At 49.2% G+C, this 70489-nt stretch overlaps 1 protein-coding gene and 2 long non-coding RNA genes across 4 annotated transcripts in view; 1 reads left to right on the forward strand and 2 right to left on the reverse strand.

Moving 5' to 3' along the window:
* Window positions 1-1816, reverse strand: part of LOC122482081 — a 4209-nt gene extending 2393 nt beyond the window's left edge. Inside the window, exons 1-2 of one of the 2 annotated variants that reach the window (XR_006296985.1) lie at window positions 634-1816; window positions 108-308 (exon numbers count right to left, since the gene is read on the reverse strand). This is a non-coding gene — a long non-coding RNA (uncharacterized LOC122482081). Of the gene's footprint in view, window positions 1-107 lie in introns of both variants that reach the window. The other variant, XR_006296984.1, reaches the window with a different exon arrangement.
* A 38718-nt stretch (window positions 1817-40534) lies between these two features.
* Window positions 40535-51071, reverse strand: LOC122482083. Its single transcript, XR_006296986.1, has 5 exons — window positions 50880-51071; window positions 48510-48639; window positions 46867-46949; window positions 46575-46631; window positions 40535-40641 (listed from the first exon to the last, which is right to left on the reverse strand). It is a non-coding gene; the product is annotated as an uncharacterized LOC122482083 (long non-coding RNA).
* Window positions 51072-51148: 77 nt separating this feature from the next.
* On the forward strand, window positions 51149-55712 carry RPL11 (ribosomal protein L11). Its single transcript, XM_043578563.1, has 6 exons — window positions 51149-51232; window positions 52005-52155; window positions 53579-53685; window positions 53918-54049; window positions 55093-55203; window positions 55634-55712. Exons 1-6 carry the CDS (start codon window positions 51227-51229, stop codon window positions 55661-55663), a joined length of 537 nt encoding a protein of 178 aa, XP_043434498.1. The 5' UTR covers window positions 51149-51226; the 3' UTR covers window positions 55664-55712.
* The last annotated feature ends 14777 nt before the right edge of the window (window positions 55713-70489 follow it).

Genomic DNA, 70489 nt, shown 5'->3' on the forward strand with positions numbered 1-70489 from the left:
GTTATATTTCCTCCCTTATGCTTGGTGTGCTGTCTCCCAGAAGGCCTCTCTGCCCACCGCCCCCCCCACCCCCCACCCCAGGGGATTGTGTCACCCACGTATTGTACCTGTCTCGTCATATTTCTGTCTTCACCAGGTTGTGCACTTCTCTGGGCAGGGAAGAGGCCATCCTGCACCCCTGCATCTGAGCATGCAGCAGGTGCTCAATAAATGCTTGCTGCGGTAACTACCGAGCAGAGCGAATTGGCCAAGGGGATCTGGGAGGTAGGGCGTGGGGACAGCTTTCATGGGACAGTCGGCCCATCTGTCTGGAAGTGAAAGTTGTATTGTTAGTTCTGAGAGCATGAGAAAGAAAGCGAGAACCAGAGAGAAAAAGGCAGTGGGCAGAGGGCAGAGCCCGCGCCCCGCTCCGGCACCCCGACCTTGCCCACCAACCCCAGCACATCCTGCCCCTCCCCCGTTGTGCCCCTCCAAATGCTCACCCACGCACACCTACCCCATCCCCAGCCAGCGGCTTCCTCTGACACACTTTTTCCATTGCTGGGCGGGGCGGAGCCCTTCCAGGTGAAAACAATCTCCGGGGTTTCCTTTTCAGGGTCCTTCCCCCAACGTTCCCGTCCCTGCCGAACCTACCTGTCAGCAGCCCCTGACTTCAATGGCGCAACATCGGCCTGGGGCCAGAACATTCAAGGCTATGTGAGGTGCCGCCTGGTGTCTCAAATCAGGTTCAGAATGGTGACTCAGGATGCTGGCTCCGCTGCACTCGAGCTGTGTGACTCTAGGCAGGCCCCTTCCCCCCTCTGAGCCCCGTTTTCTGTAAAAAGGGGTGGTGATGCCAGTCCTCCCGAACTGTGGTGGGTTTTCCGTGGGACGATGGGAAGAGCATGAGAAAGCTCTAGCAATCTGATTGTCCGTGGGGACCGCGCAGGCGTGCCGTGGCAACAGGGAAGGTCCCCTTCCCCAGGCCCAGGGCCGTGCCAGGCACTAAGGGGGTGAGAGCGTTTGGCCTCCAGTGTTGCCGAGTATGGATGGGGAAGTGGGGCCTAGAGTCTGGCGGAAAGAACAGGGAAATGGGAGTGAGACCTGAGCTCACCCCCGCCCCCCCACGACTCTCTGACCTGGCACGTCTCATCTCCTCTCTAGACCTCGGTTTCCCAGACTCAGCATCGCGGGACTAGCTCTGATGCCTGTCTAGGTCTTCCAGGTCTGAAACCTCAGACCTCCTAGAACCCTCCACCACCACATTCACCTCCCTCGCGTAGACGAAGCGTCTGCCTGCCTCACTGGGTTTGGAGGAAGATCGCAGTCTTACTTGTTGCACGCTGAGCATCCAGCACCGGACCAGCTGCAGAGTCAGTGGCGAGGGATGGGAGGGGGGGGCGGACAGGACTGGGGGGAAGTGAGTGAATGGGGAGGGGGGGAATGAGGGAATTGGGAGACGGGCACTGGAGGAGTGGACAGTGGACGGATGGATGGTTGGATGATGATTCTACCGGCAGGTGGACAGCTGGTGAAAGTGAATCGGTGGGTGTTGAATACTCAGCTACTGATCATGGTTTTTAGCGTCACACACATCCCCGGAGTCACCAGACACACCCCCCGGGCTTGCCAGGGACCTCCCCTACTTGCAGCCAACGTTCCATGGCTCTGGTTTCCCCTCCAAAGCACGGACGTGGGTCTAAGAATCCTCCCAGGACTCTCTCCACACGAGAGCCTCGATAAGCTGCCCATCACAAGGCCTTACCGGGCTGCCCGGGTGGCTCAGTCGGATAAGCACCCGACTTGGGCTCAGGTCATGATCTCACAGTTCGTGGGTTCGAGTCCCGCGTCGGGCCCTGTGCTGACAGCTCGGAGCCTGGATCCTGCTTCGGATTCTGTGTCTCCCTCTCTCTCTGCCTCTCCCCGACTCACGCTCTGTCTCTGTCTCTCAAAAATAAATAAATATTTAAAAAAAAAGAAGAAGAAGGCCTTACCTTTTCATCCCATCGAAATTTCCCCCGCATCGGTGTGAAAATGACAGTGACTTATTCACTGTGACCCTACATACTCAGGAGTGGGTGTTTCTGGATGATACGGTGTTTTGCCTAGGGAGGAACCGCTGAGGGTGGTGGAGGCGAAGATGCCAAGTTGACCTGCTGGCACCGTCCGGGGCGCCTAGTCTGTTACCTCTGCAGACCTCCCGTCCAACGCAGGCCGTGCCTTCCAGCCATTAACAGCTCCCCCGGCAAGAGACTCTTACAACTCACCAGTGGTCCCCAGTTCTCTCCTGCCAGCCTATCTTCACGCCCTCCCAGGGACCCTAGACCGAACAGGGGTCAGAACCCAGTTTGGTGGGTTACCCTCCCCCACTCTGTCCCATGGACTCAACCGACGTAGAAACGTTACAGGATTTGGGGTCAGAGGTGAAGTTCACCTCAGGTGAAGTTTTAACTTTTTAGCCCTCGGCCAAGTGTTCACTCTGGGGAGCAGGGGTTGGCCCAGAGACAGAACAGGGCAGCGGGAAGAGACAGGCTTTGGAGCTACAGAGACGTGGGTTCACATCATGCCGCCATCGGGGAGTGGGACCTCGGACAAGTGACTTAACCCCTGAGTCTCTGCTTCCTCATCTGTAAAGTGGGGGGAAACAGCCCCCTGTGGCTCCTGAGCCCCTGAAATGGGGAGCGGCCAAGCGGAGACGTGCCGTGCATGTAAAAGACGCACTGGGCTGTTTAAGACTTAGGGGAAAAAATGTTAAAATTCTTAAGGATTTTTGTATCACTTTTAAGTGATATTGTACATTGATAATACCTTGAAATATTGGGTTAGATAAAATATGTTATTAAGAATTTTTTTTTACCTTTGAGGAGGTCCCTCTGCTATGCAGCCTTCCCAGCCTCCCTCAGAGTTTGAGGGTTTCTCTTGCCTCAGGGTTTGTATACGCTTCTATGACGGCTTCTTAGCAAATATTGTGGTTGTCGGTTTAGGCGTCTGTCTCCCCACCTAGTCCATGAACTCCTTGGGGTCAGGAGCTCTAGCTCGGTTATCTCTGCTCCCAGCTGCCTGTACAGGGCCTGGCGCACAGCAGATACTCAGCCAAAGTTACTCAAGTGGATACGTATGTACGTGTGAAAACAGGGTGAAGTTTTGTATTCTACCTGGAGTCCTTGACGAATACAACAGGATACATGTCACACTAAAACCATGAGCAGGGCCTTGGCAGGAAACAGACGGTACACTCAAGTTGAGAAGTTTGAAGAGGGTTTAATCAAGAGACTATTACCAAAGACGCAGGCAGGATTCAGGGAGACCGGGAGGGATGGTGCAGCATCCCAGGGCTGGCCACAGTGGGGGGCCGTTACCACCCACGGCCTGAAGGGTGAAGAGGGAGAAGCGACCCGGACTCAGGGCCAGAGATGGATGCACGGGGTCGCCTACCAGGAGCCAGAGCCTTTGGGTCAGGGACACAGCCAACCCGTGCAACCCTGTAGCAAGGGGCTGGGGGAATCACTATGCCCCATTCTCCACCTGCCCTCTGCCTTCCTGCCCCACCCAACCAGAACCAGAGGGCAAAAGAGGCCATGGATGGCACCCCAGAGTTCACCTGCCAGGGCACAGAACAGGATGGAGAAGGGCAGAGGGGAGTTCTAGAGGGGCAAACAGAGAAACCCAGCACTGTGGGAACATTATACCCCTGGGATCTTTGAAGGCCTCTGGACATCTTTATAGAGGGCCAGACACGGTCACCACCAACCACAATCGTTAGGTAAACAACTACTGTATGCCGGGTGCTGTGCTAACCCATTTCCCAGGCTCAGAGAGTGCAAGGAACTTGCCCGAGGGTACACAGTAGGAAATGGTGTAGCCGGGAATGGAACACGGGTCGGCCCCCAAACTCAGGTTCTCATCACCTCTTCTCAACCACACATCAGGCACTGTGCTGAGTACTCTGTCTGCATTATCTCGAATCCATCAAAATTCTGCAGGGTCATGTCCTTTTCCTGTCTCAGAGAGGTCGAGTGATTTCTCCAGGGCCACACAGCTCGTGGGGGATGGGAGTGAGGCGGAGAGGCAGGGTTGGTGAGTTTGCCATTAATTAGGGCAGGCGAGTGACAGATTGCATGGTGGCAGCCTCAGGGATTATTTTAGCCCCAACCGGTAGAGCCACCTCTCACCAGGTGCCTCCTAGAGTCACTCCCCAGCTGCAACCACAGGATTTAGATTTGCAGAGCTGGGCAGCGCCCTCAGCATCCTCTAGGCTGACTCTCGCCTGTGACTCTAAAACTAATAATAATTATGGCAGCGGCAGCCGTGGCTTCCAGAGCCCCTGATATGTTCATCCATTGTCTTTCTCTACACTGTCACTAAATCTGACCATGACTTTTCCCTGCAGGCTGTATGCTGTCTGGAGGCAGGTACCGTGGGCTGTTCAGCTTGCAGATCAAGAACTGAGGTTGAGAAGGAAAGGGCTTGTCCACGGTGATGCAGCAAAGCAGACCCTATGCAGCCAGACCTGCCCCCGGGGCAGCGTATGCCCCTAAGAAGAGCGCCGGTTTTGGAGCGGGACAGGCTGGGTTCGTCCTGGCTCTGCACCTGCCGGATGCACTGACCTTGGGCAAATCACTCTTGGGTGTCTTCATCTGACAGTATGCACGCACGCGGCGTGGTGAGGATGAAGTGAGTTATTGTACATAAAGCCCTTACAACGGAGGCTAGAACACAACAGGCGTTATCACCCCCTCCTAGTCCACCGAGTTTTCCCACCACGTCTGGGGAGGCTCTTAAAGTCGTGCTCTTGGGTGACCCTGGCTTTGGTAACCGACTGAGCAGCGGCCGTGCCCTGCGTGGTACGCGCTCTTGCTTGCCTCCTCCGGCGCTCACCATGCCCCCATTCCCACTTTGCAGGCAAGGAAACGGAGGCCCAGAGAGAGCTAATGACCTGCGCAGGCCTTCACACCTCAGAAATCGCAGCCAGGATGGCCACACCCAAGTCGAAGCCAATAACCCCCCCTCCGCCAACTGCAGGAAACCCAGATTGTTATGATGATTGGTATTGTTGTCCAAAACAATACTCTAGACGGCGACAATACAACAATCATGGAGGGTGCTTATTTCCATTGGCTCCACAGTCATCCCGCCGCCCCCGTGGAGGGGGCCTGGAGCTTTAAGAAGAGGCTCCTCGAGCAGGATGAACAAACAAGCAGTGAAAAGCTCACAGCTGGGCCCCAGGTGCTGGGAGAGAGAGTGGGGCAGGAAGCGGGCAGGCCATTTCTTTCTTTCCTCTTCTTTCTTATTTGTTTGAGAAGCAACTTTACTTTCTAAATCGGTCATTGTCACCCGTTGGCCCCCGCCCCACCTGGGCCAGGGCCTCTGGTGACAGGGGCTCAAGAGGAAGCTCTAGGGGGCAGGAGGGACGAGGGCACTAGGTGTGGCAGAGCCAGGGGGGCCCAGCTGGACTTGGGGGGGACGGGGAGCTCTTCCCCGGCAGGGGCCTCATGGATTCCCTGCAAGTGGCCTGGCAGGCAGTGCCTGGCTGCGGTGTGACCCGAGTCCTTCAGGGTCAGCTGCCAGGCGCCCCTCACAAACAGGGAGGTATCAGGGCAATAGTTAAGGGGCATGGCCCTGGCATCAGACCCATGGGGCTTCCAAGCTCTGTGACCTCACCTCTCCGAGCCTCTGTTTTCTCACCTGTAAAATGGGAGGGGTTGTTGTGACAATTAAGCATAATTAAATAACATGACCAATGTAAACCACGAAGCACATTTACTAGCACTTAGCATATTCACTAGCTGGAGATTTACTTGAGAAGCCGACAGCTATCGGGGAATTAACAACGGGCCAGGCACTTTTCAAGCGTCCTAAACGGATTCCTTCACTTCATCAGCACCGTAACACTCTTTCCACTTAACAGATGAGAAAACCGAGGCACCGGAGAGGCCGAGCATGTTGCGCACACAGGGGCGGATCCACATTTTGCAGGATGTGAGTAGAGCGTATACCACACTGGGGAACCCCGTTCAGAAAAATAATAGGAAATTATGAATACAAAATGATGCACAAGGCCTCGCAAGGGAGCGACCCAAGGCTTAAACTTCATGAGCCTGACCTTCAGTCTCCCTCTAAGCTCTAGACCACACAGCTAGCAAGTGGCAGAGCCCAGGTGGCCAGGCTCCGGAACACGCAGTGCTATAAAGGCAGTATTAATAGTAGACGAGACAGGAGGCCTCTACCAAATGTCATACAAGGTGCCAGCAAATAAGAGGCAAGACTTTCACTGTGCTTGCCACACGCTTCTAATTTAGTGCCACACGCTTCTAATTTAACCCTCCAACAACACGACGAGGTGGGCAACATTATTACCATCTCCATTTTACAGACGAGGAAACTGAGGCTCAGGGAGGACCAGTGGCTTGCCTGAGGGCACAGAACTAAGAAGGGACAGAACAAGACTCGAACCCAGGCAGCCAGACTGCAAGGGCTCTTTGTTTAGCCACTGTGAGAACTGTTACCTCGCTCATCATTGGGGATCGGCCCCTCCAGCCGTCACCCTTCAGCTCCCTCGGCAAGTCCTGCCATCTTTTACCTGACAGCAGATTGGGGCGGGGACAAGACACCCTGGCTTTGGAGTCAGAAATGCCCGCACACTAGTCCTCACGCTGTTGCCTCCTAGCTGGGAGCCCCTGAGGCAGACTTTTCCCATCTCTGAACCTCAGTTCTCTCTTCTGTGAAATCGGATCGTATGATTTATAGGGCAGGAGAATCTGGATGGACGATTACTTGGTACGTTTTGTAATGTGCTATCAGTAAACCAGGTCTTATCTGTGCGTACTTCTAGGCCTCATGGCTGCCGTGGATAAAACTTCACAGGGTAGTCTGGAAGACCAGAGATAGGCAGATGAAGTGCCTGGTCCGCACTAGGTGTTCAGCACTGGGAGAGATTGCCGCCCTGTAGGCAGAGGAGAGGTCATTTGTGACGAGAGGACTTTGGAATGGAGAAAGAGCACAGGACCAGGTGTCAGGCAACCTGCGTTCTAGATGGCTCTCCGCGACCAGCTCGTTGTGTGGCCTTGGACCAGTCACTTCCCTCTTTCTGGGCTGTTTCCCTATTTGTAAGTTACATGCGTCATCCCCCCAATGCATGAATGAAATAGTCTCTAAGGGCCTTAAGAGATCGGATTTCTGCATAAGAGCACAGGACTGTCTTCTGGGGTCCTCTGAGGGCTCTTCCTGTGGAGGCTCCCCACTTCCCTTGGGGTGCTCTTCATGGCTACCCTTGAGGCAGAGAGGAGGGTTTGCAGTGAACTCTCACAGCTCATCGGCTCCAACAGAACCACGGTGTTGTGGCTTAGCATGTGGGCCCTGCAGCCAGACGGTCTCGATCTAACAATCAGTTTCCTCATCTGTAAAATGGGGGTGAAGATAACAGACTTCCTTATCCCCACTTTACAAATAAGGAGAGGTAGGTTCCAGGAGGCGCCACACTTGCTGGAGGTCACGGCTCCCACCTTACGTTTGTTCTACTGTCCCTGCCCCACACTCTCAGAGGCGTGACGTTCCCTGTGTGGGAATCCTGGCTCCCTCTCTCCCTCCCGGACGGTTGGGTCGCACTGTCTTTTTCTCCTCTGCCTGACCTCCTATCTCTCCTCTCTCCTCCATCCGGTGGGGTCAGGCCCCTGGGCCAGGCCCGGTGCCCCCACTTCCAAGCAAGGGACTCTGAGCAAGCCTGGGCCCCCCCGCCCCCATCCACGTAACAGGGACAACGCTCCCTACCTCATGCGTGGAAATAGATGTTTGGCACACTTAGTGCCCGACCCACTATGAGCACTCGTGAAATGTCAGCTCTTTCCGTCCTTTACCTGCGTCCTTCAGACCCGGGTCAAATTCTGCCTTCTTGGGGCGCTGCCCTCGTGCCTCCACAGGACCAAGTTTCTCTGGGCTCCCACAGTCCAGTCCCTATGGCGCTTATGACCTTACAGCCTAACTATTAGCTGTGTCTGTCCCACGCTACCTCAGACTCTTGCGTTCTAGCCTTCTTGCCATCTGCTGTGTCTCGCATAGGGACCGGTATACAGCAGGTGCTCCATTAAAGACTGACTGACTGAATGAATGAACGGTATCTCAGTGATGCTGAATTTATTAGCTGTACTTTCCGCCCTCCCAGGACAGCAGGAATCTGCGTGCCTTTATTACCACCGTATCTTCCACCAGCACCTTACGTGGCTCCCACGTATTGAGCCCTTACCAGGTGCCAGGCACCGAGGTAAGCATTTCTCAGCGCCAGCTCACTCATGCCCCTCAGCCACGGCTGGGGGGAGTGTTCTGTTGGAATCCTCATTTCCCAAATAGGGAAACAGGCTCTGCTGGGGGCAGGGGGTAGCACTTGTATTGGCTGAATGGCGGGGGGAGGGCCTTTCCGCTTGGGTGGGTGGAGCCCAGAACAGTAGGAGCCTGTCGCCCCTTCCAGAATTTGCCTCTGCCCGTTCCTTCCTTGCAGAACTTCTCTCCTGCCTTGAAGACCCAGAACCCCTCTCATACTCCTCAGTCTCCTTCCCAAGGTCTGTTCAACATCGGTGTTCCCCAGGGTTCTGCCCTCAAGCCTCGGGCTGAACGGAGGCAGGGATGTAGTTCCTCGTGCCAATCTGGCGTATTCCCAGTCCTTCTCATTTCCTGTCCATGGGGGCCGGCGGGATGTCCATCACAGGGCCCTATAAGCTGGGAAGGGCAAGGAGGCCAACCACAGTGCCACATTCTCCTTGGTACAGTGACTGGGCGGGGGCTGGGCGTGTGATGCCGACTGGGTCAATCAGAGCCCTTCCTGGGACTGTCCGTCCACACAGCCAGTAGGGCCACTGGCCTTTCCTTCTGAAGTGTGAGCTGACAGTGTGTGGACATGTGAGCATCCTTCCTGGGACTGGAGAGGGCCCGTCTGCCGTGGGCTAGAAAGAGGCCCATTCTTAAAGACAGGCGGAAACAAACAGAACTGACTGATGGGGTGGAGGGGAGATAACACAAGGAGCCCCCTGAGGGTAGAACCTTCCTCTCCACCCTATTAGGAACCCTGGATCCAGCAACACCTGAAGTTGACATGCCCTTGAAACTCCAAGGTAAAGGAGCCACTAAATTCTCGATCTCTCCTTTTCCTTTTCAATCCCTGCCCCCCCCCCCCCCTTAGCCTGGTTTGAACTGAGTTTCTGTCGCTTACAACCGAAGCTTCCTAATACAATATTCTCTCTTCTCTCTCCCTCTAGCCTCCTGTGGATGAGGTTGGGTCTTATCTACTCCCACATCCGGGGGCCTAGCACAGAGAGCTCTTGAAGAAATGGGTGTCTGACAGGTACCCTGAAGGTGACCTCACCCTGCTCCTTTCCTGGGTCCCCCGTCCCAGTTAATGCTGTCACTGTCTACCTCAGGCTCCAGAGGCAGAAAATTCAGTTGTCCTTACCTTCTCTCCCCCAAACTGTTCCGCTGTAAGTACTGGTGTTCTGTTTCAGAAAGCTCTCTCCCATCTGTCCCCCTCTCCTGCTCCCTTGCCATTGCCTTCATTTAGACCACCTTCAACTCACTGCGACAACTTCAATCGGTCCTCTCTTTTTCCTTCCTTTTATCTGTCCTCCCTACCTACTGCCACAGCGATCTCTCTAGAACCCACACCCGATGACATCGCTCCCCTGCTTCGGACCCTGCAGGGTTCCCCATCCACCTCAGGAGAAGTCACACTCCCTATGGTGGACTGAAAGCCCTGCCCTGTTTCCTCCCTCCCGCACCCCTCTCTTCCCACCCTGCATCTCAGACACCTTTCATGCCCTTTCCCGGAACACACTACATACTTCCTTGTCCCCAGACTCTTCTGCTAGAACTGTCTCTGCCCGGAATGTGCGTCCCCTTCTCCCCACCTGAACTCCAACCATTCCTCAAAGAAGTCCTCCTCCCTGTATCCTCCTATCCTCCCCCTAGGGAGTGCGCTCCCCAACCCCTCAGCGCTCCCACCACACCGTTGCCTCTTGGCTAACCGCACGGTGAACCCCCCCTGAGGGTAGGATCCATCTCTCCACCCTTATGCCAACGAGGCCGGATGTGGTGGGCTTCTCCAGAGAAAGTGAATGCCAAGTGGTCCTTCTCATAGGGCTCGGAAACTCACCGGCTAAAACTAGTTAGGTTCTTGACGAATCTTTGACCCTTGAGGCACCTGGAAAAAAAAAGAATAATTTCGGTTCTCTGCACGTGGACAGCACTGCATAGCTCACAAAGCGTTTCTGGGTTCCTCGTTTGGTCCTTGCATCCATCTCTATGGATTGTCAGGGAAGGTGTTATCAACCCCACATCACAAGTGGAAAACTCGCATCAGGTAGGGATGGAACCAAACCCCGGTCTTGGGAAAGCCCCTGACTCTCTCAGCCCCTCAGACTTTTCTGATCCAAGCCCTCCCCAACCTCCGCATTCCCCAGATGGGGGCTGCCAGGCACAGAAGGCCGGCGTACCTGGATGAGAAGGGAGAACACGGCTTCTGGGCCGGGCTAATAGCAACCATCATGACCGCCGTGACAGCGCCTGCCCTTACTGTGCACGAGCGTTCGGGGCACTTCGCTAGCATTAACGGGCTCACGAGGAAGAGTTAATCGTTCTCATTTTGCAAAGGAGGAAACTGAGGCACGGACCGGTGGAGAGCCTTGCCTCTCTTAGGTCTTCCTGAGCGCCCCCCCCCCCCCCCCCCCCCCCCCCCCGTATTGGCCCAGCGCTTTGGAGTGTATACCGTTCACACCTCTTTCCCGGTCTCACCAGCCCGGCCAAGCCGGGAGAGGGCACCACGCCCGCGGCCCCGCAGCCAAACTCCGCGGGGCGCCGGGGGCGCCGGGCCCGCCGGGCCCGCGAGTGCGCGTGCGCGCCACCTCCGCGCGCGCCGCCCCGCGCGGAGCCCCGCTTCCCGCAGCGCAGCGCGCCAGGTGCGCCCCGGTGGCCGCGGCGCGGCGGCTGTGCCCGCGTGGGCGCGGGCGAGGGGACCCGGGCGGGTGGCGCCCCACGCCCATCCTCCCGCCCGCCCTTTCTCCCGTGGCTGGTGGCAGGTGAGTGGGTGTCGAGGAACCGCCAGGCAGCGGAGAAAACAGGACGCCGCAGAAATCAGATTACTCACCTGCAGCTGCGACTACCCAGCGCTAATAAAAGCTGAGCTTCCTGTTGTTTCTTTATTACCACCCTCTGCCTCCCCCAGCCCCGGCCCAGCTCCCAGCTGCAGCCAGAGCCCTAACTGATGGCCAGAAACCGGCAGCTTCAGGGTCCAGGACCACGCTGCTGCCTGCCATCACACCATGTGTGCAGCGCACGATGAGGTTCATGTTTCTCCATCACCTGCAGGAGAATCACCTGGGGTGCTGGTTAACCAGGCGGGTCCCCAGACGCTGCTTTGCACCTGCTGAATCAGAATCTCTATGGTTAGGACCCAAGAGTCTGTGAATTCATACCAGTCTCCGGTGATTTGTAAGTAGGCTACAGTCGGAGAGCCACAGAGTTCAGATGTTGTAGTTTCACATGATGGGGGTTTGTCTGTCTTGACTGCCACCCACAAGTCAGGGATGGATCCTATCCCCAGTACGTGCCAAGTGAGTCCCTGACCTCGGGGCCTCTGCTCATCTGTTGAGTGGGTACGAAAATAATATGGACGGGGTTGCCTGGGTGGCTCAGTTGGTTAAGCGCTGGGCTCTTGATTTCGGCCCAGATCATGACCTCAAGGTTGGTGAGTCGGGGCCCCACCTCAGGCTCCTCTTAGGCGCTGCAGAGCCTGCCTGGGATTCTCTGTCTCTCCCTCGCTCTGTGCCCCTCCCCAGATCATGTGCATGCACGTTCTCTCTCTCTCAAAATAAGTAAATAAACTTAAAAAAAAAAAAAAACTTTTTAAAAAAGAAAATAATACAGACCTCTCGGACGGAAACAGGCTCAAATGCAATAATATGCTTAGCAGGATTTCTGGTGGTTTTTGCTGAAGTTTACAGTCCCACCAGGAATAAACACTGAACCAACATGATGAGTAGGACCGAGGGGGTGGGTGCAGGGTGAATCGGAGCTAGAGAGGAGACATCGGAAGGCCACAATTCACTCTAGGTACCCTGGGAAAGAAAAGCCCTTCACTGTGGACCTTCTCCAAAGTTGAGTCCTACCAGGCCAGGAAAATGATCCTGCCCGGGGCACTGACGACCCCTCATGGCTAGATGTGGCGGCTTCTTCTGTGCCTCTCTGACTTGTGACTCTGGGGTGTGCCACACCCTTCTTCACGCTCTCACCTCCCTCAACTTCAGGGAGACCCCACATTCCTCTTGTGCTCCCGCCTCGGCATCAGCTCTGGTGCAGCTCCCTCCCCAGCTCCTCCCCCTCCTGCCCCTGGGATCAGGGGCACCTTGCACTGTACTCACATCCTCCCTCCCTTCCCGGACAACTTCACCCCCTCCCGGTTACCATCTCCAAGCTGAGCTCTGCCTGAGCTCCCGAGGTGTGAAGGCAGCACTTCCTGGCGTCTCTTAGTGGCCCCTGTGCACCCCAAACCAACTCAACCAACTCTGAACGCCTCATCTTGCCCCCGCCCCCCCGACCCAGCCTGCTTCTCCTGGGTTCCTGTCTCAGGGCATCACACCTGGATATTGTCCCAGGTGGTTTCTGCTCCTTTGTCCCCACAAGTGGTCTTGTAGTCCAATCAGTTTTATCTTCCCAACTGTCCTGGAGTCTGTCTTGTCCACTCACTCCCCCTGTCCCTGTGCACTCCAGACCTGCTAGTTCAGGACTCCATAATCTCTCACCTGGATTATTTAAATAGCCTCTTAAACAGACTTCCTGGCTCCAGTCTTGCCCCTCACTTCAGCCAGATGGATCTGTCTGAGACACGAATCCTGTCTTCAGATCTTCAAACCTTGCTTCAAACCTTCAGTGACCCCTCAGAGCCCTCGATACACAATCCAAACTTCTCCCATTCAACACTCACCCGGGCAGAGCCACACCCTCCTCTCCACCCCACCTCCTCAGCGCTTTGTACAAACGGTGACATTTACTGAGCTCTTGCTAAATGCTTAGTATGATGGCGACCTAGCTATCTCTGTTATTTTTTAAATTTTTGAATGTTTATTTATTTTTGAGAGCGAGAGCACATGCGTGCACACATGAGTACGGGAGAGGCAGAGAGAGGGCGGGTCAAAGGATCTGAAGTGGGCTCTGTGCTGACAGCAACGAGCCCAATGACGCGGGGCTCGAACTCACCAACCTCGAGATCATGCCCTGAGCTGAAGTCGGACACTTAACCCACTGAGCCACCCAGGCGCCCCGCCCAGCGATCTTTAGAGCTGTGTCCCAGCCTCATAGCATTGCCAAGGGTGTCATTCCTGATTTACAGATGAGAAGATCGAGGGAGAGAGAGGTTGGGTAGCTTGTCCAAGGCCACACAACTAGTAGCTGGGATCCATACCCGGGTCTCTCTGGCTCCAAAGAGCTGGTGCCCTTCGCGGCTCTGTCTTGAGCCACCTCCTCCCAAATGCATCCTGTTCTCTTTTTTTCCATCTTCCCTCGTGTCTAAGAGGGTCCCTGGCATATGGCGGGTGCTTGTTGAATGAATGAACAACTCTATCCACACTCCCAGTTGATCCTTAGAACAAGCCTGGGAACTACAGAAGTTCTCAATTTTGTAAATGATGTAATATTTGATGACTACAAAGAACGTGTGATGAGTGTCTGGCTTATGACTACCAGCATCTGTGGACCCACTGCCCCAACTCAGGAACTAGAACTTCGCCAGCACCACTGAAGCCCCCTGGGGGCCTCCTAATTCTGTTCCCTGCCTCCCTCCAGAGGTGGACACAGTATGGAATTTTGTGGTCACCACTCATTTGCTTTGGGAAAAAAATAGTGTCACCATATGGGGATGGACCCTACACAACATATTTGCTTTGTTTGCTTTGATACCTTTATGTAAATAGTATAATGGATGGGCGTTTCTCTTCGGCTTGATTTTTTTCATGGATCACCATGTTTCTAAATATATGTCTGCATTGTAGCCGGCATGCATTCATTTTTCTCAGCCGTCTAGTGCTCCGTGGTCTGTGTAGACCTCAGGGACTTTATCTGTTCGCTAGTCAAAGGGGATGTAGGCTGTTTCTCGTTTTTGCTGCCATGATTGCTCTTGTGCATGTCTCTTGGTGGAGACACGCACGGGTTTCTGTAAGCGACATATCTGAGATTTAAATCACGGGTCATCGGGGCTCCTGGGTGGCTCAGTCGGTGAGTGTCTGGTTCAGCTCAGGTCATGACCCCAGTGTCGTGGGATCGAGCCCCACGTCAGGCTCCGCGCTGAGCACGGAGCCTGCTGGAGAGTCTCTGTCCCTCTGCCCCTCTCCTTGCCCACGTGCTCGCTCTCTCAAATCAGCAAATAGGTAGGTAGATAAGTAAATCGTGGGTCATCAAGTATGCACATAAGCAGCATTACAACTGCTGGCGAACTGTTCTCCCAAGGCACTGTGAGCACTTGCCCTTCCTCTGCCGCAGTGAGGAAAGTTCCAGTTGGTGCACATCCTCACCAGTACTTAGTATTATCAGACTCCTCTGTCGTTCCTCACGTCAGTCTTCACTTGCACTTGCCTAATCAGATGAAGCATCTTTTTCTTTGTTCATTTTGCATTCTGGTTTCTTTTTCGGGAAATTGCTCGTTCAAGCCTTTCGTCCCTTTTTCTGTCAGGTTGTTAGTTCTTTCTTATTACTTTGAGGCATTCTCAGGGAGGTTTTTTGTTTCTCTTTCTCTCTCTGTTTTTTGTTTTTTCAACGTTTATTTATTTTTGGGACAGAGAGAGACAGAGCATGAACGGGGGAGGGGCAGAGAGAGAGAGGGAGACACAGAATCGGAAACAGGCTCCAGGCTCCGAGCCACCAGCCCAGAGCCCGACGCGGGGCTCGAACTCCCGGACCGCGAGATCGTGACCTGGCTGAAGTCGGACGCTTCACCGACTGCGCCACCCAGGCGCCCCACTCTCTCTCTTTTTTAAGTAATCTCCATGCCTAATGTGGGGCTCAAACTCACGACCCTGAGGTCAAGAGTTGCATGCTCTACCGACTGGGCCAGCCGGGCGCCCGTGCTTTTGTTTCGTAATAGAGTGAGGATCCGTGACCCAAGTTCACAGAGGACAGAGCTGGGTCCCACACCCACATCTCCCTGATTGCAGGGCCCTGTGTACCAATCTCTTTGCCTCTCGTTCATTCGTTCATTCATGAAATGTCTACTGGCGATCTTCTCAATAAATATTGGAGAGGGAGCAGAGAGTTGTATAGTCTCTGCCTGAATTTGAATCTTTTCTCTGCCACTCACTAGCTGTGACCTTGGGTACATTTCTGACCAATCTGCTCCTTAATTTCTTCACCTATAAAATAAGGATAATACTAACTGTACGTCTCCTACAGGGTTGATGTGTGGGGACTGACTGAGTGAACTTAAATAAAAGGTTTAGGACTGTGTCCAGCACAGGTAATCCCAAATAAATAACTAGCACATGCCAAGCACCCTGCCCGAAAGGGACTTGTTCTGGAGACATGGGGATATTGCCCTCATGGAACTCACCGTTCCATTGAAGGAAATGGGCACAAAACAAGGAAATAAAGAAATAATAGAACGTGTCTCATGATGAGGGCAAAGAGGAAAACCACCAGGTAACAAGACAGAGTGAGCAGGCACTGACTCAGTGGGATGGTCATGCAGGGAAAGCCCCCTGGAGGAGGTGACACTTAGAGGCCTGGGGGATGAGAAGGAGCCGCCCAGGCCAAGAGCCTAGAGGAGAGTAGTCCAGGGAGGGAAGGGCATGTGCAAACAAACGCCCTGATGCAGGATGCACTTGGCCTGCCCGAGAGACCACAAGGAGAACAGCTTGAACGGAGCCAAGTAAGCAGGGAGCTGAGGGGCACGAGAGGAAGGTGGGGAAGCCTCCCCGGGGTGGGGGGAAGAGTCTGGATTTTGCTCGAAGTGTAGCGGGAGGTTTTGAACAGCAAAGTGCTGTGATACGATTTATGTTGTTAAAAGGTCACCCCAACTGCTGTGTGAAGATCAACTATCTATGAATTCATCTAAATACTTCTTGTAGCCACTAGTATTTTTAGCCAGCACCCCCTCTGTGCAAAGCAAAACTTCCTTTTACTGGTCTTAAGTTTACTACTCTCAGGTTTCAAGGGGAGCCCCCTTCCGCCTTGTATCGTGGGGTTAGCGGCCCCCGTCAGGTCTCCGGCCAAGATTTTTACAGAGGGGGTGGGAGGACGGTCCCCCGGTTGCAGGCTCACCTGCTCTGTGATGTTTGCCCACCTGTGAGATGAGAGGGGCCACCTCAGAGAGGCTGTGAGGGTGAAGAGAGAGGCAGCTTGGTGGCACAGAGTAGCCAGTGCAGGCCAGCTGCTTTGAAGATGAAGATAGGAGGGAGACGACGGGGGTTCTGCTGCGTGACCTTGGGTGAGTCACTGCACTTCTCTACCCTGAGCTGAAAAATAAAATGAAATATTTAAAAAATCATAATAAATAAAATAAGGGACGCCTGGGAGGCTCAGGGGGTTAAGCAGCCAACTTTGGCTCGGGTCATGATCTCAGGGTTTGTGTGTTCGAGCCCCGCGTCGGGCTCTGTGCTGACAGCTCGGAGCCTGGAGGCCGCTTCGGATTCTGGGTCTCCCTCTCTGTCTGCCCCTCCCCTCCCCCACTCGTGCTCTCTCTCTTTCTCAAAAATAAACATTAAAAGTTTTGTTTTTAGTTTTTTAATTATAAAAAAATAATAAATGAAATAAAATAATAGTGTTGTAAAAATAAACTTGTACAATAAGGGTGTTGTGCCACCTAGAATTCTGTGGTTTAGACTCTCTCTTCCTCCTTTCAGCCTCGGTTACTCTCTTCCCTGCAATTTTGGTGTTCCCTACTGACTCATGATGAGAGAGAGAGTAGCTCGGGAGACAGAAAAGTGGCCTGGAGCCAGGAGGCCTGAGGGTCCAGCTGTGACATTTACAGCGGAGTCCTCATTATGGTGCATTTAACGTTTTTTTTTTTAATTTTTTAAAATGTTTATTTATTTTTCAGAGAGAGAGAGAGACAGAGATAGAGACAGAGTATGAACAGGCGAAGAGCAGAGAGAGAGGGAGACAGAATCCGAAGCAGGCTCCAGGCCCTGAGCTGTCAGCACAGAGCCGGACATGGGGCTCGAACTCACAAACCGTGAGATCATGCCCTGAGCCAAAGTCGGAGACTTAATGGACTGAGCCACCCAGGCGCCCCTGTGGTGCATTTAACTTACATTTAAACACACACACACGCGCGCGCACACACACACACAGAAGGAGAAGAGAGAGCGCCATGTGCACAAATCATTGCTACGGAGTTACGCTCCCATCCCGCCCTGGGAGCACTCACACCTTGATGGGGCCAGGACCTAATGGGGCCTGCTCCCAATCGATCCCAGTTCCCCCACACCCAGCAGCGCGCAGGCTTTCACCATGCCTAGTGTGATCCTGGCGTTCAAGCGTGTTTTATACTGGGTGGCCTTAAATGCAAGCCAACCTCTCCATTGGGTGGTCAGCGGAAGCCACAGCTATCTGTAACAATCCCAGACAAAGAACCCGCGCGACCCACTGTTGCAATGGTCAATGCCTGGTCCTCATCATCAGCGTGTGATCAGGTGACTGAGTCCTCCTACTTGAATGCATCCTCCCTGAATCTTCCTGGACTTTACTCTTTCGGTTCCCCTCACACCTCCAGGGACCTCCCTTTTTTTTTTCAAGTAGGTTCCACGCCCAGCATGGAGCCCAATGCGGGGCTTGAACTCACAACCCTGAGATCAAGACCTGAGGTGAGATCAAGAGTTGGACGCTTAACTGACTGAGCCACCCAGGCACCCAAGGGACCCCTTTTCTCCCCAGCTCACTCCGGGGTGCTCCCCTCTGGTCCCAAGGCTTTACCTCCTTCTTACATGCTGCTGACTATAGATTTGCTTCCCCAACGTAGACCTTCCCTCTCAACTCTAGAATCATACATCTCTGCTCAGCTGTTCGGCAAGAAACTCCACCGAAGTCTTCACTTTTATCCCCAAACCTGATCCTCCCTTGGTCTTCCCATCTTCGCAAATGGCTCAGGCTACGACTGGGGTCATCCCTGACTCCTCTCTCTTACACTCACACCTGACCCAGCACAGATACCTCCGGCCCCACCCCCAAAAGGTGTCCAGAATCTGGCCCCCACCATCTCCACACTACTGCTGAGGCACCATGTTTTCTTGCCTCGATTTCCACGGAAACCTCTTGGTAGGACTCCCTTCTTCTGCCCTGGCTCCTCCCTCTACCTTCTGTTCTCCACGTAGGAGCCAGCAGGATCTTTTAAAAACATGCATCAACCTTAAATATAGAGGACAAACGGAGCGTTGCTGGAGGGGCTGTGGGAGGGGGGATGGGCTAAATGGGCAAGGGGCAGTAAGGAAGACACTTGTTGGGATGAGCGCTGGGGGTTGTACAGAGGAGATGAATCACTGGAAATCATTGTTGCACTATATGCTCACTAATGTGGATGTAAATTTTAAAAATAAGTAAATAAAAATTATTTTTTAAAAAAATGAGTCAAATCACTCCTTCCTCTTTTCAAACACTCCAGGGGCTCCCTTGTCTCTTGGAGCACATCTTAACACCTTTCCACGCCCTCACCTGGTCTCCGCTTGCCTTCCCCCCCTGCCTCACTTTAGCTGCTCTGGCTTCCCTACTGATCTTGGAGCAGCCACGGGCAATCATACCACAGGGCTTTTGCACTTGCTGTCCTCTCCGCCTAAAGGAGACTACTCTGCATCCGTCTACAGGGTTCACTTCTGCTCATCATTAAGGAGACTCTCCCTGGCCACCCCACATAGAATTGCACCCCATCCTCACTCCCTCACCTCTGCCACTTGCTAGCCCCCTCTCCTGCTTTACTTTTCTTCCTGGCCTTCATCACCACCAAAGGGACATTCCAAGCATAGTGTTTATTTGTTTATCGTATGTCTCCCCCACTAGAATGTCAGCTCCACAAAGGCAGGGACTTTATTTCATCCTCTGTTGTGTTATCCAGAACAGGGCCTGGTTCACAGTAGGTGCTGGGTGAATATACACTAAATGCATGAAAGTGTTTGAATAACTGAGAAGTTATCTGTTGGTGTCCACTGTGGCATCTTCCCTAAAGGATTTTCAACATTTGCTCATTCAACAAACATTTTATGAAGTATTTTTCTGTGTGTGTGTGTGTGTCTCTCTCTCTGCCACTCGCACTCTGTCTCTGTCTCTGTTAAAAATAAGTAAATATTAAAAAAATTTTTTTAGAAGGGGGGGCACCTGGGTGGCTAAGTCGGTTAAGTTCCGACTTCGGCTCAGGTCATGATCTCATGGTTTGTGGGTTCAAGCCCCACGTCAGGCTCTGTGCTGACAGCTCAGAGCCTAGAGTCTGCTTTGGATTCTGTGTCTCCCTCCCTCTCTCTCTCTCTCTGCCCACCCCCAACTTGTGAGCAGGCGCTCTGTCTCTCTCAAAAATAAACAAACATTAAAAAAAAAAAAGCTCATCTCTGGAGAGAGACAGAGATGAAAAACAAATAACTGAAATACACATTTGCCCTAAGGGTCAAAGTATTGGTGAGGATGTGGTCACTGGAGAGTCTCATGCATTATCAGTGGGAGGTATAAGTTGGCACAACCTTTCTGGAAGGTTTGTCCTTTTGCTCCTGAATCTTCAGACTAGGAATTTACCCCCCAGGAGATTACCACCCAAAGGCAAAAAGCCACAGGGATACTCGCTGAACTTTTTTTTCTTTCATGATAGTGAAAGATTAGAAACCCCAATGGCCCACCAGAGGAGATTGGTTATGAAAAGTATAATAGATCCACATAACTGATACTAAGGGGCCATTAAACATGATGTTGTGCAAGAATATTTAGTGGAACTTGAAAAGATATTTGCAATATATTATTAAAAATGAAAAGCTTTTTAAAAAACCAGATGGCAGAACAATGTGGCAAGTGTAATGAGATTCTTATACAGACACATTTAGATGTGTTGAGATCCAGAAAGATGTTCGGAAATAGGGCCCCAACATGTTTAAAGTGGGGTGGTGGTTTCGATTGCTGAATTGAGGTGATGGGCGTCTGGGTGTTTACTATGCTACTCTTTCAACCTTTCTGTAGGTTTGAAAAAAATCTTACAATATAAAGTTGAAAGAAAATGCGTTTTTTTTTTAAATTTTTTTTTTCAACGTTTATTTATTTTTGGGACAGAGACAGAGCATGAACGGGGGAGGGGCAGAGAGAGACGGAGACACAGAATCGGAAACAGGCTCCAGGCTCTGAGCTGTCAGCACAGAGCCTGACGCGGGGCTCGAACTCACGGACCGCGAGATCGTGACCTGGCTGAAGTCGGACGCTTCACCGACTGCGCCACCCAGGCGCCCCAATGCGGTTTTTTTGAGTAGAGTGATTTGGGGAATTTTTCCCCCTCCTTTGTAGATCATGTATTTAATTTAATTGCTTATAATGAACCCCTACCACTTTTACAAAAATAATTAAGTGACTTCAAAATAAAATATAGCTCTTTGTACACAAAATGTTTAAGTGCGTTGTTGTTGTAGTCATCTTTCTCCCCAACGTGGGGCTTGCACTCACAATCCTGATGTCAAGAGTGGCACACTCTTTGGACAGAGCCACCCAGTTATTTTTTTTAAATAACTTAAAAAAAAAAAAAAGAATAGTTGCTCTGATAGATTAAAAAAAAAAAAAAGGACAAGGAGAGACTGCAGGCACCTGGGAATAGAGAATTGGGCAAATTAATTATAGTAGTCATACAAATACTGTGCTACTGTTTAAAAAGGTGTTATAGAAAAGATGTTTGTAGTACTTTGATAAGTAAAAATAAAATAAAAAACAGGCCATAAAACAGTTTGTACAACATTAGCCCCTTTTTGAAAAAAAAAAAAAAAACCACAATATATATATAATGCCCGCCCATAGGAAAAACTGGAAATATCCACGCCAAAATATTAGCAGTAGTTTTCTTTGGGAAATGGAATCGCAGGTGTTTTCCCCCCTTCCTTTTGCTTATTTGTATGTCATAAATCAGTTTTGTCCCATAGAACATTCTGCAGTGATGCAAATGCTCTGGATCTATACTGTCCAGTATAGTAGCCATGAGCCCCATAATCCTATTGAGCACTTTAAATGTGGCTAGTGAGGGGCGGCTGGGTGGCTCAGTGTCCGACTTCTTTGGCTCAGGACTGATCTCACTGTTCCTGAGTTGGAGCCCCACGTCGGGCTCTGTGCTGACGGCTCAGAGCCTGGACCTCGTTCGGATTCCGTGTTTCCCTCGTTCTCTCCCCCTCCCCCACTCCCACTCTGCCTGTGTGTGTGTGTCAAAAATAAATAAACATTAAAAAAATAAAATCAATGTGGCTAGTGAGCCTGAGGAATCGAATTTTACATTTTACCTGATCGTATTTAATATAGATTTGAATGGCCATATGTACCGAGTGGTTACTTACTGCATTGGGCAGTGCAGTTCTAAATTAGTTACAGAGAACACACGCTGGCTTTGCAAAAAGGAAAAAAACAACAACGAGCTTTTCTTTCTCTTTTTCTTGTTTGTTTATTTGTCCTGCTACTTGCACAGCTCCTTGGAGATCTCAGTAAGAGGCCGCGAGTGTGAGGGCTTTTTGCAAGTGCTGTATTCGGGAGGTGCTGCTGTATGTCACTCTTCCTCTTATCCAGGCCCTTTTTCACCCTTCCCTCCTGGGTTCTGAGCTAGAGCTCCGACTGGAGGAAGCATCCCTGGGTGGCCTCTGGAAGTGGGGAGGGTGTCCTGGGGTCTGGCCCCGGTGGCTAAGGAAGCATTCGTTTCTCATTCATTCATTCATTCATTCAAAAGCCATTGCGAGCCCTCCCCCCTCCACTAGCACCGGGGATGGTGGGACAAGGACTCGTGTATCTGCCCTTCCGGAGATGGGGCGGGGACAGGCTAGGGAGTTACTGAGTGGAAATTAACAGGGCTGGAACATGGAGGCCTGGGTTTGAGCCCCAGCTCAGCCTCCTCTGGGCACGCCGTTTAATCTCCCTAAACCTCCACTTTCTCTTCTAAACGCCAGAAGAGAGTGACGCTGCCCTGCAGAAGCGCAGGGTTGACCAGGGCTGGGAAAGCTCACGACACAAAGGCCTGCGGAGATGCTCACAGAGAATGTGCTCCCCCGGGGGGGAATAATTGGGTAGTGACAGCCAGTTCCGATACGCACTGTAGATATTATTATTAATATTTTATTGCAACGCATCATAGCCTTTTTAAGCGTAGTTAAAATACCAACCTTAGGAAGACCAGAAGAAGGTGTAATCATTCACCGATGTGATGCCAAGGGGGAGTGAGGGGTCTGCCTGGAAATGCAGATCTGGATGACCAACCTCCCCCTCGGGAACCTGACAAGGGACCAGAGGGGACGCATAAAGAAACAGGCAAACTCCATTCAGCCGTCCCCCTGGTACTTATGGGGCCACTAGGGACACGATGGAACAAGACAGCCTCTGCTCTCAGGAAGCTTCCAAAGGAAGCGGGGAGGCAGATGTTCATCCAACAGGCACTCAAATATGTAATTACAAACTGTGGTAAGGGTTAAGAGGAGGAAGCAGAGTGCTATGGAGGCATGTCATGGGAGATCTTGATTTAATGGTGGTGGGAGGGTCAGGGATGATGTCTCTGAGGCGGGCAAGATCTGAAGCTCTTTAATAAGGGGTGATGGGGTGGGGACAGAGGGCCCGAGGAGCGGAGGGGGAAGAGTGCTCCTAAGGCAGTGTGGCTGGAACCCAGTGGGCAGAAGGGTTGGGGTCCCTTACTGGCTGGGGGAGGGGCAGAGCCCGCTGGGTCTGCCGGACGGTGGAAACAGGGACCGGTTGCAGGGGAGGGGCAGTGAGAACGGTTGTTCATTCTGGAATGAATGCCGAAGGGGCAGAGTGGAAGAAGGGTGGGCATAATGTGGCCGATGGAAGGGGCTGGCAGGGGGATGCGGAGATAGGGGGAGATTTGGGAGCTCTTTGGAGACCTGGCGTTGCATTCGCCCAAACGGAGGTGGCTTCAGAAGGGGTCCTTGTGTGATAAGCTCTGTGAGGGAGGAAGGTCTGACCAAAGCTGACTTGAGGGGCTTTGGGGCAGTCCTCCCAGAGGGAGCCCGTCTCTCCGGGGCTGTGGAATGGGTTGCAGCACCCCCTGGTGGAGACGAAGGGGAAAGAGTCTCGGCCGCTGAACTCTGGGAGTTTCCGTGTGTTTGCGGAGCCCTCAGAGAAATGAAACTAAGGTATGTTGAGTCCTGGCCTGTGCCAGGCCCTATTCCAAGTGCTTTACCTTCAGCGCCTCCTTTAATCCTCACAACAACCCTAGGACGTCGGTGCGATTACAACGCCCATTTTACAGAGGAGAAAACTGAGGCTCAAAGAGGCATCGCCCCTGGCCTGTGAACTCCAGCCAGGCTGACTCCAGTCCCACCTTCTCACCACAGTGTCATTACTGCTCTTGTGGTTTGCGGTGACTAGAGCCTGGGAGAGTCAGAGAAGGGGGAGGGATGAGACCGAGGCTAGAGAGTTGGGCTCACCAAACACTGACGCGCTGCCCGTGACAGGTTAGGGGATCTGGACTCGGCTGTGACGGAATGGGTAGCACGTTCTTAGGGAAGAGGTGATGAGGTCAGATGTGCTTTTTGGAGAAATCTCTCTGTGTGACCACACAGGGGGAACCGATGGGGGGGGGGGAGGATTCCAGAGGGGGAGACACTTGGAGCAGAAGGGCGCTGGGCGGCAGGAGTGGACTGCAGACAGTTCCAAGATACAGTCAACAGGGTGGTTGGGAGGTGGGGTGTGAGGGGTGAGCCATCAAACTTGGGTAACAGGATGATGCTGTTTATTTTTTCATGCGCAGAGCAAACTTTTACTGAGCACCTACTAAGTGCCAGGTTCTGAGCAAAGTGCTGAGAACATAGAGGGGAAAAAATGAAATTGGTAACCGAGGAAGCCAAGGAGGGAGGTGGGAAAGGCAGGGAGAGGAAGGGAGAGGAGACAATGATGAGTTTGGTCCGGGATGTATTGAGTGAGTGAGGTGGGGGATAGCTTTGCGGCAATGTCCAAGGGGCATCGGATAAAGGGCCTGGGACTCGGGAGAGAGGCACATTTGAGATACAGGATTTTGAAAATCGAGTCTTGAGCACAACTTCGTAAATTTGCTGAAAATCATTGAACTGTACACTTAACCTGAGTAAATTTTTATGACATAAATTAGATCTCAATAAAGTTCAAAAATGCAATTAGAAAAAAAAAAGTCTCAAAAAGTCATGAAACAGGGAGGGGGCGAACATCCCAGAGGGAAGGCAGAGGACAGGAGGGAAGGTCTGGTAACAGGACTGGATGGTGGGTGTGGAGGGGGGTAACATGGTGTGGCTGAATTTGGGCAACTTGTGAGGGAACAGAAGGACATGTGCCTTGTTCACAGGCCAGTTGGACGAATAACCAGGCTATTGAGCACTGACCCCCTGCATCCTAGGTTGAATCAATCCTCCTGACAACCCCAGAAGTGAGATGCCATCCATATTTTCTATTTGGGGAAACTGAGGTTCCGAGAGGTTAAACAAGTTACCCAAAGAGACATTGCCTTTATTAAAGAAGTAGAATCAGTTGGTCCCCAAATTTTGTTTTTTAATTAACACTCTGGACCAAGTTTGGCCACATACAACAAATGTCCCCATCCAAGAAGAGGCAGGAAGTGGGGCTGAAAAGTGGAACCAATGTAGGGAGACCTGGGGCTGAGACCCTGGCGCTACAATGGCGCCATCTGCTGGCCCAGATGGGCAGGTGCTCATTCCCCAACTTGGCGCGATTCTCTCAACAGTTTCCTTCCACCAGCCCTGAGAGGCTAGTAGGCAGGGATTATTGTCTGGCCTCAGTTTACCAGTGAGGAGACCAGGGCTTAGAGAGGAGAAAGTGACTGAGTAGCAGAGGACCCAGGATTCAAATCCATCCATGTTCATGAGAAGCTCTCCACATCCTGTCTGCCCCCAGGGTGGACTGAGGGCATCCAGGGACCTCAAGGTCAGTCCCCTCCCTTGCGGCCTTACTTATGGGAAAACAGCTTCAGGTCCTGGCCTGACCTACCAAGGTGCGTCTTTGTGCGGGCGGGCGTTTCCGCTGGCAGAGTTACTCCAGGATCTGCCGGAATGATGCTGGGTTCTCAGGCTGGGCAGAGGAAGTCCCATCCCCTCTCCACGAGGGAACCTAAGCCAGGCAGCGTTTCTCTTTGGAGAAATGACTGCCCTTTCTCCTTCCCAAACCCGTCAGATATTGAGTCTCAGGTTCGGAAAGGAGGGAGGGGAAGAAAAGAAAGGAGGTCCAGGTAGCAGGGGGGACAAGGAGCTGGGAGAGAGGCAAGGCACCTGCAGAGGGCAGAGGATGGGGCCAGAGAAAGGCCAAGATGGTGGATAATGACAGCCAAGATCCTAAGCTGAGCTGCCACTATTCAGGGACAGGCACTGAGGTAGGTGCTTTATGGGGTGATGACCCTTAACCCCCTCAATGACCCCGACAGACAGGAAGGATTATTACCCTCATGTACAACTGAGGGACAATATCAGGGAGTCTGAATAATGTGTCAAGGTCACACGCAAGCAGATATGAAGCTGGAGTCTAAACCCAGGAAGCAAGACTCCCAGGAGAAAGGGAATGACGGAAAGTGGAGAGAAAGGGGCAAAACAAGTTATTGGGACAGAGATCAGGCTGGGTGTGGGGAGGAAGCAAAGGGGTCCTGCTGCTGGGGGGTCTTGTCACCGAGTGTATGGATGTGCACGTGTCACGGGGAGGGAGAGGGTCTGAGAGTCTCTTGCCATGTCTTGGCGACAGCCATGAGGAGCCTGCAGGTTTCTTATCCCCCACATTTCTGGGTTGACTCCTAGTCACCCTTCTCGACTCAGCTGAGGAGTCACCTGCCCTGGGAAGCTGACCCCGGAGAGGCTGATCGAGGTGGCTTCTCCCCCAGCTGCTCTGGCCCAGCCAGAAATCAGGTAAGTCTGGTTCTCTGACCCCTTCTCCTGGTTGTCCTGGGAGGTGGGCACTGAGGCCAGGCCCAGGGGACAGGAAGGAAGGAGGACAAGGCTGGAGAAGACAGGCAGCGTGTCCCCTGCCCTCCCCAACCACTGCCCCAGGTGGTTGGGTTCCTCTTTGCCCACACCCTCCTTCTCCAGGAATCAAGGGGGCTAAGTAAACCATCCTGGGGCAGCCGAGCCCGACCACCCCACCAGGCACCTGGCCAGGTACCACCCCCCCCCTCGAGACTGTTCCCTCAGCATCCCTGGGAACAGTGGTAACGGTAACGGAAATAGGAAACTCCTCTGCGTTTGCAAGCCTCATCCAGAAGCAGGGCTTGGAATAGTGACAGTGGGGGAAGAGGGCGTGGGAGGGTGTTAGACAGACCCTGCTGTTTACGTCTAAGAGGCACGTGAGCCTCAACCTCCTCATACGGAAAGGGGGTAATAACAGTACCGATTTCAGAGTTTGCTGTGAAGATTACATAAAGTTCTGAAACATCGTTAGGTGTCCAATGAACACTAGATGCCGCCCCTACTGACACTAAATAGGGAAGCATCATCCTTCGTATTTCATCCCTCGCTGACATTAACATCTCACATTCACTGAGCACTTACTATAAGCCAGACACCATTGTTGAGCACCTTACCTGTACCCAGTCACCTAATCCTCCCCGTGTCCTTGTGTTTGTTTTACAACAAAGACAGGGAGTCTGAGGCACGGCAGGGTGCCCAGCGAGTAAGGGGTGGAGCTGGGATTCGAGCTGGACGTCCCTAACCGCTCTGCCGCACACTTGTATGGTCGAGTTGTAAGCAGTTTCCGTGTCACTCTGTCATTGGGAAGGGTCACCATATTTGCCTCGCTGCAGTTTGTGCCATACAGCATTTTCTGATCACTCGTTGCTGCCAGGCCCTGTGCTGGGATAGAAAAGGGGGCAACAAAGGGCTCCCAGTCTGGTTGGGGCTAGACGCCTTAAGAAAATCCACACTGAGGGGCGCCTGGGTGGCGCAGTCGGTTAAGCGTCCGACTTCAGCCAGGTCACGATCTCGCGGTCCATGAGTTCGAGCCCCGCGTCGGGCTCTGGGCTGATGGCTCAGAGCCTGGAGCCTGTTTCCGATTCTGTGTCTCCCTCTCTCTCTGCCCCTCCCCCGTTCATGCTCTGTCTCTCTCTGTCCCAAAAATAAATAAACGTTGAAAAAAAAAAATTTAAAAAAAAAAAAAAAAAAGAAAATCCACACTGAAAAAAAAAAAAAAAGAGAGAGAAAATCCACACTAGCAGGCGATAGGTTCCATGGCAGTGCTTCTGCCAGGCACAGAGGAGGGAAAAACAAACCTTGGAATAGATGACCAAAAGCAGAATGTTTGGCTGAAAGAGAATGAATATTTGTCAGCCGAGCAGGGTCTTGAAGGATGAATAGGAGTTTGACAGGCAAAGAGGGAGAAAGAAGATTCGAGAGAGAAGGAGCAGCAGGTTCAAAGGCAAGGTGCCACAGTAGGTTCAGGGAAGCGATCATTTGATCAAACTGGAGGGTAAAGACGAGGAGGCGGTGTGGCTCTTTCCGGGAATCAGGGTTTTTTCACGGGGGAGCTAATGGTGGCACTCCAGGGCAATGTGTTTTGGTTTTGTTCCTGTTTCTCTGGTTTGGTGACCTGTACTTTCTTTTTTGCACAGTTCTGTATCCCCCAAATTCTTGTGTTATAATTTCTTTAATCATAAAAATGTAGATAAATGTGGTTTGTACTTTTTTCAAATTACATCTTTATCGACATATAGCCGACACACAATGTCACATAGTTTCAAGTGCACAACAGACACACCATGTTACATAGTTTCAAGTGCACAACACAGTGATTCCACGAGTCTATAGCTTATGCTACGCTCACCACAAATGTAGCTACCGTCTGTCACCATACGACACTATTGCAATTCCGCTGACTATATTCCCCAGGCTGTACCTTTCATCCCCAGGACTCCTTCATTCTACAGGGCAATGTTTTAAAAACTGGCTGTGTGGACTTGGGTAAATTCCTTAACCTCTCTGAACCGCTACTTTCTTTTCTGTAAACTGGAGTATAATTGATATAAACTACCTCAGAGGACTCTAGTGAGGGTTAGACGAATAATTTCTATTAAGTGGCTGAAGCAAAGTAAGCGCTTGCTAAATGTTAGCTGCTGTTACTGTTACTGCTGTCACTATTATGAATATGTATAAAGCGGTTACTTTAATTTTTTTTAACATTTATTTATTTTTGAGACAGAGAGAGACAGCATGAACAGGGGAGGGGCAGAGAGAGAGGGAGACACAGAATCGGAAACAGGCTCCAGGCTCTGAGCCATCAGCCCAGAGCCCGACGCGGGGCTCGAACTCACGGACCGCGAGATCGTGACCTGAGCCGAAGTCGGACGCCCAACTGACTGAGCCACCCAGGCGCCCCCCTAAAGCAGTTACTTTAAAAATAAAAGCAAAAGCCAATTTCCTTTTTTCAGATGGACTCCCAGAAGTGGACAAGGAATTTAATGGATTAGCCAGCACATACTGAATTAATAACGTTGAATTCTTTGCACAGAATCTCCCTCCTTCAGACTTAAAGGCAAAGTTCACAGTTTTATATTAACCCCCAGGAGCATCCAGAAGCAGGAAACATGGGAAGAGACCCAATGTCTCCAATAACCCTGGGTTTTGTTTCAAAGTGTTTCAAAGCACTTATTACAAGCTATCATTATGTATCTGTGCACTTTATGTTTTTAACCTTTTCTCGAGATAGAACACACATAAAAGCACACAAAGCGCCTGGGTGGCTCAGTTGGCGTCGGACTCTTGATTTTGGCTCAGGGCATGATCTCACCGTTGGAGGGGGATTCTCTCTCTCTCCCCCTCTCTCTGCCCCTCCTGTGTGCTCTCTCTCTCTCTCTCTCTCAAAATAATTTTTTTTTTAAATGGGGAAAAACCCGACAAATCCTAAGCGTACAGCTCAATACGTTGTCACAAAGTGAACACGTCTGCATAACCTGATCGAGAAACGAACATGACCAGTCCCCGGAAGCCCCCTTCTCTGGCCTCCCAGTCATCTCTTCCCCCAGAGGTAGCTGCTGTTTGAGAATTCTCTGTTTATCAATGTCCTAGCACCTGTATCCTCTACGTGTTACTTTCTTTGGGCTGCAGTAACACATTGCTACAAACTTGGTGGCTTTAAAACAACAGAAATTTATATTCTTACAGTTCTGGAGGCCGGAAGTCTGAAATCAAAATGCCGGCATGGGTTGGTTCCTTCTGAAGGCTCAAAGGGAGAATCCATTCCATGCCTTTCTCCTTTCTTCTGGTGGCCACGGGCAAAATCCTTGGCGTTCTTGGAGTGTGACAGCCCTCCAGTCTCTTCTGCCTCCATAAGGCTGTTCCCTCGATGTCCCTCTGTGTCCTGTCTCCTACAAGGACGTTCTCTTTGGATTTAGGGCCCACTGTCACCCAGTATGATCTCATCTCCATCCTTAATTACAACTGCAAAGATCCAAATAAGGTCATATTCTGAGTGGATATGAATTTCGGGGAGGACCCTATGCAACCCACCACAGCCTGTATGACCGCAAGCCCCAGAAAGGCAAGCAGTGTCACTTATCTGTGGGTCCCTGGAACCTGGCCCAGGGCCTGGCCCAGATGAGCTGCTCACGACACGTTGGCTGAATAGGTGAACGGCCGTCCATCTTTATCAGGGCCACCAACGCTGGGCACCTGACACGCGCTGGGTGTCAGTGATTGACTGGTGGGTGACCGAGATTCAGACATGGGTCGAGGGTGAATGCAGAGGGTATTCGTGGCAATAGGTGCTGTCCCCCGAGCACTTCCTTTGTGCCCCCTGCTGTGTGTGGTTCCACTTAATCTGACTTTATGGATAAGTTGGGGAGCTGTATGTCCCGATTTACCAGGGACGGTCTCAGTTTGTTCCCACTGTCCCAGTATAATGAGTGTGTATGTCATGCTCACGCTCCCCTTTATTTCTTAGAAGGGTTAATGAAGAATGTGGTCACCCCACAGATAAGGCAGCTGAGGCCTTAAAAAGTCCTGAAGGGAATACATTCAGCACCTGATTTGTACCCACCTGAGGATCTAAAGCCCTTGCCCTCAACTGCTGCTTTGGTGGTTGTGAAATAGGAAAGGTTTCTTGGCAGGGATCAGCTGGTGTCACCCAGCCATCTCCAGAGAGAGGGTACAGGCTGGACATCCTCCTGGGACCACCAGAGGCCAGCTCCCCCCTGCTCTGGCCCAGGGATCTTGGAGAAGCGGGGGTTCGTGAGGAAGAATGGAGAGCCTGGAGGACCCTGGATCGGAGGGTAACAGGCCTCAGAGATGGAGGGTGAGAAGAAGGGCCCCTCCTGGTCAGGCAACCCCTCAGGAGAAAGGTCTCTAAGGGAGAAAGCCCCCCGGGGGATGTGGCCCCTTTTCCGTGCTGCCCAAGAAAAAGAGGCCTGTAGAAAAGACTGGAAAGCTTCTGAACATTGGCACAACAGGGGGCTCGCTCTGAACTCTGCATCTTTCTCTTCAAGCTTCTGCCTTCTCCAGATTCCCCTTCTTGATCCATGAACTCCCAACCACACGGACAGGCTACCTAATTCCCAGGGCCCGGTGCAAAATGGAAATGCAGGGCTCGGAGCTTCTTTAAAAATTATTAATAACTTCAGGACAGTGACAGCAGGGCCTGAAACAAGAACTGGGCCCTTCTGAGTGTGGGATGGTCACACGCCTCTGAAGCCAGCCTTGCAATCACCCAACACCCACGCTGGAGACCTGGCTGCCATTTTGCACCTCTCCCTCCCCCGAGTCACCTACATCGAGTCCTGTGAATTCGAGCTCGTAAACGGCTGCCCTTTCTCTGCCCCTTCTCTGCCCCGAACGCCATGCCTCTGGTTTAGGCAGCATTTCTCACCCCTGGACAACAGCAGCCATTCAAACAGCTTCCGGTCTTGCCTGCTCCGGCCCATCCTTCCCTTTGCAGCCAGAGAGAGCGCTCCCTACAGGCCACCTTGACTGTCCCAGTCACCTCCCCATGGCACCTGCAATGGAATGAACTGTGTTCCCCCCCAAATTCGTGTGGTAATGCCCTAAGCCCCGATGTGACTGTATTAGGAAATAGGGCCTCTAAGAGGTAATGCAGATGAAATGAGGTCATAGGGTGGGGCCCTGATCTGATTGGACGGGTGTCCTTATGAGAAGAGACACCAGTGAGTTTGCCCCCACTCCCTGCCCAGCTTGGGCATAGAGGAAACAATGCCATGTGAGGACCCAGGAAGAAGGTGGCCATCCGCAAGCCAGGAAGAGGCCATCACCAGAAACGGAATCTGTTGCCACCTTGATCTTGGTCTTGGGCTGCTGGCCTCCAGAACTATAAGAAAATAGACTTCTGTCGTGTAAGCCGTGGAGCCTGTGGTGCTGCCATGGCAGCCTGTGCTGACGAACACAGCTCCCCACTGCCGAGGCTCCGTTCATGGGCTTTGTGGCCCTGTGTGGTTGGGACATACCTTCTCCAGCTACCGGAGAACATCTTTCCTGTCCCTCGCTTCTCGTTCCTGGCAGCCCTTCCAGGAGGCTGGAGGCCAAAGAGCAGGGCCAAGGGTGCAAGGAGAGGTTAACTTTGCACTACCTCCTTCCCAGGGAGAATTTCAACGGTGTCTTCTGGGAATGGGTCATTCATTTACTCAGTCAACAAACATCCATTGCTCTCCCAGTGAGGGCGGGGCCTTAGGCCAGGTGCTAGGACACTCACAGCAGGTGCCTGTGTCCCCACCAGGAGACACACAGACACCAGCCATCACACTGTATTGAAAGAGAGTGTCTCCCTGGCAAGTACTGGGAAAGGGAGGACTCAGATCAGACGAGCCTGGATGCAAATCCAGCCTCACTCTTCATTAGTGGATGATCCTGGGCAATCCACACGCCCCACTTTTTTTTTTTTTTTTTTTTTTTATCTTGAAAATGGCCCTGATGTCTGCCTGTTTGGATTAGCAGTTCTCAAACTTTTTGGTCTCAGGAAACCTGTACACTCTTTTTCCCTTCCTTCCTTCCTTTCAAATTGATTTCATTATTTTTAGAGACAGAGAGAGAACAAGCAAGGGAGGGGTAGAGAGAGAGGAAAAAGAGAGAATCCCAAGGAGGCTCTGCACCATCACCACAGAGCCCAATGCGGGCCTGAAACTCATGAACCGTGAGATCACGACCTGCGTGGAAATCAAGAGTCAGATGTTCAACCGACTGAGCCACCCAGGCGCTCCTAGGACCCTGTACGCTCTTTATCATTCTTGAAGACCCTACGGATATTTTTTTTAATTTTTTTCAACGTTTTTTATTTATTTTTGGGACAGAGAGAGACAGAGCAGGAACGGGGGAGGGGCAGAGAGAGAGGGAGACACAGAATCGGAAACAGGCTCCAGGCTCTGAGCCCTCAGCCCAGAGCCCGACGCGGGGCTCGAACTCCCGGACCGCGAGATCGTGACCTGGCTGAAGTCGGACGCTTAACCGACTGCGCCACCCAGGCGCCCCTACGGATCTTTTTTTAATGTGAGTTATTTCTCTCAGTATTTACCATGTTGGAAACTGAAACTGAGAAATCCTTAACACCCAAGAACACATGTATATTCCATTTCCCATTAGAGTAATGACATAAACCTGCCCCAAGACCCGTGCTCAACCAGAAAAGTGAGAAACAAAATCCCAGCTCCCAGCTCCAACTTTATGAGGAAGCAGAAGCCACCTTTAAACATTTAACCTAAAAAACAATTTTTTAGGTTAACAACTCAGGCAACAACAGATGTTGGCAAGGATGCGGAGAAAGAGGATCTCTTTTGCATTGTTGGTGGGAACGCAAGCTGGTGCAGCCACTCTGGAAAACAGTATGGAGGTTCCTCAGGAAATTAAAAATAGAACTACCCTACGACCCGGCAATTGCACTACTAGGCATTTATATATACTTTATATATACTTTATATATAAAGTATATAAGGCGCTCAAGAAACACCTGTCAAACTAACAACTGATGAGTGTTTTCCTTTCAGTTTGTTCTTGGCCTGTGTGTGGGTGTATTTTTGTTTAGCTTTCCCTTTTTTTCAGCTGAAAACTCTTTCAACTTTTCGGAACAATAATATACCAAACCCGTTTGCCTTCAACTCCATGGGATAGGAACCTTTGGTGACAAGCAATAGAAATTAACTGGAGCTTAATTAGCAAAGAAGGAAGTGGGGGAAATTTATGACAAAGACTCAGGAGTGTCTCAAAGATTCTAAGAGCTTGAGGGCGCCTGGGTGGCTCAGTCGGTTGGGCGTCCGGCTTCAGCTCAGGTCATGATCTCGCGGTCTGTGGGTTCGAGCCCCGTGTCGGGCTCTGTGCAGACAGCTCAGAGCCTGGAGTCTGCTTCGGATTCTGTGTCTCCCTCTCTCTCTGACCCTCCCCCGTTCATGCTCTGTCTCTCTCTGTCTCAAAAATAAAAATAAACATTAAAAAAAAAAGATTCTAAGAGCTTGAAATGGGGATTCTTCTCCCTGAAGGTGTGCTGTGTTTCTGTCTCTCTCTCATTCTGTCTCCCTGATTCCCTGTCTCTCTCTCTCTCTCTCTCTCTAGAAAGGCTTTCTCCACCATTGTAGCCACCACCAACTGCCTCTCCCAGTTACAGTCTTTACCATGTGCAGAGACTCACTAAGTGACCCTAAATCCCCAAGCCAGGATCCGGATAGAGAGATTTTGATTGGCCCAGATTTGGCCACATCCAAGCAGAAGCCGTCCCTTCAGAAATACGCAGTAAGTAACTGCCAGAGGGCCAATGAGTTCATCAAAGTTCTTCTGTTGCAGGGAAAGACTGGGCCAACTGAGAAGCTTGAGTTCTCAAAGGGATTAGTGTAGAGATGACCAGAAATTGAATCCAGAGCTCCCAGAATTGAGCCCAGAAGGTCAGAGCTTAAAAGACATTCATGCAGGGATACCTGGGGGGCTCAGTCAGTTGAGCATCCAGCTCTTGATTTCAACCAGGTCATGATCCCAGGGTCATGGGATCGAGCCCCATGTCAGGCTCCATGCTGAATGTGGAGCCTGCTTAGGATTCTCTCTCCTTCTCTCTCTCTCTCTCTCTCTCTCTCTCTCTCTCTCTCTCCCCTGCCCCTATCCCCCACTAGTGTTCTCTCTCTCTCTCTCAAAAAAAAAAAAAAAGACATTCATATATTACTTAGTCTAACCTCTTCCCACATTTTATAGGGAAGGAATGGGGTCCAGAGGTATGTGTTTTTCTGAGAGGCACTCCAGCCAATCAGTGACTGCCCTGGAACCAGAGCTCCTGGCTTCATGGTTCAATCTCAAGGTTTCAGAAGGCCAGACTTGATTTCTCTGAGAGCAGTGCTCTCCAATAGAACTTTTTGTGATGATGGAAATGTTTCACATCCATGCTGTTCAATATGGAGGCTCTTAAGCACTTCACATATGGCCATTATAGTTGAGAAACTGAATTTTAAATTTTACTTAATTTTAATTAATCTAAATTTAAGTCACCACATATGGATAGTGACTACCATATTGAACAGGACAGTCCTACAGCTTGAAGCCTTCTGATCACTCAGGAAAGGAGTAGACAACAAATTCCCACTAGATGAAGAATCAGAAGATAAAAATAGATAATCCATGCAAGCAAATATATAGAGAAGACCATTACTTTGTAAAAGTATTTGGTAATTATGGAAATGTAAAACAAAATTGCTTTAAGCTCTCTCCTTTTTGCCTATAAAATTGGTGAAAATAATTAACAAATGTAAATTATACCATTTAATCTCCCAATAACCTTGTGAAATAATAATTTCAAGTGTTCTCAGAATGCCTGGGCCAATCATGTCTCCACCCTTTGTGACTTCATCCCCTGATCCGTTATTAATATTACTACCTACCTCAGAGCGTGTTTTCTAGGGGCAAGTGGAAAAATGCATGTAAAGGGCTCAGCACAGACCTGGATGTGATAGGTGCTCAATATATATGAGCTGGGATTATTATCTGCATTTCACACGAGGCTCAGAGAGGCAACCAACTTGCTCCACATTGCCCACCGAGTAAGGGCTGGAGCCAGGATTCCCACCCAGGTCTCTCTGGCTCCAAAGCCTTCTTTTAAGTTGTCTCTATATGGCTCAGGGTCCCTTAGAACCCTCCCTTCTCCCCCGACTCATTCCTTCCTTATACCTTTGCCTCTAGAACCCTGGTGACTCTGTGGGCTGTCTAGACCCGATAGTCCCTCAGACCTGGCTCCTGAGCGCCCCTCCACACATTGAGAGCTGCCTGGGCTATGCACTGGTGGGGCTGCTGAGGGACCTGCTGGTCTCCTGGCAAGTCCTGCTGCCGCCCATGGGGAGGAAGCTCCCCTCCGTCCTGCAAGAAGAGAGGGAGAGTAAGGTCGGCCCCGGTGAAAATGAAGAGGAGGTGGAGGAAGGGTGAGCAAGCCACCAAGTGGCAGAGCTGAGACTTGCCTGGTCTTTGGATTCCAAAGCCAGTTTCCTTCCCAATGCTCCACAGATCCTCAGAAGCAGGAACTGAGAGTCCCAGAAGGGGTGATACACACAACCATCCCACGGGGTTCACTTTGCCTTTTACGAACTCATGGGACTTACAGCTAAGAAACTGCTAACACACCAAGATGCCACATAACTAGCGAAAAGCCAGGCTTAGATGGAGGCGAAATTAGCTATACGATCCAACCACTCGCAAATCATTTCTCTACCACCACCTGTATCCAAAGATGAGGGGCCAGTAAGAATACCCTCCAGCTGTCCCCAGGCTCCCAGCTGCCCTGGTTGTAAGAACAGGTTAATCTGTGGCGTGTGGTTAGAGCGTCCCCATGTGTTTTTACTTTGTCGTAAGTTTTTTTAAAGGACCAGTCATCAGCATCATCAGGATTTATGAGTGTGGGAGCTGATCCTGAAAGACCACAACACTCAGAGGTACGTGGACACCCACGCTCAGAGGGACTAAGGGACCACTGAGGGAGAGGGGCAGAGCCAAGGCTCTAATCCTATTAGGTTGGCCTTCTCGGGAGCCTGTTCTTTCTGCCACCTTTCCCTGCATCTAACTGGTCTCCAGGCACAGAGCCTACTCCTCAGGAACTGATGTACGGGTGGCTCCAGAAGTTCTGGAGGATGCCAGCACTGTCCCGGCCTCAGACTACAGTCTGGTAGCTTGATCTTCAATTCTGGGGCCAGCCCTTCTGTGTGGGAGACTGGCCCCTCTCGCTCATCTTCTTCCCATGTCCTACCCTAAATATTCATCCAACGACCCAGTGCTGGGACCACAGAAATGAGCAGGGAGTGATTCAGGCACGAGTTCACTGAGAGGCAGTGCTGGACTCTGGCTGAGATTCTGGGGTCAATTTGAGTTCTGCTACTTTCTCCCAAGGGATCAGGCTCCTGAGCCTCATTTTCCTCCTGTCCCAGGTAGAAATAGCAGTAGCATAAGAGTGATGGTGCGTACAGGGCTCAGGGCCTAAAGGTAGTGGCCATTCTGCGTTCGTTCACCATACTCAGGGTTTGCCACAAGTCAGGCTGTGTGCAGGCTGCCGGAGGCAGGGATAAATCCATGTGGTTTGTCCTAAGAGGGGCACCTGGCTGGCTCAGTTGGTCGGACATGTGACTCTTTTTAAAAATGTTTTTAAGTTTATTTATTTGAGAGAGAGAGAGAATGTGAGAGTGGGGGGAACGGCAGAGAGAGACAGAGAGGGAGATGGAGAATCCCAAGCAGGCTCCACACCATCAGCGCAGAGCCTGACACGGGGCTCAAACTCACGAACCTCGAGATCATGACCTGAGCCAAAGTCGGATGCTTAACCCACTGAGCCACCCAGGTGCCCTGAACATACGACTTAATCTCAGGGTCATGAGTTCAAGCCCCACATTGGGTGCGGAGCCTACTTAAAATTTAAAAAAAAAAAAAAAAATTTAATCCATGTGGTTCTTGAGGCCCAAGAAGATCCAGGAGGCAGATAGGTAAAACATTAGAGCTCCAGCCACTTGATCCTTCTCTTCCCCACCCTTTCCTATGCACGCTCCCCGGCCCCCCAAACACACAGGCCTGATTACCCAGGGACCACCTCCCACCCCAGGCCTGCCTTTGACCCTTGGCCCACTTTTAGCGTCCTAGAGGTGGTGGGAAGGGGGTATCAATCAGCATCTCAAAGCCCAGAGGAGCTTCCTTTGGGTGCGCAGCAGGCTCATCCTCCTCCCAACCTGGAGAGGGAGAGCCCACCCCCTGTGAGATGGGTGTGTGTTTTTCCCACACATCCTGGCCAGCCAATAGGGACACCGGATTTCAGGGGCGGGCCTGAGAAGTCCTCCGTAAAAGGAGGTGGGGCCCAGTGCCCGTTGGTCTGTTCTAGGTGTGAGGAGGTACCAGCGGCTCCTCCGGGCTCTGGAGGTAGGCACGTCCTCCTTGGGGCTGGGGGAGAGACCAGAGCATCCTCAGGTGTGAGGTGTGGGAAAGGCCCCTTCTCTGCCCCCTCGGCGAACTGATTTCCTCTTCTACCTCACCCTCGGCCGGCTGAGCTGCCCCGGTCCCAAGGAAGTTGAGTTTGGGGCAGGAGGCAGTCAGTTCATGCACTGAGCACACCTCTCCTCTCTCTGAGCAGCTCCCAGCATGGGCAAAGAGAAGACCCACATCAACATTGTGGTCATCGGCCACGTGGATTCGGGCAAGTCCACCACAACGGGGCATCTCATCTACAAATGTGGGGGCATCGACAAGAGGACCATCGACAGGTTTGAGAAGGAGGCCGCGGAGGTGAGGCTGCTCTATCTGAGCCTCCCTGCCCTCCTTTCCAGCCTTGGTTTCCCTGGGAGGGATGCCTCTTGTGGGCTGGTAGGCTCTTTCCTGCTCAATCATGCCAGGCAGGTGGTGTGGCTGCCATTTTTCAGGTAAGACAAATGAGGCTCCAAAGGGTGACAGCGCTTGCCTGGGGATGGCACCAAGGTTTAAATGTCAGTGTGACACAGATGCCATGCTGTCTCTCAGAAGGTAAAGCTGCCATTTAAGAGGGGAAAGGATTTATTTGCCAGGACCTTAGGGCCCTGGATACAATGCTGAACTTGGCAAGCACTGCCCCCTAGAAACTCCTGGTCACACACCCTCCTGTTACACGATAAGCTCAGCAACAGCGTGGGTGCTGTAGGAAGCCCAGTCAGGAACAATGAATGCGTCCTGAGAGGCCCTGAAGGCTTCCCCGAGGAAGAAACCTCCTCTGAGCCTTGAGGAAATGGGGCAGGTGTCCGTGAGCCACCAGGAGATTGGAACAGCAGGTGTAGTAGGCCTTGAGTGCCCTGTTAAAGAGCCTGGCCACTTTCCCTGCAGCCACTAAAGGGTTTCAAGCATGCGAGTGACAAGAATCAGACAGTATCTTTTCAGAAAAAGCACACTGGCTGCAACACGGGGACAACAGGCCCAAGGGCCCAACGGTGGGGGCTGGGAAGCCAGTTGGGAGGTTGTTGCTCCTGACCCACAGGAGCAAAGATGGTGGCCTGGGCTCAGGCGGCAGCAGTGGGCATGGCATGAGAGTAATGGATGGAGTCCAGGGACTTGGAGTTGGGGAATCCACAGAACTTAGGAGTTAGCTGTAGGGAAGGGGGTAAGGGAGGAAGAAGAGCTGAGGGTGAGCCCCAATTTTGTCACTTTGGAAACTGGAAGATCGGTGAATATCAGGAGCAGAGCTGGTCTGGAGTCTGCTCTAGATGTGTGAAATTTGAGGTGTCCACAGGGCTTTCTGTGCTGATGTCCAGGAGGGCAGCTGAGTATTGGAGTCCAGAGCTCAAGACAGAAACCCAGGTTGGAGACCAAACCACGGGAGTGAGCTGGGCACACGCTGTGGGAAAGGATGTGGGACAGAGTCCTGGGATGGGTGGAGAAAGAGCCCATGCAGGGGAATGAGAAGGGAGACCCAGGGAGGTGGGTGGAAAACCTTAGAGTTGAAAAAGCATCAAACAAGATGGGAATAGTCTGTAGAACCAGCTGCTGTAAAGATATAAACAGATGGAAAAGAGAAAGCAATCGGTCATAAATCAGTGCCATCAGCTATTTTCCTAATCTTGGCTTCCTTGGGTATAGTTGGAATTGTGGGAGCGCTTATGTGCCAGGGGCTGCTAAGGAAAGTTTTAGAACTTTGAGAAAGAGACTGGTCCACAGTCAATATGACAGAAGCATAACCAGAGTTATAGAAAAAAATAAATGGTCTGATGCAGTGGTTCTCAAACTTTCTGGTCTCAAGAACTCTTTACATTCTTAAAGCCACCCAAAGGAGTTTATGTGAATTATATATTTATGATACTCAAATTTGAAAATGAGGTTTTAAGAATGCTTAATTCATTGGGGTGCCCGGGGTGGCTCAGTCGGTTGAGTGTCTGACTCTTAATTTCCACTCAGGTCGTGATCCCAGGGTTGTGGGATTGAGTCCTGTGTAGGGCTGCAAGCTGAGTGTGGAGCCTGCTTGGGATTCTCTCTCCCTCTGCTCCTCTTCCCCATTTGCACGTATGTGCGCTCTCTCTCTCTCAAAAAATGCTTAATTCACTTAAAAATAATAGTAATAAACTCTTAATATGTTAACATATTTTTCATACAAAGTGTGATACTTAACTATTTTCCAAAACAAAAAATGTTGGGAGGGTGGCACTGTTATACATTTTTGCTGATACCTTTAACTCCTGGCTTAATAGAAGACAGCTGGATTCTCACCTTCTGCAATCAGTCTGTTGTGATTTCACATGTCATGTAACCTCTAGAAAAGACTACACAATGGTGAGAGAGTGAGGGCGGGGGAGGCAAATAATGTCTTCATATATAAATAACAGTTTTGGCCTTGCAAACTCTAAAAGGCATCAGGGTCTCCGGACCACTCTTTGATAGCTGCTTATCTAATAAATATTCTAAACTACAATGGATTTTATAGACGTTCCTGCAGTGACAAAAGTTAGGACACCTGGGTTCTAATTCTATCTCTTAATAACCTAATTAGTTTCCTTGGGGGGTGCCACCTGGTCTCTGGTCTTTCTTGTTCTCCACTCTGCCCTCTAATTAGAGCTAAAATGAACAGATGCCCAGGTCCCATGAGCTGGCAAGTGGTAGAGTATTCCCTGAACAAGCATGCTAACTTGAATATGCTACCACCTTTAGGTAGTCTCATTTTCACCAGTGCTGAAAGAAGCTCAACTTTTCCAGGTGTCACGAGTAATTATCAGCCATAGATACTGGTTTAACCTTTAACATAAGGTAGTGGTTGAGAGTTTGAACTGGAGTCTGATGCTTTGGGTTCAAATCCTGACTCTGCTGTTTATTAATTATATGATCTTGGGCCAGTCAGTTAATTTCTCTGTTACTTTATCTGCAAGATGAAGATAATAAAACTTCACTGAGTTGTTGGAGGATTAAATGAGATAACCCATGTTAAATGCTTAAAACAGCACTGAGCCCATGGTCAGAATTACTTATGTGTTTGCTACTACTGATCGAGGGCTTGCTGACCATGTGCCAGTGGTCCACATGCCTGCCTAGGCGCTCTGTCATTTGGCCCTGCGTCACTCTGACTTTAAAACATGCTCTGAAAGAAAAAATTAAGTAATAAATTCTATTGTTTGGAAGATTCAAAGGCATCTCCATACACTGACTGCCCTGTTACCATCCCTCTTACTCTCAACTCATTTGGGAACTTCTTTCTTGGTTCATGGGCAGCTTTGGATACAGGGGTGACCCTGGGGTCTTCCCTCCTATTCCTGGACCAGGTGGGCAAAGGTTCCTTCAAGTACGCCTGGGTACTGGACAAGTTGAAGGCAGAGCGGGAACGTGGCATCACCATTGACATCTCCCTGTGGAAGTTTGAGACCAAAAAATACTACATCACCATCATCGATGCCCCAGGTCACCGTGACTTCATCAAGAACATGATCACAGGCACCTCACAGGTACCACTAGAGTTGTCTTGGCTCTGCTTTGGGGGTGGGCAGTGGGTGTCCCAGGCCAAATTTGAGCTGGGCCTTCTTGCCCCTGTCACTTGGGCCAGGCAGACTGCGCTGTGCTGATTGTGGCAAGTGGTGTAGGTGAGTTTGAGTCTGGCATCTCTAAGAATGGGCAGACCCGTGAGCATGTACTGCTGGCCTATACGCTGGGTGTGAAGCAGCTCATCGTGGCAGTCAATAAGATGGACATCACGGAGCCTCCTTACAGTAGTGCACGCTTTGAGGAGATCAGCAAGGAGGTGAAGGCCTATATCAAGAAGATCGGTTACAACTCTGAGGCTGTTGCCTTTGTGCCCATCTCCGGCTGGCATGGAGACAACATGATAGAACCCAGCAACAAGGTGAGAGCTGACTGGGACAGGGCCAATTCAATGCAACATTCCCACTCAAATCTTTGAGCTTCTCCTAGGATTACCAGCATTTTTAGCACGCTTATGGGCCAATCACTGTGCAGGGTCTCCTTCCCCAAGGGTTACATAATTTGATCCCCATTTTACAGATAAACAGAGATTACTCAAGACTATACAACTAGTAAGCACAGAGTTGCATTGTACAATGTAGTAGTTACATGTGGCTATTAAATTATTAAAGTTAAGCCAAATGAAATCATTTCAGTTCCTTAGTTGTATTAGCTACATTTCAAGTGCCCAACAAACATATGGGGCTACCATATTGGACAGGGAAGTTACAGAATATTTCCACCTTTGCAGAAAGTTCTGTTAAGCAGTGCCAGCAGAGTCTAGAATTCTAGTCCATGCCTATAGCATCTAAGCTACCTCTTAACGCAGATTAGGAAGTGTGGGGGCAATATAAATGTGTCTAAGATATGGTCACTGTGTTCATGGATCCTGGAACCTAACAGAGTTTAAAATTCTTAAATGAGTGTCTCCCTACAAAGGAAGTCTAGCTCTGGCATCAGACCTGGGTTCAAGCCCCAGCTTTCTCCCACACCCAGAGTAAAGGGGTAAGAGAGGACTTAATACTCTCTGCCTAAGGACCCCTTTCATGGGACTGTGAGAATTAAGTGAGAGACTCCACATGGGTTCATGCATACAGTTGGTGCTCAAATGCTAACTGTTATCTATCACTAACTACTTTACTGCCTAAAGCCTACCTTTTCTGTAACTGACTTGAGGATTCTTAGCCTTTTCCTCCACATGTACATATCAGAACCTTTTTCTGATTATAAAAGTAATGTCTAACATTTTTACAATGAGCCTTTCATGCAGATATGAAGCATAAACTGCAATCCCATAGCTTATAGATAACCTGGTTTTCATGCAATTCTTTCTAGATATTCACAGCTGGACTTAAACTGTATGTGATTTTTCTAGAAACTCTTTGTGTAGAATTTTCTTTGCCATTTAAACCTGTCTAATACTTAATGGGTGTTTTATATTGCAGATCACAGAGGTACAGTTTAGCCATATCCTTATTAAATTAAAATGGTATTTGAGAAATTACCATGTGCCAGACACCAGACTAAACACTTTACATGGACACAACCCCATGAAGAACGCATTTTATTCCCATGTAAAATAAGAAAACTGGGACACAGTGTAGTTAAATAATAGCCCAAGGTCACCAGCTTCCAAGAATATGGTTTCTTGTTTTATTAAAAACCACCATAATCATCTTGGTAAATAAATCTTTGCATGTGTCCTCGATAATTTAATTAGAATAAATTCCTACTGAAACAAAGGGTAGGCATTATTTTAGAGTCTTCTGACACATATTGCCCAACCGTCCTTAGGAAAGATTAGAACTACCATTGGCAGTGTGTTCACTTGGATGGTACTTCAACGTTTGCATGCTGGGCACTGTCCTTGGTGCTGAGGGTGTGGTGGGGAATGAGACCCAGCCCTGCTCATGGCACTGCGGTCTTGGGTCTTGGGTGGGAGAGACAGGGGGGTGGTAATATAGTGGATGATGACAAATGCTAAGAAAAACTTAAGGATGAGGGGGGCATGGTATGAGAGAGTTCTTCTATATGGGGTGGTGAAGGCGGGCTCTTCTAAAATGACCATAGAACAGAAACCTAAAGCTTTGATGCCCATTCCCCAAGTATTAGCACATAGTTCAGCTAGTGAAATAAGGGGATTTTATCTTCTTGTCCCTTCGGGCATTTATTGGGCATCTAGTATGTTCTAGATGTTAAAAGAACAAAACATGCAGTCAGTGGACTAGACAGTACATTTAGGATTTAGCCTCCACTCTCAAGAAATACCTGTGACATTGGAGACATCAGTTTTCCCATTTTTAAGATGGGGGGTGATGCTGACCTCCTAGGCTTATTATGCAGGCCTCTGAGTTGGCATAGAGCCAAGTTAGTGTCCAAGTTCATCAAACTAATAGAAGAGATTGTCCTCACAATGAGGTTCTGTTTGAGTGGGGCGTTGGCCTCCTTATCAACTTCTTGTTTGGGCATTGGGCAACCTACTTTTGATCCTCAATTATTCCTCTGTAAAAAGAGGAAATGTTCTTTTTTTTTTAACGTTTGAATTATTTATATAAAAATGCTTATTACAGTTCTTCAAAGCCTCCTGCTTCCCTTCCACCCCACGCCCCCTGCTTACTAGAGTTGAGTATTAATAGAAATTATAGCTTTATTCCTTGAGTCACCCATTTTTTAGTCCATTAGGCAAGACGTGTTCTGTGTGGCTTCTGTGCTGCATAGCTCTGCTTCTCCCTCACAGAAGAGGGCTTACTTGACTGGAGCCTTCTTCCCTACCCACCAAAGCCATCCCTGATCCCCCTTACCGACCCTTTCACCCACGGCAGTCCCTGCTCCTCTCTTCTGAGAGTCTCACTAAGGACTGAGAGATTGTTGTGTGTGATTCCAAGGCCAGGGCACCTCTCCCATGTCCTGCCTTTAATCAATAGGTAAGGGCTGCTATTGCTTTAACACTGATGGTAGACTGAGATTTCAAAGCCTAGGGATTTTCTCAAGGGTCTATGACTGGAAAGGAGAAATGTGACTGGGATTCCACCAGTTTGCCTTAGGCCTGAGCTAAGGCCACATGCTGATCAGCTCTGCCGCTTGATGGCTGGCTGCTCACTTGGCCTTTCACATCAACCTCCTTGGCTCTTTCTGTACCTCCTCTGTCCTGGATTTCCAGTTAACTGATACATCTCTGAAGGCAAAGATGACGTTTCTGATGAGCTTTGGCGAGGGTTTTTAGAGAAGTAAATAAAGTGTCTGCTTAAAAGGCATGCATACGATGTACTGTCATACTTAGTTATCCTTTTAGAAGGCCTCACACTCAATAACGCTCTCCTGGCCTAAGATGTTGGGGAACATCTAGTGTTCAGAAGGTGTAAGTGTTAGAGTATTTGAGTTGTATCTTCATTCTCGCTCCTGATGCTTACTTAATTCTGCTGTATGTTTATTCTGCTCCTTTGTTTCCCCATCTGTGGAATGACAAGATGGAATGAGACCCAAGAGCTAATCAGACTCTAGGGATCTCTGCTTCCTAAAAATATTGGCTCAAGTTGGGCAACAACTACAAGATTTAGAGGAATGGCCACCACTTAGTGGGTGTTTAGTACATGTCGAACATTGTGCTTGGTGGATTGCATGTGGCCTTTTGTGTTTTACTTGAGCCTGCAAGGTAGGTGGGGATACGTTTCATAGATGAGGAAGCTGAGGCTCAAAATGCATTAAAAAATTGCTTGAAGTCTCATGTTAAAACCAGTTTGGCACCTGGGACAGGCTCCCTCAAGCCTAAGTGAGCTGCACATTTGGTGGCTTTTCCAGATGTCCTGGTTCAGAGGCTGGAAGATCACCAGGAAGGAAGGAAACATGGTGGGCATGACCCTGCTAGAAGCGCTAGACTCCATCATGCCCCCTGCCCGCCCTGTGAACAAGCCCCTGCGGCTGCCTCTGCAGGACGTATATAAGATTGGGGGTGAGTACATGCTGTGTTGGGGGTGCTTGGGGTTGGGGGCTCGTGGAGGTCTGGCCGCTGACAGCTGTGGTTGCTCTGTCCCCCAGGCATCGGCACTGTGCCCGTGGGCCGGGTAGAAACAGGCTTCCTCAGGCCCGGCATGGTGGTGACCTTTGCCCCCTGCAATATCACCACGGAGGTCAAGTCTGTAGAGATGCACCACGAGGCCCTGGCTGAGGCCCTGCCCGGCGACAATGTGGGCTTCAATGTGAAGAACGTGTCGGTGAAGGACATCAGGCGGGGCTATGTGGCAGGAGACAGCAAGAATGACCCGCCCTCCGAGGTGGGGAGCTTCATCTCCCAGGTGAGGAGGACCATTTAAGGGGTGTCCTCCTGAGACAGCCACACTGTCCTAGGAGAAGAATGGCCCACTGGGTCATTCAGGAAGTGGGCCCTGAGCATATGCTCCATGCTAGGCTCTTGGCCTGCAGTGTAGGTACAGTCCAACTGTCCGGGTTAGGATCCTGATTGCAGCTTATTTGCTACTTTGCCCTTTAACTAAACAATGTACTTTGCTGATCTTAGCTTCCACAGTATGGTCTTGATGTCTTAAAGCAGTTTTCAAACCAGGTGGATTAGAATCACCTGGGAGTGTTACAAAAATGCTGACTCCTGGCGCGCTTGGGTGGCTGGGACTTAGCGCCTGGTGCTTAGGACTTGAGCTCAAGTCATGATCTCCATCGGCTCGCTATCAGTGCCCGCTTCAGATCCTCTGTCCTCTCTCTCTGCTCTTCTCCTGCTTGCGTTTGCACGCGCACTTGGAGCATACTCTCTCTCAAAAATAAACATTAAAAAATGCAGATTCCAGGCGTGCCTGGGTGGCTCAGTCAGTTGAGTGCCCAACTTTGGCTCAGGTCATGATCTCATGGTTCATGAGTTTGAGCCCCGCCTCCGGCTCTGTGCTGACAGCTCAGAGCCTGGAGCCCGCTTCAGATTCTGTGTCTCCCTCTCTCTGCCCCTCCCCAACTCACTCTCGGTCTGTCTCTCAAAAATAAACATTAAAATTTTTTTTAAATTTATTTTTGAGAGACAGAGCACAAGTGAGGGAGGGGCAAACAGAATCTGAAGCAGGCTACAGGCCCCAAGCTACCAGCACCGAGCCTGACGCAGGGCTCAAACTCACGAACCCACGAACCGTGAGATCATGACCTGAGCCAAAGTCAGAAGCTTAACTGACTGAACCATCAGGCGCCTCCCCCCACCCTCATAATTTTTTAATGCAGATTTCTAACACTCTTCTCAGTGGTTCTGGGAAGTGATGCAGTAGACATGGGTGGAACCTGGGAATCTGTACGTTAGAGCTCTCAGGTGTTTCCTTGGCCCAGAGTTAGAATGTGAAGGCTGTTTTAGATGCAAAGTCTGGCACATTCTTACTTGTGCATGTGGAGCCCAGTGCTACCTTGTAGTGAGCTTGGGAACATTAAATGAGGCGGTGATATGTAAAACAGCTGACCTGGGGCCAACAGGTCACCTAACAAGTTAGCTAGCTGCTATTATAATCCATCTTCTGAATGGTGGGGAAAAGTAGTACGTAAATAACGTACAAGTGTGTTGGTTTTAGTGTCACTCACCCCCAGCTCTGCCACTTGCCTGCTGTTCCATCATGGGTAAGTTACTCAGGCTCTCTGCTGTGAAAATTAAATCGGGATGCATGAGATCTACTTAGCACAGAACTTGGTATACTCAATAAACGTTCAAATGCTCACTATGACTTAAAATGTGTCCAAGGGCCTGACCCCTTGGCTGCTCAGGGCTGCCTCCTTTGGAGGATGCTTGGCTAATCCCCTCCCCGGCTCCCATCCCACCCTGGGTTCCAGGTGATCATTCTCAACCACCCTGGCAGTATTGCAGCTGGCTACTCACCAGTTCTGGACTGCCACACGGCCCACATCGCCTGTAAGTTTGCTGAGCTCAGGGAGAAGATCGACCGGCGCTCGGGCAAGAAGCTGGAAGATAATCCCAAAGCCCTAAAGTCTGGGGACTCGGCCATTGTTCAGATGATCCCACGAAAGCCCATGTGTGTGGAAAGCTTCTCAGAGTACCCACCCCTTGGTAAGTCCTGACAGCACCTGGCTAGTGGGGCTGCCCCATCCTCTTCCTGGCTCCAGGGAGCCAGTTAGCCAATGTGTCACATCCAAGCCAGGTTGCAGAACCTGGTTAGAAGGACCTGAGTTCCAGGTTAGAGGGGCTCAACAACAATGACAACAACAAAAAAAGGAAAATGGTTTTTGTCAGGGGCCACTTTAGAGCCCTTGTTACTCAAAGCAGGGTCCGTGGACTAGCAGCATGGGCATCCCCTGGGAGGTGGTTAGACATGCAGAGCCTCAGGCCCCACCCAGACCTGCTGAACTCAAGTCTGCGGTTTAACAATATCCCCAGGTAATCGGGATGCATATCGATTTAAGACACTCTGATCCAGAGGAGGTGAATAAAGCAGAGATTATTAGGGATCTTCTTTTTCCATCTTCTCTAGTGCAGTGGTTTTCAAACCTGGCGGATAATCAGAACCACCGACGGACCCTATTAAACCCAGCGGCTCAGACCCTGATAGATTCACCTGGTCAGGGCTGCAGCCTAGGAGTCTGTTTCTTAGATTCCCCAAGTATATTATACATGGCTAGGTTTAAACAATTAACCTAGAATGTTCTGAACTCTAACGTATAGGGGGTAGGCACTTTTGTACAGTGCCTATTCTGTGCTAGATGATAGAGATTTTTTTTTAATTTTTTTAAACGTTTATTTTTGAGAGAGGAGACAGAATGTAAGCGGGGGGTGGGGCAGAGAGGGAGACACAGAATCGGAAGCAGGCTCCAGGCTCTGAGCTGTCAGCACAGAGCCCGATGCGGGGCTCGAACTCACGAGCTGGAGATCATGATCTGAGCCGAAGTCAGACGCTCAACCGACTGAGCCACCCAGGCACCCCACAGATGATAGAGATTTATAAACAAACAAGTCCCGGCCTTCAGGGTCTCCCAGGGTGTGAATTTCAAAAGGCTACTTTTAGAGGCGGGCCACAGAGGCTGCCACATGAATCTTACAAAGCTGGTCTAGTACTTCCTATCTCTGCCAAAAATACTATGAGGTTGAAGCCAGATGCCATAAGCCTTTCCCTCCACCACTTGAAGTCAGAGAGCATTCAAGAACTCCCCTCCCCTAGGAGAAGCATCTGCCAGGTTCACAGTTGAATGTAAATGAGGTCCGTCCTGTGGGTTGTTGTGGTGGGCACAGAGAAAGAGCTAGCTGGTTGGCAGCTGGAGCATCGGTATGGTAGGTTGGTGGGTTGCACCAAAAGCAAAGTTTTTCCCTGTGACCTTTACTTATGGAAATGGGATGACAGTCCAGTGGCTAAGAATGTAAGTGTTGGTTTGAGACTTTCTGGGTTTTCAACCATCACAGCAGAGTGACCTCCTTCTTTCCCCCAGCTTTCCCAACTATAAAGTAGATAGGAGATCTATGAGACATGAAAATTAAATGCACTCCTATGTATAATTTAGGGTGTTACTTACTTGGCCTCCTGTGCAAGTGTCCTAGCTCGTGCCTTGGTAGCATTCCCCATTTGTTTCTTCATGTCCTGTGTCCTAGGTCGCTTCGCTGTCCGTGACATGAGGCAGACGGTGGCGGTTGGGGTCATCAAGGCTGTGGAGAAAAAAGCAGCAACTGGTGGCAAAGTCACCAAATCTGCCATGAAAGCGGCCAGGAAGTGAGTGGTGACAGCTACTTCAGGCCTTTCTAGGCCAGGAGCAGCCCAGGAGGACCCACAGCTGGAAAAGAATGGGCTCAAGGAGGAGCCTTGGACTTACTCTTCTCTTGCCTTAACTGTCTTAAACCTGCCCCCTGCTAATGCAGTTTTCTTTTTGCTGAGGAGCTTGAGGCATGGGAATAAAGCACACCAAGACTTTTTGCCCCTGCCTCTATTGGCCTTGATGTTGCAAGCAAGGAGGAAGCAGGTGGGGTGCTCAGTCTAATTCTACCCCTTGCTTTCCTTCTGGTGCCTGACTGGTGCAAGAACCAGAGAGCTGGGGTCACAGGGAGGAAAAGGTGTAAAGAGAAAAGTCCAGGGCAGCTTTTGGCCCTGGCCAAGTTCATCAGTTCCTAGAACAGGACTCTAGTGTTAAACAGCCTGACTTTAGTGTCTATAAAAGTTACTAAACTTCTGTGTGCCTTGCTCATCTGTAAAATGGGAAAACAATGTCGGCCTCCACAGGGATGTTGAAGTTTGAGCAAGCTGGTACTTGCTGGGCATGGTAATTAGCTACTCTCATTAACATGGTGTGGGCACTGGAGGCAAGTGAGCACTATCCTGGGATAGCACTATCCTGGGATAGCACTATCCAGAACTGGAGAAGTTCTGTTGGAAAAATGTTGGCAGGGGGAGAGTGAGCCCTGAGACTTGTAGGGCAAGCTCTGTTTTAGATCTGCAGGGTACATGTCTCCCTCAGGTTATTTTAACTTCAGCTTGACAATTTTAGAGTTACGAAGCTGCAAGAAACCCCAGGTTTCTTTCACCCAGAATCCCCAAATCCTATTTACCACATTTTTTCCCTGAATTATTTGAGAGTGATCTGCAGACATGATGGCCATTTACAGCAAATACTGCAGGGATATTTCTTAAATCCAAAAGAATATTCTGATATAACCAAGGTAAAGTGATCAGAATGAGGGTGTTAAATTAACATGGGTCCACTTCTGAAATCTGCAGGTCTAACTCAGATTTCACCAAGTTACTCCAAAAACATGCTTCACGGCAAAAGAAAATCCCGGATCATGTGTTGCATTAAGCTATCTTGTCTCTTTATTCCAAGTTTTGGAGCCGCCCCTCCCTTGGTTTGGTTTCTCTGAGAGGTTTGACTGAGGCCTCAGCTCTGAGCTAGCTAGTGGGTGCTTGGAGGAAGCTCAAGGGTGCAGGGGTGACTGATGGGGGGGAGGGGGACGAGGGGTCTTTTTACTCTCCTCCCTCAACCCCCCTTCCCAGAAGTCCCCTTTGACCCTACTGGATGAAACAAGGAGAGCCTGGGGGGTTTTACCTCCCCTGTAGCAGTGGGAGAAGGGAATTATGGCAGCAGAGATAGGCTTGTCTCTTTTGCCACCAAAGCCTTCTGTCCATTTATTCCTGTTAAAGAAACTGACTGATTCGAGATTCTACCTCCGTTGTGGATCCTGGCAGCCCCTTGAGTCCCGATGTTGAGGATTTAGTGTAAACCAGGAAGCTCTATTACTGTTTGCGATCGGAGCCTTCGTCAGAGACCGATCTTGCAAGCCCTTTCTGTGACTGCAGGTTGACTCTTGACTATACACCGTGTCTAACACATTTTGGGGGGGTGGGGTGTGTAAGTTTGCTTGGCTCTAGTGGGTTTATATTAAGAGCAACCTCGTATTGCAAGCTTACTGCGTGCCCTACGCAATTACCTTTGATTTTCATAACAACCGCATTATAATCTAGGTACCCATTTTATCTTTTAATTTTTTTTTTAACGTTTGTTTTTGAAGGAGAGAGAGAGGAACTGGGGGGGGGGGGGGGGGGGGGAGGAGTAGAGCGAGGGAGACAGAACCGGAAGCAGGCTCCAGGCTCTGAGCTGTCAGCCCAGAGCCCGACGCGGGGCTCGAACCCACGAACCTCGAGATCCTGATCTGAGCTGAAGTCGGACGCTCAACCGACTGAGCCACCCAGGCGCCCCTAGGTACCCATTTTAAAGCCGAGGGAAACTGAGGCTGAAAGAGGTCTAATTGGTAACCTGCCCTGGGTCGCATAGCGATGAGCTAGCCAAGATAGGAGCACAGCTGCCTGTCTCCACAGCTCGGGACTCTTAAGCCACCATTGTTCTAATTGTATACATTCCATTTGTTTACATTTTCACCGAATAAAATAAAATTTTTACTTCACAGCTTGCATAATTGATTTCATGTAGTTCTGGAAGTCTCATCAGGCAAGAACCACCAGGTCCGGAGACTGGGGGGAGGGAAGAGCGTCAACGGAGACCGGAAGCTCAATGAAAGTCCTTTCGGGAGTTTTAAAAACCGCTTTTGGAAAACCCAGGTCCCGGGGGATCTGCCGGCGTCGCCCGCGGCTGCGGCAGCGCCCACCCGGCCTCGCCGGACGCTGCGTCGCGTCGCTCCCGCCCCTCCCGCTCCTTCTCAGCTCTCCCTTTAGCCTGGGAAAAGAGCCCGCCTCCTGACCCATAAGGCCCTGGGCCGGAAGCTCCACTTTCTCTTCCTGTCCTTCACCATGGCGGTGAGTAGCTGAGCCCTCGGTTTGCTTCCCTTCATCCGCCTTCATCCACGGCCGGCCGGGCCCGCGGGAGCTGCCTGGTCCGCGGCCGGAGGAGAAGGGAGCCCGCAGTGCTGGCCGTGCCGAAACTGGCAGAGCCATGCGGGCGCAGGGCGCGGAGCTGAACCCTGTCGCCTCCCCTCCGCTCTCTCAGGAGCGGGCTCGGAGCAGGCGCCGGGAGGGCTCAGAAGCATAGCCCGTAGGCTGCAGGGAGGGCGAGCGGAGCGAACGGAGGGGCTGGCACGCGGTGTCAGGACCTGTTGCCCGTTCTGAGGACTTGAGACCTCCCCGGCGCTGGGGAACCTCAGCCTGTTTGTCCGCTTGGGGAAGGCGCTCGCCTTCTGCCGCAGCCGCTGGGCTGCTTCGGAACGGAACGGGGACGTCGCACAACCACGTGTTTCCCGTTTCCCCAGCTTTTCAATTCGATTTTCTCCCCCATTAGCTTTATAATGGGGACGCGCTCCGACACCTTACACGTTGAGTCCCTTGGGCTTCATCCACTGCCTGTAATTTTAACTCCCGATACCCGTCCTGAGTTTCCATTCACCCATTCCGTGCGTCGAGGAAGAGACCAGATCCCGAGCTGCCTGCCTTGGTGCCTCCCAGACTTTTTTGAACCCTTAGGGCCTTCGTTAGGAATGGGGATGAGCCGAGATCGGTAATGCTGTGTATCCAAATGCTGGACTCGCAGCCGTGGCGGGGTTGTGTGTTGACTGCTGCGCTTCCCGTGTTGCAGCAGGATCAAGGTGAAAAGGAGAACCCCATGCGGGAACTTCGCATCCGCAAGCTCTGCCTCAACATCTGTGTGGGGGAGAGTGGAGACAGACTGACCAGGGCAGCCAAGGTGCTGGAGCAGCTCACAGGCCAGACCCCTGTGTTCTCCAAAGGTGAGCAGTGGCAGTCAGGGGAGAGGGCCGGTGGCCGAGTATGCCTGGGTGTTTCCTAATTTACCTGGTTTCCAGCCTGTTGAGGGCCCCGTTTTGCAAGTGACAGTTGGTATCCCTCAAAAGCATTAGCTTCCTACAGTACCCCAGACATATCCTCGTTTCAAAATTGGTTTTGGTGTTGGGATACCAGGTTTTTAAGTTAGGAGGGATGAAGCTAGGACTGGTCCAGGGAGAGATTTTACAGGCAGAGTGGAAATGTTGGGAATACAGTAAATGTTATTTGGCTTGATTCACATTTAGAATTTAGGGGCTACATTAAGAACAGAGTTGTGTGGGGCACCTGGGTGGCTCGGTGAGTTAAGTGGTGGACTCTTGATTTCTGCTCAGGTCATGATCTCGTGAATTCGAGCCCTGCGTCGCGCTCCATGTGCTGCTTGGGATTCTCTCCCTCTCTCTGCCCCGCCCCTGCTATGCGCGTGCTCACTGGCACTGTCTCTCAAAATAATAAGCTTTGTTTGTTTTTTAATGTTTATTTTTGAGAGAGAGAGAGAGTGCAAGTGGGATTGGGGCAGAGAGAGAGGGAGACACAGAATCTGAAGCAGGCTCCAGGCTCTGAGCTGTCGGCACAGCCTGACACTGGGCTAGAACCAACAGACCGTGAGATGACCTGAGCTGAAGTCAGACGCTTAACCGACTGAGCCACCCAGGCGCCCCTCAAAATAAATAAACTTTTAAAAAAATAATGTAAAACACAGAGTTGTGTACCTAGACTAATGGGGTTCAGCTTATAGCTCCATCACCTGCTGGTCTGACTTTGGCCTTTTTGGGTCTCAGTTTCCTCATTGGCCTGAAGGGGATGTTAATAAGCTTGTGATGGATAGAGTGAATGAATTGTGTGAAATGCCTGCTGCCTGCCACGCCCAGTGTAGATACTATCATTGTGTTGATTTTTTTGTTTTTGAAGTTTCATTGCTTTAGGATACTGGAATATGGCAAGTTCATGGGTTCAGAGCCTGCCTCTTATTTGGGGCACGTTAACCTCCCAGAACTTCATCTGTGATAGGAGGATATTACAATAAGACTTTAGAGAATGTTAGCTACTATCAATAATGTTTTGTTTAGAACACAATGGTCATACTCCTTTCTAGTGGCCTATTCTGGCTGTGTACTTGGCCCCTCCTGAGACTTCGACATTATGACTTGGAAGCTCTTAGTTGCTGAAGTTACGACTGAGTGACTTGGAATTGGAAAATCTATTTTCTGTGTTAAGGATGAAACAGATGTGGGCGACACCGGTTAGAATGCCACCACTTAGGATGTGGATGGATGCTTCATGTCTCTTAGACCTGGAGGTGATGTTCTGGGGAAGAGGTGAGTGGGGTGGACGTGTGATACCTGACTCCTTGTTTCTCCCTACCTGCAGCTAGATACACCGTTAGATCCTTTGGTATCAGGAGAAATGAAAAGATTGCTGTCCACTGCACGGTCCGTGGGGCCAAGGCAGAAGAAATCCTGGAGAAAGGTCTAAAGGTGAGGCTGATCTCTGTGAATGATTTCTCTGGGTTTTCCTGTGCCCTTTACATGTTGGGAAAGTTCTACGAAATCTACAGTTGTGATGTGATTTGTGTTGTGGGAAAATAAGATTTTATCCATGATCAAGTTAATGGAATCGTATCTCTGGGGTGCTGAGTGTTGTGGACTAAGCTAGTAATTTTGGGAGAATTTGAGTTGACACGGGGTGTAATTGCATTTTTCTCCTTAGGTGCGAGAGTATGAATTAAGAAAAAATAACTTCTCCGATACTGGAAACTTTGGTTTTGGGATCCAGGAGCACATCGATCTGGGGATCAAATATGACCCAAGCATTGGTATCTATGGCCTGGACTTCTATGTGGTATGGATATTTAATCTTTTCCACTCCTGGTCTGTGAGGAGAGTAGACTCTGCCTACTCCTTTATTTCATATGTGCTATCTTGATGTTACGATGTTGGGATTGAAGCTTTGAGTGTTGTCTGCTTTGTGTTGTCCCCCTTGGGAAGATGTGCCTCATTTGTGGCAGGTGTAGGAATACAACACTGAACTAGATAGACGGGATGCTGCTATTGTGAAGATTATGGTCTAGGATCTAACAAGCACCATTACGGCTTAGAGGCTGAAGGAACTATTCCACCCACTGAATTGAAAATTTGAGTGAGTTCTGGTGCTGTATTTGGCGTGTGGGTTGGCTGTACTAACTAAGGCCGCTCTTTCCCAGCTCCTTCCCTTAGGGAAGGTAGGGTGGCTTCCATCCAGAGGACGTAGATACATGTTTGGTGACGTGGCTGTTTGCTCAGTCAGGATAGGGATTTCAATGTACAAATGACCATTTGTGTGTTTGTCCAACCGTGAAACTAAATAGCAAAAACCAGAAGTCCTGACTAGTGTGGAACCTGAGTAATGGCAGCACCCGCATTAGATTTGAATATCCAAATGCTAAGGAGAATCTGGTGATCAGGAAGTTTGGGAGAAGCAAGACTTTAAGAAGCACTTTTGAACTGAAGCAGAAAAAACGAAGAACTATTTCTTTGTGCTTCTCAGAATCTGAAATTTTCTATAATGTATATATTATAGTAAGATTTTTTTAATTTAGTGTTCTTTTAAAAATGTGCTTTGGAGACTGGGGAGCAATGGTGGAGAATCCTTAGCTACCATTGGAAGTCAGGCAGGGAGGGTGGGAGGTGCTTGCAAGTTCCAGCCTCCAAAGCAGATTTAAAGTGTGGTATGTTGTCCTGGATGCTGCTAACAGTTTTATCAGACCCTGAGATCGTGGGTCTCTTGCTCCAGAATTCGTTGGGGCCACCAAATGACTCTTGATGATCAGTCTCAAATGTGTGAGTCTTGTCCGTGTACTCTTGACTCTGAGCTGGCTAGGTGACTGTTGGTTATTCCTGGGACAGGTGCTGGGTAGGCCAGGTTTCAGCATCGCAGACAAGAAGCGCAGGACAGGCTGCATTGGGGCCAAACACAGAATCAGCAAAGAGGAGGCCATGCGCTGGTTCCAACAGAAGGTAAAGCTGATTTATCTCAGGTGAAGTGGTGGAATGTGGTGTTGGAGTTGGGGTTTGGGGGTGCAAAATCCAGCACCATTTGGTGGGTAGTTTCTTTAAAGGTAGTATATTTGGGCAACTTGGCAAACGTGGGCTTCCAGGGTTGGTGGTTTGAACACCCAGAATCAGGTTTTCTCCCCACCCCCATAAATGCAGGTCGTTGGAAGGGGAGGAATATGGCTTTAATAGGAGCCCCCTTTTCTCAGGGTCAAGCACAGTTTGAGCACAATGTAGTAGTTGTTAAAACTGGCCAGCTTCCTGTTCAGTCTAGAAGGGATGTGGGATTCAGAGCTGAATTCATGTGTCAGATTTGGAGTCTCAAACGTTAGCCATTGCTGCAATCTTTGCTGTTGCCTCCTGTTGTGAAAAAATAAAATCTCTTCTCTTTCAGTATGATGGGATCATCCTTCCTGGCAAATAAATTCCCGTTTCTATCCAAAAGGCCAATAAAAACTTTTCAGTGAAATGTATATATTACTGTTGTGTGTTCTGTGAAAGGAGCCTGGCCATATTCAAGTCCCTGGACCTCAAGCCACTTAAAGCTTCAATGGGAATAGCTGGTAACAACCCTGTCGTCCTCTGGATGCCAGTGTTTCCTGGCAGATCGAAGCCTGAGTTTCGCAGCATTGCCTGTGCTCACCATACCCTTGTTATTAGGCTGTGGTGGTGGTACGGTAGTCACGTGGAAACTGATGTTAGAGGGGAGGGTATGATTGGGTCTGGGGTTTGAATAGAGAGCCTTGGTTAAAGGTGGGATGCAGGGCTCCCATGTTTCAGGAAGCTCCCTCTATTCAGTAATTCTGCTCTTCACTAGAGATTATACCAGCACTTGTATCTGTTGAAGGAAATCACAGGTTTTGGCGTGTGATGCTTGGGATTAAATTTTGGTTTAACTGTTCAGATTCAGTTTTCCTTTAAAATGAGGATGTATAGGGTTGTTAAGGAAATATAAGCAGAGAAGAGAACGGTCTTTGAGCCAAATTGGATGTGATTCCCTGTCCTCCCTTTTATCCACTATGTTACCTTAAACTGGTTAATCTCTGCCTCAGTTTCTCAATTGTATCATGGTGGCAAGTGATAGCCCTCAGAGGTTAAAGATTAAAGTTTAATACGCCTAGAATACTTAGACTTGTACCAGGCACACAGTGCTCAAAAAGGGTTAATTTTGTGTTTTGGTATATGAGAAATGTTACCTTTTATCAAAGTTTGCTCTTCCTTTGGTGTGAAAGTAGAATTTCCTTATCTTTTCCGTGTCACTGAAGCAGTGGCATTCAAAAGCCACCATTTCTCTGACCATTAGACACAGTACTTGGTTGATGGTTCATAATTTTCAATTTAGGGTTTACATTTTGAGCATGTTAATTTAGTTCAATAACTTGTGACTATTGAGTTCAGTTGTTCTCAGGCCACCTTTTCACTACCATTAAATGGTTCTAATTTGTTAGCTGCGTTTGTAGTTATTTTAAAACCCAGAGATTATTTGGTGTTTTTAAGTTGTTATGAAAACATAATTATTTTTGTATTCCTGATAATAAAATCTTAGTGAGATCAGATACAGTTGCTTAAAGTGGAGAATCACGAAACGTGTTACCATATACTTTTTGTTTCACTTAAAATTTATCAGTATGCTTTCACTTTTCAGTCTGACTCTAGGGCTAGGGCTATCACCTTGTAAACAGTGAAACTTGTGTAGGCGTGATTCTTGTGGTTCAGCTTCATTTTTATAGGGGAGGACTTGATTTGTCCTAACTTCTATAATTAGAATAACAACTACAACTGGAATACACATGTGAGAACAAACTGTTGGTGAATATGTAGCTAGTGCTCGTGGGTGCTAGCTGCCATGGGAAGTCAGTAATATGGTACAGAGATGGAGAGCATAACGCTTGTTTCATTTAAATAAAGCAATTCAGAGGGGCAGCTGGCTGGCTCAGTCAGAGAGCAACCAAGCCTTGATCTCAGGGTCGTGAGTTCAAGCCCCATGTCGGGCATGGAGCCTACTTTAAAAAGATAGATTGTTCCAGAAATACAGAATGTAGAAAATGAAAGGCCCTCTAATGCCACCATCGTCCTTGTGCACTTTACCGTTAGCCATTTGCCGTGTATCTGTATGTTTTTATGTTTATGTTCCTGTTTAGCAGTAAAACCTGCCTATCCTTGATTTGGTCCTGCCATGTGTATTCAGTTGAGTTGAGTCCCCATTTTATTTTGTTGTTGTTGTTGTTATTATTATTATTATTATTATTATTATTTTACTTTTTGAGAGAGAGAATCCTGCGAGGGGCGGTCAGAGTGCAGAGCCTGAGCTCAAGAACTGTGAGATCATGACCTGAGCCAAAGTTAGATGCTTAACCAACTGAGCGACCCACGTGCCCCATGACTTCCCGTTTTAAAATGAAACTGCCTGGGCTCCTGGCCTAGTAGAAAAAGGACTCTTGGGAGTTTAGTGATCTGACCGGATTTTAGTCCCAGCTCTCAGTGGTATTCTGGGTGAGTCCTAGAACATGTGCCCTGGGGCAAGTAGGGAGATTTTACTAACCAGTTTAGAGCTTTGGTGTTCAGAAAGCTTGCCCCTGTCCTGGTTAGAAGCTTGGCTTCCTGGGGCACCTGGGTGGCGCAGTCGGTTAAGCGTCCGACATCAGCCAGGTCACGATCTCGCGGTCCGTGAGTTCGAGCCCCGCGTCAGGCTCTGGGCTGATGGCTCGGAGCCTGGAGCCTGTTTCCCATTCTGTGTCTCCCTCTCTCTCTGCCCCTCCCCCGTTCATGCTCTGTCTCTCTCTGTCCCCCCCCCCCCAAAAAAAAAAAAGTTGAAAAAAAAAAGCTTGGCTTCCAAATGGATGTCAGACTGTTGTCAAATTCACAACAGTTTGAGTTGGCATCTTTTCACTTGTTGTTAAGTGGTACTGTTCCCTTGGGGTTTGTTAAAACTCTTGGGCCTCACCTCAGACCTACTGAATTAGAATCTGCTTTTTAACAAGATCTGTAGGTGATTTGTATGTGCACACTAAAGCCTAGGAACTACCCACATGATAATGCCAAAACAGGGAGGGAGGACATAACACCTAAGGAAATTTCTTTAATAAATTTAGTTTTGTGAAGTTCTTGCTGTGTGGTGGTTTTTCTGATTTCTTCAGCTGCTGTCCATGAAAACGTGGACTGACATTAGGTTGCCCTCTGCCCCATGTTACATTGTGGTTGTCTTCAGAATAAGGTTGTGTTCTAGCAGGCATCTGTTTGCATCCCAGTACCAGGCCAAGAAATACTGGATGCTACTTTGCCGAGTGAATGTTCTCTTCCTGCAACTATTGTTTACGACAGAGTTCTCAATCCAGGACAGTAATCTGTCCCCATCCTGGGGTATTTGAAAATTTATGAGGGAGGCCTTTCAGTTATCCCTGTAAATAGGGCTGCTCTTGGTATTAGTGCCTATAGGTCAGGGGTGTCCAACATTCTACCATTCAGGATAATTGTACAGGTAGCTATGTGGATGGATACAGGGTGGTCCCTGATACCTGAGCAGGTGATGGGGCCAGCCAGCTGTGCAAAGGCTTGAAGGTACGAGTGTGGTTGAGAAGCAGCAAGGAGACTAATTAGCAAAAGTGGCAGTGAGTAGTTAAGTAGATGAGATCAGGCTAGTGAAGGGCCAGATCACAGCCTACCGTTGAAGATTATAATTGCTGCAGCAAGACAGATTTTTAAAAGGAATCGGGGCAGAAACGGGGAAACTGCTTAAGTTGTACCAGAGTGCTTGGCATTTTCTTCCACATAGGATGACCAAAGGGGAGAGATCAAAATCCAGATAAGAGTAGTCTAGGGTTCTTTTTATTTTTATTTTTTTCTTTTTTTTTTTTTTCAACTTTTTATTTATTTTTGGGACAGAGAGAGACAGAGCATGAACGGGGGAGGGGCAGAGAGAGAGGGAGACACAGAATCGGAAACAGGCTCCAGGCTCTGAGCCATCAGCCCAGAGCCCGACGCGGGGCTCGAACTCACGGACCGCGAGTTCGTGACCTGGCTGAAGTCGGACGCTTAACCGACTGCGCCACCCAGGCGCCCCGTAGGGTTCTTTTTAAAGATGTGACCAACATTTTTCAGAATGGTGTATGTATATGGATATGTTATGGTTTTTGAGCTGGTTGGTAGAAAATACCAATCCCCACAGGACTGTGTTTCTGCCAGATAACTTAAAAACACATGATAATCACAGGACTAAGGGCAGTAGGTTTTCTTCCCCCATTGGAAACTAGCAAACATAGCTAATGTTAACTTTTAACATAATTGAGAGGAAATGAGGTACAATTTTAATTTGTGCTTTTTTTTTTCCTCAAGTGTATTCTCATGATTATGCTGGCTTTGTAATATGCTGTCTTTATTTTTTTATCAAAAAAAGTTTTCATGTTTATTTTTGAGTGTCCGATGGGCAGAGAGCGAGGGAGACAATCCGAAGCAGGCCTCAGTCTCCAGGCTGTCAGCACAGAGCCTGATGTGGGGCTCAAACCCACAGACCGCAAGGTCAAGACCCGAGCCAAACTCGAATGTTTAACCTACTGAGCTACCCAGGTGCCCCCCCTTTTAAATTTTATTTTAATGTAATATGCCATCTTTTAGAGGTCTAAGATATGTTGCCTTATCTGTACAGCCAATGCTAAATAATTGGAATGTTAGTTCCATAAGACTGCTCCATTGCCTCAGTACAGGCTCTCTCTTATTTTGGCTGACTGTGGTATCTGTAAGGTCCTTGCATATTATCTGATGCAAGTTATCTGGTGGTGTGGTATAGTTGAGAAATGTGATCTGTTTTCTGCTCTACTTGCCCTGCTAGCAGCATCGTGACCATAGGCAGGTGACACAAGGCAAATTGCAAGCTCTCTGGCCCTCTAGAACAGAATGGCCTGCTAGATTTTGTGTATGACCCCTTATCTTCTCATTTTGTGCTTTTGCCTTTTTGTGCAGTTTAACCACCTGCTAGTCCCAGTCTGTTCAACTTCACATGTAGGTTGTGCTCCGGACAACTGGTAGGTAAAGACCACAGTGAGTAGGCTGCTAGTGGCTGAGTCCGGGCTTTCTAGGGGAGTGGCAAGTTCAGGGCCTTGGAACCACCACAGGTAGTGTAAGCTGCCAGTCACTAGGGACCTCACTGGTGCCTGGGGGTACAGAACCACTTGCAGAGCAGCTTGTTATGGAAACGGCAGCGTGTGGTTGTCAGAGGGGAATCCAGCTTAAGGCACCCGGGGGGCACCAGGACAGAGCTTCACTCTGCTCAAGGTGCAGGAAGGCTAATGTTTTCACAAACCTGAACAAAAGTGATCAGTTGTGATTGTATCAGTTGAGGACCTTATGTAACATGAGTTTCAGGTGTTATGTAATTATATTTATCATTACTGATTTAATTTGCTTTTGGATTAATATGTCAGTAGTTACTTAGAGTTTGAAGTAGCTTGGGAGGCAAAGGCATTCAACAACTTAAAGAAGAAATGCTGTTCTAGACTCCCCTCAGTTCCCCTGCTGAATGTACTGCTCTGATAACAAGAATTCTAACCCTTTTAATGCCATGGTAACTGCCCCTGAAAGTGTTTTCCTACAACAAATTTCTATTTTTTGCTTTTAAAGATTGGTTCTGTTCAAACATTACATGGTATATCATAGTGGATAAGAGCACAGAATTCGGGGGCGTGGGGAGATGCCTGAGTGGCTCAGTCAGTTAAGCATCTGACTTGATTTTGGCTCAGGTCATGATCTCACTGTTCATGAGGTCGACACATCAGGCTCTGTGCGCACAGCAAGGAGCCTACTTGGGATTCGTTCTCTCTTTCTCTCTGTCCTTCCTCCTGCTCTTTCTCAAATAAACATTAAACACACAATTTAGAATTTAAGCATCTCAAGTATGTTGCAGGTCGCTGGCAGATAGCATAGGCTCAATTCCATGGAGAGTCCCACTAACTGCCAAAGCAGATAGTCCTACGATGGTGGTTGCTCTGGGAGTGGTCATCCAAGCAAACTCCAGGGGAGAGGCATGCTTTCATGGAAGTTGGTCAGGATTCTCTGACAAGCACCTATTAGTGCGTTTCATTTTCATAATTCTGTGAGTTGTTAACAATGATTAAGACAGAGAAGCACAGGGAAGTGAATCACAGTAGTGGTGATGGAGCCAGTCTTCAGACAAGAGGGTCCAGATTCTAGCTCCTCCAGACATAGCTCTTAAGTAATAAGGCTAAACCACACATCTGCCCCTTGAAATATACTTCCATCAGTTATTCCCTGAAATTTAGGTGACCGACTACAAAATGCTGTTCATCATTCTAGCTTAAGTCCCCCAAGGAGGGTCAGCACTCAGAATTGGAGTTGGTCTTTACTTGTCAGCAGTTGAGTCTATAGGGACAAACACCCAGGTGCCCCCGAGTTACAATTAAAGGAAGACAGTTCCTCAAAATGGGGAGTGTGGACATGTTGTAACTGATGTTCTGTAATCTCTCAGGAGACTGTGTCTCACTGTTTGCGGTGTCTAACCTTGCAGAGCAGCTGGTTGCTCAGATTGGGCACAGATAGCAACACGGCCACTTACTACCTGGGTGAGACCTTAGGCCAGTCAGCCAGCCTTTCTGGGCCTTGGGTCTTGTGTAAAATAAGTCAATACCTGCCTTGTAGGGTTATTTTCAAGAGTTAAGGTAGTAGGTATAAATCAGTTGGCATATAGCAGGAGCTGTTGTGAGTATGTAAATGTCCTGCATAGAACCATTTGTGTGCTATGGTAGGCTTAAATGTAAGTTTTACTCTGGGGTTTGAGTGCTACTCTTTCCTGGTACCAAAAAAAAAAAAAAGATGAGGATGGGGGTATTTCCTCCAAAGTTACTGAGTAAGCTTGGGTTCAGGGGATTGTTTGTTGGACTCCCCTTCTTTCAAGAAGTCCCTAAAATCTGAAGAACCGGGCTTTGAGGGGATGCCTGGCTGGCCCAGTCAGTGGAGCAGGCGACTCTTGATCTCTGTTGTGGGTTTGAGCCCCACGTTGGATGCAGAGATTACTTTAAAAAGTAAAATCTTAAAAAAAAAAAAAACAGGCTTTGGAAGTGACAGCAACTTGGAGAGGGACCACTTACAGCTTCCTGTCTGTTCAGTTCAGGATTTTTCTCTCTCGTCATTCATTCAACGTGCCTGAGGGCTAACCTAGGTAAAGCACAACCTTGAACCAAACAGATACTGTCTTTGCTGCTAAGTGAGCAAAAAGTACGTGTTCCTTCTCCTTCCCCCACTTTTCAGGTAGAAAAAAATCCAGTGCCCTCTCTAATGTTATAAATAGGAAAATAGATTTCTGCCCAATATGACAGTAGAGTGATATTAACTGTGCTTTTCCAAATCATCCCTTATGGCCACTACAAAAATGAGAGGCTGAGATTTGTTCCCCCTGAGGGAATTCTACCCCCTGACCCCACTCCCCAGTATTGAAGAGCACTGGATAAGTTCACAGAGCACAGTGCTCTATGTGTGGGCTAGGGCCGTCTGCATTCGTTACCTGTTAAAAATGCAGATTCCTGGGGCGCCTGGGTGGCGTAGTCGGTTAAGCATCCGACTTCAGCCAGGTCACGATCTTGCGGTCCTTGAGTTCGAGCCCCGCGTCAGGCTCTGGGCTGATGGCTCAGAGCCTGGAGCCTGTTTCCGATTCTGTGTCTCCCTCTCTCTCTGCCCCTGCCCCGTTCATGCTCTGTCTCTCTCTGTCCCCAAAATAAATAAACGTTGAAATTTAAAAAAAAAAAAAAAAAAAAAAAAATGCAGATTCCTAAGCTCCACTCACACTTGAACTTAGAGGAGCTCAGAAATTTGCATTCTTACACAGGGAAGGTTAAGGTTCGTTGTTCTCAACAGCAGTGGCTTTCAAAGTTTTTTTAAACCACAGTCCACATAAAAACTAAATATGTTACCATTATGCACATACTCACTATTGAAAAATGGTTCATGAAACAATATCCTTACCATAGGCCATGCATTTGCATTTTATAGTCTTTTGTGTGTATATATTTTTTCCAAATGCTGGTTCTAACCCATTAAATATGCAGTTTAAAAAATGTTGCTCTACAGTGTAGTCAATCATGTCTCAATAATAAAAGCAGAACTTCTTAGCTAGAAGAGCCCTCAGTGATCATCTGAGTCAGCAGTCCCTGAGACCTAATCCTTGCCGAGTGCTGGACTGTTAACAGGAAAATCACGTGAAATATTTATTTAAAATACAGAGTCCGGGCCCCAACCCCAGAAACCTTAGAAAAGAACACAGGAATATATTTTCAGTCAGCTTCCTAGATGATTTGTACGCACAGCCAGATTTTAAGATTGTAGGATACAACCCCTGCTCTGTGAAGTCCCTTTAGAGTGGCAAAGGATTTGAATTTGTCTGTGCTGTATAGAGGGCAGAGTTTCTCAATTTGTGTATCACCTTCAGATTACTTATGAAATACTATTATTCACCAGATGTTTTCCTTAAAAGTCCTAGGAGAACCTGTCACTACTGAACTTACAGACTTGACATGTTTATTATATTAACATTTTTTAATGTGCTAAAATAAACCTGTGAACTGTCTAAAAACATGTGTCCTGCTAAAATCATTTATTCAATAACTTTTTTGAGTGCCCAGTAGATGCTTAGCACTGTTAAGGTACTTAAGATATATCAGTGAACAAAGACCAAGACCACTGCCCTCATGGAGCTTCCCTTCTAGTGGAGGGAGATGGACAATGAACAATCATGAGTCAATCATAGGCCATAAGATGATGTGGGCTGTGGGAGAAAAGGAGTAGGGTAAGGGGTAGGGAGGGCTCGTCGTGATAGGCTCCACTGAAAAAGTAAGGTTTGAGAAGACTTGAAGGAGCTAAGAGTTGGCCAAAGGGAACCTTGAGGAAGAGCTTCCGAGAGAGGGATCAGCCAGAGGAGGAGGTTGCAGCACAGCAACCAGTATGGCTATGGCAGAGCGAGAGAGGATGAGGTCAGAGAGCTCAGGGGGCCATGGGGGGCAGTTTGTGTAGGGCTTTGTAGGCCATTAGAAAGACCCTGGCTTTTACTGGGAATGAAACGAATCACTCTTCCCAGAGTTGTGAACAGAGGCATCACGTGATCTGACTTCCACTTAAAACTAACTGCTGGGGGGCACCTGGGTGGCTCGTCAGTTAAGCATCGATTTCCGGCCCAGCTTGTGATCTCACAGTTCGTGAGTTTGAGCTCCACATCAGGCTCTGTGCCTGGAGCCTGCTTCAAATTCTGTCTCCTCCTCTCTGCCCCTCCCCTGCTCATTCTCTCTGTCTCTGTCTCTCTCTCTCTCCCTCCCCCCCCCCCGCCCCCAAAATAAGCATTAAAAACAACAACAGCAACAACAAAAAACAACTCTGCTACATTGAGACTGGAATTTGGGGGGGCCTGGGCAGAAGCAGGAAAATTTAGTAACTTAATCCAGGCAGTCAGGTTGGCTCTGACAGGGTGGGAGCATTAGAAGTGGTGAGAAATGGTCGGGTAATGGATACTTTTTAAAGGAAAACCATTAGGACTTTGTTTTGTTTTTACATTAAGATTTCTTTGAATGTTTGAGGGCTATGAGAGAAAGAAAAGAATGACTAAAATTTCTGGCCTAAGCATTAGGAAATACGAAGCCACTGTTAATTCAGATGAGACAGTTTGTAAAGTAGATTTGACAGCAAACCAGGAGTTCCATTTTGGACGTGTTTAATCAAGGTGGCTATTCATCATCTAAGGGAGGTGTTGAGTAGTCAGCCTGGAGGCTGGAGTTCGGGCTGCAGATACGTGGGGTGTTCAGTGTAGAGATACCCGAATTTACAGTCTCAAGACCGGGTGAAATCATAAGAGAGTGAGTGTGAAGAGGCCCGGGACCGAACCTCAGGGTATTTCAGCAGGAGGACGGCTGGGAAAAGAAAAGGAATTGATTGGCCAAGGAGACCAAAGAGGAGGGACCGGGCAAGTTGGAGAAAAGGCAAGTGTTTGGTATCCTGGGAGTCAGGTGAGAGTGTGGTGGAGGAGGGCCGGACGTGCTGCTGACGCATCAGGTAAAACAAGAAACTTGGGTTGCCCTAGTGACTGGGACTGGGGCGGTGGTGGAGGGGGACAGGAGAGTGGGCTGAGAGAGAGCAGGAGGACAGTGACTGGAGACAGCTCATAGAAACAACCCTGACAAGTTTTGCTGCCCAAGGGGACAAAGGTGGGAGGAACAATTTTTTTCCAGTGATTGAGAAAACCCAGTAGAGAGAAAAATTGCTGCGGGTGAGGGGGACACTTGCTGTAGCAACAGCCTTGACTAAGTGGGAGGGCTTAGATTTGGACGGCAGTGTGGCTGGGGCACGGTAGTAAGCTGGGAGGCTGCATATGTGGGTGCAGATGTGTATGTGGGCGATGGAGATGTATGGAAGTTCTCTTCCGTGTGAAGGGGGAGAAAAGGAACAGGGGAAGAGGAGTGGGAGGGTTTCCGCACCAGGTATGGGGGGCACCACTGAAGGACAGGAGCCCTGCAACAGGGCCCACAGGCGAAGAAGCAGGTTTGAGAGGTAAAGAGCTGTGTTTGAGATCACACAGCTGGTTAATGGCAGAGCCAAGCCTAACCCAAATTGCCTAGTCTCCTGGCCTGGTACTTGATAGATCCACGTGGAACTGATCTTTTCCAAGATAGGATTCTCTTGGCTCTCCTGGTAGCATGTCAACCTGCAGGACTATTCCGAAAATAGAGAGCTACCCTCTCTCTCTCTCTCTCATCTCTGCTCTTGGTGTCTCCATTCTGTCCTGGCGGTCTTCTAGCCCTGCTCTGTATTTTTGTCCTCTGGATCAGTGATGATCAAACTGGGGAGTGCATCAGAGTCTCCTATAAGATTTGTAAAACCTAGATTTCTGAGACCTCACCCTCAGAGTCTCTGATTCAGTAGATCTGGCCTAAGAATTTGCATTAAAAAAAAATGTTTTTTTCATGTTTATTTCTGAGAGACAGAGCATGAGTGGGGGTGGGGCAGAGAGAGAGAGGCAGGCACAGAATCGGAAGCAGGCTCCAGTCTCTGAGCTGTCAGCACAGAGCCCGATGCGGGGCTCAAACTCACAAACTGAGATCATGATCTGAGCCAAAGTCAGTCGCTCAACCGACTGAGCCACCCAGGCGCCCCAAGAATTTGCGTTTTTAACACATTCCCAGGTGATGCTGAAGCTACTGATTGAAGAACTATGCTTTGAGAACCACAGAGCTAGACTACACATTTCTCCATTGAGTTGAAGTTTGTGAGCTTGGAAAGCATCTGTCCTCTGTTGTGTCTTAGGAAGACCTCCCACTGACTGTGTTCTAAGAATGTTTGCTGAACTCGTTCATTCATCAAATTTATATTGAATACCCGGTGGCTATATGTTGGGATCTGGGAGATAACAGCAATGGAAGACTGTCTCTGTCCCCAAGGAACTAGCGTTTTAGTGAGGGAGACAAATGAATAAGTCCAACAATATGCTTCAGTTATTCCCCCCAGCTTTCCTGATGTATAATTGACAAATAACTGTCTATAATTAAAGTATGCAGGGTGATGATCTGATCTGTGTACATATTCTGAAATGATTCCTACGGTCAAGTTAACAGCCGTTACATTAATCCAGTGAATTAACAGCCATTACCTCACATAGATATGTATTTACTTATTTTTGGTGAGAACACTTGAGTGTACTTCTCTACTTTTATTCATTCCAGTACTGCTTTTAGTGTTTGTATTTTTGCCATATCTGGGTATGACCTGTATTATTACCTAATGTTTACTTTACATGGACCTTGTTAACTTTACATCTCTACATTCTACTGTAAATGGAACATGAGCATCACTAGCTGCTTGCTGAAGGCTCTGGGCCTGAGGCTTGCTCTGCTCAAGGGTAAGAGGCGGTGGCTAGAGAGCTGCTAAAGAGAACTGTGATGGCTTCCTGCCCCTGAGCATTTACACGCACAGGCAAGCTGTTCGCAGCTCCCGTGATCCTTCGCATGACCCCATTTATACTATTTCTCTGTATAGTGCAGGTGGAGAAGCCGAGGCACAGAGAAGTCAGTCGGCCACTATGTGGCAGAGCAGGGGTTGAACCTGGGCAGTCTAGCTCCAGAGGCCATGCTCTTAAGCACCACCTACCTAATCACCACCCCTCGCCCCCCCATCTGAAACTTACTCCTTGCAATCGGAGATTGAAAGAGAACTAGAATGACGCCCTTGCCTTGTGATTCAGTAGTAATTAGGATTGTGTCTGTGTGTCAGCAGACATCCTGTGTGCCACCGTAGTACGCACCCAACACTTTGAGATCCAGTAGGTTAGAAGACTGGTGTGTGGCGGGCCAGAGGTTTGCTTAGCCTGTTCTGTGAACACTGCATGTAGGAGGGTGGGCGGGGAGGGGTGATGACAAAAAGCTCAGTGGAAGTAACTCTCAGTGTCATGAGTGAACCAGGCAAAGAAGAGGGTTGAGGAAGGTCTTTTCAGGCAAGACAATAGTGATCCCTAAGAATGCAAGACAAAGCTGAGAGAGGTGCTGGGGGCTTGACAGGAAAGCTTTGAGAAGACAGTCGGTTGGAATGGGGAGGACGAGGGCTCTGGGGCCACAGAGATCTGGGATGAAATCCCAGTCTTGGCTATTAATAATCTCATAATCTTGGTGTGTTTCTTCATTTCTCTGAATTCCGTGTCATCTTTGTCTGGGAAACAGGGATAACTTTCTATCTGATCTGGTTACTGTGAGGAACAGAAATAATGTAAGTATTATGACATGAGTGGTCATTATTATTCGTTACCTCTGTGTTTAGAGAGCTCATGCTCTCAGCGGTGTACAGGGGGCATCGAGATGGGACAAAAGCAGAACATCTTGTCATACTGCTTCCTGATGGAAGATGAGGAAGCCTGAATTGAGGCAGTTGGAGAGGGGAAGACAGGTAGGGATAGCCGAGCGATATCTGATGTTGGCAGATTTTAGCCAAAATTACTGCTGTTTGCAAGTGACCCTGAAAGTCCATAACAGACTTTACTTTATAATTTTGCTGAGACACCCTAAGAGGTATTTTTCATGAAAGTCGCTTGCTGGTGAGGGTGATGGAAGTGAAGAGAAAATAATGCAGCCTAAGGAAAATGGTTTCTGAGACAGAAACCCACCGAGGATGAAGAGAAAGGGTCAGACTGAGCAGAATTGGATCCGTGGTGTGGCCTCTGTGTAAGCAGAATGCTGTGCAGGGTACCTGCAGCGAAGAGGAAAAGCCATTTGTTTTCATCCAATGTAAAAATTCCACATCTGAGGAGATGGGACAGGTCAGGTAAAAGTTAGAAAGAGTTTAATAGCTTTACAAAGCGCTGTAGTCCTGGGGATGCCTACTTGGCTCAGTGGGTTAAGCGTGAGACTCTGCATTTCAGCTCAGGTCATGATCTTGTGTTTCATGAGTTCAGTGCTGACCGTGCAAAGCCTGCTTGGGATTCTTTCTCTCCCTCTCTCTGCTCCTAACCTGCTTTCTTTCTCTCTTTCTCTCTCTCTCTCTCTCTCAAAAATAAATAAACATAAAAAAAAAAAAAAAAAGACACTATAGCCCTGGGTTTATATGACCAGGGTTATCTGAGGGTCCTTTTTCCCAGTTACACTTTATTTCATATTTTGGGGGCAATTATTTGGAAGTATAAATTTAGAGAGTTCTCAGAAGTCACCTATATCTCCAGAATATCAAGTGTTCTATATAGAATTGATAGGCTTTGTCTGTAATTTTTTTTTTTTTTTTTTTTTTTAAAGGCTGTCCTTTTCTCATGTTTTCAAAGATACCAACAAGTGAAATCGAGCATAGATCTGAAAAGCAATTACAGGCCAAGGAGCTTAGCCTGCGACCCATCAATCTAGTGCCCTGGTCCAGTCTTTCTTTTTTTTTTTTTTTTTAATTTTTTTTTTCAACGTTTATTTATTTTTGGGACAGAGAGAGACAGAGCATGAACGGGGGAGGGGCAGAGAGAGAGGGAGACACAGAATCGGAAACAGGCTCCAGGCTCTGAGCCATCAGCCCAGAGCCCGACGCGGGGCTCGAACTCACGGACCGCGAGATCGTGACCTGGCTGAAGTCGGACGCTTAACCGACTGCGCCACCCAGGCGCCCCTGGTCCAGTCTTTCAAAATATTTGCCACTGATTAGAGAATATCTAGAGGACTGGTCAGTTGGAAAGTTATTTATTTGTTTATTTATTTATTTATGAAAGAGAGCACACGAGCTGGAGGGGGGGGGAGAGAGAGAGAGAGAATGAGAGAATCTTAAGCAGGATCCATGCCCCAGCACGGAGCCCAACACGGGCTGTATCTCAAAACTGTGAGATTATGACCTAAGCTGAAATCAAGAGTCAGACGCTTAACTGAGTGAGACACCCAGACGCCCTGAAGATTTATATTTTAAGAGAGAACTTGACATGTTAAAGTAAGGTCAAAGGAAGGCCTCCAGGTATACAGTATAAAAGATGGCTGGACTGTCTGAAATATTTTTTTTTTAATATTTTATATTTATTTTTGAGACAGAGACAGAGCATGAGCAGAGGAGGGGCACAGAGAGAGGGAAACACAGAATCGGAAGCAGGCTCCAGGCTCTGAGCTGTCAGCACAGACCTCGACGCGTGGCTTGAACTCACGAACTGTGAGATCATGACCTGAGCCAAAGTCGGACGCTCAACTGACTGAGCCACTCAGGCGCCCCAGGACTGTGAAATCTTAAATACACCTCATCCATCTAAACTAGAAGCATGTGATTATACAGACTGGTGGGTTCACCCTAGATTTCCCATTGGGAAAGGCTGCAAAAGGAGCAGGTGAAAGAAACCAAGAGTTTGATAGTCTGATTTTAGACACATTATATTTGAGATGTCTAAATGATCTGGTCTTTCAAACATATTTTGAGTATCACTTCACGGCCTTTTGGCTAAGATCAAGCTCTAACATACTTTGAGTAGAACTTGATGCTGGCCTTTTCCCCTGTGTATTCAGTTTTTCCTTCCTGTCTCTCAAAAAAAAAAAAAAGTAAAATACCATACTTTGGAGGACAAATGACTGAAAGTCATATGTCTCAGTAATAATTACTTCTGACCTGAGTCTCATTTACTTCATCTTGCCTGAAATCACAGCATGAATCAATGGCAGAGTCAGAATTTGAACCCAGGTCTCTTGAATGCTTTGCGTTATACCCGACTGCCATATGCAGGCTGTGTATCCTCAGACAAATCCTCAAGCTCTCCATCTGTTTCCTGCCAGGC

The sequence above is a fragment of the Prionailurus bengalensis genome, chromosome C1 (genome assembly GCF_016509475.1).
Source record: "Prionailurus bengalensis isolate Pbe53 chromosome C1, Fcat_Pben_1.1_paternal_pri, whole genome shotgun sequence".
In the NCBI taxonomy this organism is placed as follows: Eukaryota; Metazoa; Chordata; class Mammalia; order Carnivora; family Felidae; genus Prionailurus; species Prionailurus bengalensis.

Excerpts from the sequence above, each read along its gene's own strand:
- RPL11 (XM_043578563.1), top strand. Across the intron at positions 54,050-55,092 it reads ATGGCCTGGACTTCTATGTG|GTGCTGGGTAGGCCAGGTTT; the intron begins GTATGGATATTT and ends TTCCTGGGACAG. Across the intron at positions 55,204-55,633 it reads TGCGCTGGTTCCAACAGAAG|TATGATGGGATCATCCTTCC; the intron begins GTAAAGCTGATT and ends CTTCTCTTTCAG.